This window comes from Gallinula chloropus, assembly GCF_964237585.1.
Source record: "Gallinula chloropus genome assembly, chromosome: 1".
Lineage (NCBI taxonomy): Eukaryota > Metazoa > Chordata > Aves > Gruiformes > Rallidae > Gallinula > Gallinula chloropus.
Window position 1 is genome coordinate 74,209,250 of NC_140085.1, and position 72,089 is coordinate 74,281,338.

Here is a 72,089-nt window from a genome sequence, read left to right on the forward strand (position 1 = left end):
TATAAACACAGCGTGCTTCCAGTTTGTCAACACAGATTTTTAAACATCATTTGTTATACTTGTTCCCTATTCCAAGGTGGTGATTGGTCTCCTCATCAAACATTTTATGGACTTCATATATGACAGTAACTGGTGTTTATAGCATACAGTTAGCCCCAAGCCTTGGCAGGGGAGGATCCCACTTTATGTAAGACAATGATTTTGAGTAGGCCACACTTGATATTTTTGCCCCGTTTTTAGGTGAGCACTTTCTCTTGAGTAGCTTTTAGCTATAAAATAGAGAACAGAATGCTTTATGTAAGCAACTGATAGCCTCTTTTTTTCCAAACAACTTATACAACAACTTGCTGAAGGGGTAAAAATAACAGTCAAACCTCAGAGCAGTTAAATAATAGCCTGAAACTGAGCAGTTAAAGAAAGGTGTCTGGATTGTTACTCCTTTTTCTTTTCTGTAAATGATTAATGCCACCCAAAGCACAGTGTTTCTTGGCTGTCGCACAGGCCGTGAATAGCATCCAGCCAGTTTTTAATCTGAGATGCCACCCTGAAGAGGATGCAGTTTGGTGTGTTTGCTGGGGCTGAGCTAGCTCCACGTGCGCCACGCTCCAGAGACCTGTTTCAGAAGCTAAGAGAGCAGCTGGACAAAAGCACTCTCCTCTCTGAGGAAATACCAAGAGTCACTCTGTGTTACTGGAGCAACATGGATTGCTTCACATAATAACATACTAAGGTGGCTGCTTAGAGCAAGCTAGCCTTTTTCTGCTGAAACTTAATAGCAGTAAACTGAAGTTTCTTAGCATACCTGGAAAAACAAATACAGATTTTTTTTTCCACAGGCTTCTCTTCCAGAAGACAAGTGTTCACGCTTCCCCCTCGGACCATGGGATTACATGGCTCAAAGCAGCATGAAGAACAACACCTGTGTCTTGGATCGAGTGTGTTTTATCATGTCCCTGGGAACGGGCTAGCTAGTGAGAAGAATGAATGCAGTTTAAAAAAATATATATGTATCTGTTTTAGTCTGTGTTTTTGTGCTTGAAGGTCATTGGACTACTTTTAAGGGCACCGCCAGCAATTTGTTGATGATGCTATAAGAGCCGTGTCTAGGCATTAGTAAAATCTGCTGTAATTTTAAAGCAAAAATTCTTCCCTAAATCAGAGTCCTGTGCTTCAAAAATTATACCAATAGCATACTCATAGTGTAACCACCCAAGTAAGCTCTTTAAAGTTATTTCCACTCAGTAATTAGTACAGAAGTCCTTTGAAGAAGCAAAAAAAAAAACCCAGGACAAAAGAATCCAGGCTTTGCTGGCACACCACAGTAAGTGAAGTTGTGTCTATTATGTTATGTAGCACATCACGCTGGATTGTGAGTGATTTAGCCTGGCCTGAAAGATCTATGAATCATGGACAAATTCCTTGCATGATGAAACAAGTCCAATTTGAGAAGAGCTTCCAAATCCTACTTGCTCTCCCTCTCTAAGCTGAGTATTGAAGCCAGTAGGATGATCAACTTACTTTGGGGTTTTCCAACAAAATTAGAACTGGTTAAAAAGATCAGCATTTCCTAAGGTGCCTGCTGCATTTTGGAGTCCTGGTTGGTGAGGTTTGTATTCACAAAGTCATTCACTTGTTAATAAATCTCTTAGCTAAGAGTGTCTCAATTTGCTGGTGCCATTTTTGATTTAAAAACAAAATCATCTTCAGTTCTTAAATAGCTTTTTAATTTCTGGCAGAAACCACTATTTTCTAAATATCTGACAGGAGCCTAATGTCTGATGTCTCTGAAAAACAGTGTTGCTGTTACCAGTCTCCACACAAGGATAAATAAAGCTGCTTAGGGGGCTTGTTGAAATGAAAAGCAGTTGAAATGTGCCATGTCGCACAAGTGGCAGCCACCAAGCTGAGTCCTGTCTCTAGGATCAGCAAGATACCACCTGGTGCCTTTTCTCCCAGGGCTAGAAGAGAGCAAAACCAGCAATGAGGGCTGGTTTTCTCCAAGGAGAAAACACCTTCTCTTGTGTTTGCACACAACCAGTCTGCAAGCCTCCAAGCTGCACTCATCTCATCTATCTTGCCTGAAAATATTCTGACAACGCATTACATCACTGCTGGAAAGGTTTCTCCTTGATTGAAGCAGACCTGGCATCCAAGGATTGAAGAAGACATGTCATCCAAGGTACAGAATCCAGGTCTTTTCACATGTTAAGCAGCTCGTATAGGAACAGTTTAGATACAAAAGCACAGACCACCTTCAATCAGTGCCACTGGGGCATCAGAATTCACTGAGAAGAGGAGCCCAATGACTGTTGCACTGAGTGGGCCCATCAGTACGTCTAACATTGCTCAGCAGAACTGTGCTGGTTGGATGCATCAAAATAGTGTGGCCAGTAGGTCTAGGGAGGTGGTTGTGCCCCTGTACTCAGCATTGGTGAGGCCACACCTCGAGTACTGTGTGCAGTTCTGGGCTCCCCACCATAAGAAGGACATTGAGGTCCTGGAGCGAGTGCAGAGAAGGGCAACCAGGATAGTGAAGGGGCTGGAGGGCAAATCATACGAGGAGCGGCTGAGGGAGCTGGGAATGTTTAGGCTGGAGAAGAGGAGGCTGAGGGGAGACCTTATCACCACCTACAACTACCTGAAAGGAGGTTGTAGAGAGGTGGGCGATGGTCTCTTCAGCCAGGTGACAGGAGATGGGACAAGGGGAAATGGCATGAAGCTGTGCCAGGGCAGGTTCAGATTAGATGTTAGGAAAAGTTCTTCACTGAAAGAGTTGTCAGGGCCTGGAACAAGCTGCCCAGGGAGATGGTTGAGTCACCATCCCTGGATGTACTTGAAAAAAGGGTAGATCAAGTACTTAGGGATTATGGTTTAGCATAGGACGGGAACGGTTGGACTTGATGATCTTAAAGGTCTTTTCCAACCTTGTGATTCTGTGATTCTGTGATCACAGTCATTGTTTGCTGCCTGTGAACTCCACAGCTGAAGAAGCCATGCGGATCTGGCTGCTTCCTAGAATACGCAAAATCCACACTGGGGCCCAGTCTGGGTCAAATCCCACAGCCGCCTACTATGCTACTTCAGAAAAATGTGTTTAAATTAATTGTACCTTTTGCAGAGTTTCCTTAAGGCATTAGCTTATCTTTATCAAACAAGTATTTTCTCCTTTAATGGCAGAGGTACCCTGCAAGTTTGTCACCTTTGTATCTGAAGCCACCAGCATCCCCTTCACATACTGCTTTTCCATCAGTTGTGTAGATACAAAACTCTTTGTGTCTCATTTAAAACAAACATTAAAGCCTGGCACCAACAAACAGCCTGGTCCTTGTTCACAGCTTTCCTTGGGCTTTGGATAGCCATCTTTTGCTGATGTCAGCAGGAGCTGGATGGCACCTCAAAGCCGGCCTGCTGGATTGAAAATCTTGAGATGTGCGCCTGTAGCTTACCGGTGATTCACTCCGTCGTGATGAAAAAGGTCACTGAAGTTCTTCTCTGATCGTTCGCTGCTATTAAATAGATACATTGCAGTCAGAAGTAGACTGTGTAGGGAAATTTAAGTGCCCAAGACTAGAAGAGCTATTGCAGTTTTTGAGGAAGTCCAGACACGAGAGGTGTTCGTTCAAATCAGTGCTCCCATCTCGAGTCCCAAAGCTTTCTGGATGGCCATGTGTACACAGACGTGGCCGGGGGTAGAACATCTCGGCACAGATGTGTGCTTCCCCTCGCAGCTCCATTACCTTCATACTCCAGCCTGTACATCCACAGTGAGGGGCAGAGTCTGCCTACATCCCTAGAGGGAAACAAGGTGTTACATAGACTTGGTGCGTATGTAACACTTGCTATCTGTGGCTGCCATCTCTTTTTCAAAATGTGGAGCAGGGGCCCTGGATACGCTTTTACACAACAGCTTCAAGGTCACAGCACTTAACGCTGCCCATCAGCTGCCCTCTCAGCACCGTTTTAGTTTTGTAGGTAGGAAACATAGAGGCAAGGGCAAGGGTTTTGTCTTTTGGGGTGGGGGAGGATGGGCAAGGATACCTGAAAGGGCAAGAACTGCTGCCAATCGAAGGTGGGCTGCCCGGGGACAGCGCGCAGGGAGAGCACGTATTCCTAGAGGAGAGAGAATCAGCAGCAGATGGTGGCTCACTAGAAACAGATTAAAGCAGCTGGTATGGAAACAAGATGTGGCATCTAGGGTCAGTTCAAATCAGAAACAAACTGTTCTAGCAGAGCCTTGACTTGATTGGGAAATGAGAAACCTGGGCTAATTTTCTTCCTCAGCATGAGAAGGTTCGAGCCTACATGCCCTGTTTCCCCAGAGAACAGTAACCTCCACGCTATCAAATAACCTGGAGAGAGGTGGTGGGAGGAGTAGGAGGTGGTGAGATGAACTCTCTGCATGCGTGAAGATTCATTTCCCCTCACACCGACTGGGGAAGTGTTCCTGTGCCATGAAGTGTACAGAGAATATGCTCATTGTAGTACCTATACATTAACTGATGCTGCTCCAGCACTGAACCCACCCAATAGCTAATGTACCCAGTACCTTTCGGACAGCGACTCTTTTTAGGCAGAAGGGAGTGCTGGGCAGCAGAGCCTGGCACTGCCAAACCCAGCACAGCCGACAGGTTACACTCTGCTGGCACCCACATTGAAAACCTGCTTTCACCTTTGAAATTCAGCCATGAGATAGGCCTTCTGGAACCTCTCTGAGAGTTAAAATGAACACAATGATAAACAAAATTACCGTAAGAAATACCTAAAGCACTGCCTGAACTGCAGATACATCCTTGTCTCGTCCACAGCTGGGAACCACTATCACTATCATTCCCAAGAGAAAGACACAGTTTTGGATACTCCTCCTAGCTCTTTCCACACAACGAATATCGGCCGAAGCATACTTGTTTCGCCTACACACAAGAATAAGGAAATGAAAAATGCCCAACATATATTTGCATCAGCTTTTATAAACACTAAACTACATCATATTTAAAAGTGGTTGATTAAAAAAAACAACCCAATTCTGCACACACTGAAAGCATACCTTTTATATTTGCTATTAAAATGCTGTATTTTTGCAGAATACTGCATTTGGTAATGCGATGAACAGCTTGAACTTGCATTTCCTTATGATACGTAGCTCTAAGACGTAATACATAATTACTGGAAGAAAAGCATCATCCCTTTAAACAGAATTTGCAAAATTCTGTTCAAATTGTATCGTTTGCTGAGAGCAGCAATTCTCAAGTGGTGGAGGGGCTGTTGTTCACTGGAGGGTTCCTACAGAACACCAGTCATAAGCTGCTGGCTTCTCTTTGCTTTCACCTGCTCGACTCTTTTAATTTTTTTCTTTTTTTTTTTTTTTTTAATGTGATTATTTGATAACTGCTGCCACTGCTCTAAACTCAGCAAGGAAGGGGGGAGCAGCAGCACCAAATTGTTTCTGCAGTGAATCAGAGGGCACGACTGCCCGTGGAAGCCTTTCTTGAATAAATGATGGCCTATTGGGAAGAAGATTGCTCTTTGAAAGAGGTTGCTCCATTGTTCTTGTGAAGAGCAAGAACCGTTTTTAGAAGTAGCTTCACGTGACTGCTGCTGGTGTGAGCCGAGTGACTTCTGCCACCTCTGCTCCCTGACTGAGAGCAGCGACGCTGGGCTTTTCACGGTCTGTGGAACGCGCGACGCAAACACACCAAAGAGCGCCTTTGGGCCTTGAGACATCTCCCCTTTCAGCAGGTAAGCAGTGTGAAAAAAATAATTGAATAAAAAAGGCAACTTTACAAAAGGAATGCTACTTTTATTTTCAAATGCTGTAAAAAGCCTCATATAAATTTTTATAATGCTTCTAAGTAACTTTCCCAACCACAACTAATGAAACAGTCTAGGAAAAATATAGCAGTTGCCATTTCGACTCCAAGAACGAGCTGCTGTAATATATCAACATTAAAAGGACAAGGTACAGTATGTTACAATGCTTGTAATTGCTCATATTATTGAAAAAGTGAGAGCACTTCCTAAGCATTAGAGTATAACCGGGCTAAACTGCAGTATTCCCTACTTGCTGTCGCCGAGGAGGAAAAGTCACCTCTTCAGAGGGAGCCGACACAACACCCTTTGTACTGCTCGTGCCCTTTTATCTTCGTAGTGTGGAGAGCTTTCAGCAAGCCCCTTTGCACTTCGGTGAATTCACCCACATCAGACGCTATTATTCCATACTGTATCCAACGGCTCAGGTGTTTTAACAATTGACCTATAAAAATAACACTTATATAACTCTCCAGCAAGGCAAATTTAACAGTGCAAACGCGGTATCAACAATATTTGATTTCTGAATGCTGGCAATTTTTTTTTTTCTTTCCTTATTTTTTTTTTTTTGTGGCTTTTTTTTTTTTTTTTTCAACTCCTTATGCACGTGAAACAACCTCTGCTGATGTCCTGTACCTAAGGCCACTCACTCACGCTGGTCGGAGATGGAACAAAGTGCAAAGAGCTTGGCTGCGCTTCCCAATCCAAGCTTCCTCCCCAGTCTCAGGGTATCCAGATCCGGAATTGGGATTCAGGCTCACCACTTCCATCGACGCACTCGAGTTTTCCCCCGCTGGAACTGGTTTTAACTTCCCAGCAAAACCTCTGATGACAATTTGCATACACAATTCCACGTTTTAACAAAAGTTAACAAAACATACTTCCAGAAAATAAATTTTCACATGGTTGCAATCATCAAGCCATTTCAGGATCTTTGGTACTCCAAGAATAAGAAAAAAATAAATGGCACAGTGACAAACATCGCCAAAGGAATAAACACAACCATCCAAAGGAATAGGACAGACATAACAAAACAGAAGATATGTTGCACTTCCATTTTTTGAGAGCCAGTGTCGATTAACCATCTGTTCTCTTTAATCTGTTACAGTGTCACAGTTTCAACCTTTAAAAAAAAAATTATCATCCTAAAAGCAGTAGTTAATATTTTGTTTAACTTGACTTACTGATTAAAATAATGCTATGTTTTAAAAAAAAAATTTAAAAATAAAATCAACTACCACGATACAGAAGTTTATGCTAAATAGGCTGCAGGCTGTTTTCCTATGGATATAACTCCTATGTGAGCACTGATATGATTACTCATCTGCAATTTTAAACGAGTATTATCTTTAGTGTTACAAATATAAGGGTTGAGCTTTTTTTCCCAAGTTTGTAAACCAGTGAGTATGCACAGACATAACTGTTTAATAGATAGCTTTAAATTACGTGTGTGTTTATCTCCCCCTCCCTCAAGCCCCGCAGGAAAAAAAAACCCAAAATTAAAAAAAACCCACCAGTATTACTGAGCACTTGCAGTTTCCATGAAACTTATCTTTCTTAGCAAGTTCAAGCAAAGACTTCTCTTTCTCTTACGCAAAAAAAAAGGTTACTGTGGTCTTTTGAAATGCCTTGTTCGCAGGAGTTCCACTTCTGGTGCACACAGTGCCCCATGAATGAGACTGGAAATCAAAACTAATAACAATTCTCTTTTGAATAGCAGTGTCCTTTGAGGCCAAGTTTGCACCTCGTGTGTTTTCTACCTCAGTCTTCTTAGAATGGACCGAAGGCCTTAGCAAGGGACTTTCCTTTCCTGAGAAGCTTCAGAAGCTGCTAGGGCACCGGCAGAACGAAGCCTGAAAGTGTCAAGGTGGATTTATGCGAGTTACCAGGGTTTTTGGGACAGTCCTTGGATGGCTACATGTCGACCTTCACTGCGTTGGCAAGAACACCACCGGAGAGTTTCTGAGGAATCTCGCCCCACCAGCAGTAACAGGGAATTAATTAGGGAAAGGTCTGGGAAGAAATACTGGGAGAAGAATGAGCTGTCCCCACAAGTCCAGCAGTTCAGCTTGGCCATGTTCTGACAGAACACCAGATGGGCCCTCAGGCACCGGCTACTCCTCTCTGATGAGCTGAAGACTAAAGTTTTTTTTAGAATTGTGCTATAAATAACTGATAATAGACCTTCAGAGGGAGACAAAATATTGGAGGAAAGACATCACTGAAGCCCTTGAGGAACCCAGTAGCTGTTGGCTCAGGGAAGACTACATGCACTTCAGTAAGTCACTGACGCACAGAAGTCTTGCTGGTAAAGGGTCTTTCGTGCAGCCCATGAACACCCTGGTGTGGTTTTAAAGCACACAAATAATTCAGAACAGCTGATGCCACGGTGCCTGACAGCAATAAATATTTCTGTGATGGCTTTATAAATACTCACTCCCGTTTTGCTGCAAAAGCCAGTCTTAATGGAGCCCTTCCTACAGTGTGCCAAAACATCCTGTACTTCGGAGAGGTTTTAGAGTGCCTTTCACTTGCCTTCAGAGGAGAAAGACAACAGCGTCTCCGCTTGTTCAATTACTGGAGAATTGTTCATTACTGTAAATCTTTTGTAACCAGAAAATGACATCAAAGATCACTACTGTGCTGAGAGAGCTTCAAAGCACTGCAGATGATATTCTAGTGCAGGCACAGGCACAGAGAAATTCGCCACCGACCAGGTAATTGCAGACTGTTTGAGGAGTGCAATTCAGTCCCAAACTGCTGCTGGGCCACGAAGCAAAACCATACCCTGCATATGGAGGGAGTTCTGCTTCAGCTTCCTTGACCTCTGAGAAGGAGACCTATCAGTTTGTCACCACCTTGCAGACTGGGGAGAACGGCATTTAAATGCTCTGCCCAATTCAGTCACGGTTGGTCGCAGTCACAACCTCAGCTGATGCTTTGTAATCCCATGGTCCACGATAGATGGAGATATGAGAAGATGGACCCCACAGGTCCATGGAAGAACTCCATTTCCTCTAGCTTGGCAGAGGCTGGTACAGGGTATTCTGGAAAGAAAAGGCTAGAGAAGCAACCCCTCTGCCTGGAACTTCTTCAGGAGATACAATAGAAAAGGTAAGAATTTGATCACTTCTCTAGAATACATTTTGCAGAGACAGAAAAGGCTGCTTGAATTATGAGCAGTAAAAGTTGAGGCAGGGACGCAGTCCTGGAAGCCTTGCCATATCTTCAGAACTTGGTATCAGAACGTTTCCTTTCTGCTAAAAATCTTCCCAATTTTTATTCAGATTTCTTTTCTTCTGAAGATGCCAACAAGCATCATCATCTTAAACAGAAGCACCCACCAGCTATCATTTAGAGCAGAAATACCGCCAAACAGATCACAAGGACTGTCTCACCACTGCACACAGTGGAAGAAGGAAGAAAGAGAAGAAGGGATGACCAGCTGATAAAGCCCTCCAGTGAGGAGAAGTGAGGGCAGGGCGGGTTCAAGTAGGCCCACAGGACACTGCTATTATTTATAGTAATTCAATGTTGCCAAACACTCATGGGGTACCTGCAGACCAGAGCTGGAACACCCTTGGAGCAACTGCTCAGAGAATTTTGCATGTGTGGGCCATGGGGTTTTTTTTTTTTTTTTATATACTGCATATCTAAAACCCACCAGGTAAGCAGTATATTAACAATGCTGCATAAAATGATATGTTTTTACTCCTGGGTGGATCAGATGGTTTACAGTACAAACAAAGCCACAGTACAGAGAGGCATAATTAACCGTTATACACACATATAGGCAGTGCAGTTAAAGGGATGTACGTTCCTTTTATTCCAGTACCTTTGTATAATAAAGTTAACAAAAATATTCAAATATTTAAAAAAAAAAAAAGGAAAAAAAAAGGGGGAAAAAAAAAAAGAAGCCAGCTGGCACTGCCAACTAATTCCTGTAGTAGTCTCAGAAATCCTAATCCTGTAGAATTTCCTTGTGAAACTGATGCGCACCAGAGTCGATGTATTGATAACTAACGCCAAGCGGGTCTGGTGATGCAGCTACCTGAGGTTTGTGTTTGTCTTTCGTTCGCCGGGCTGTGTTTGGCTTCACAACTTCCCGGCTTTCATGTAGGAAGGGATCGAGCCACGCTGCGTGAGCCCTTCAAACCTCTTGTAGGTGTAATTGAGGAAAACCCAGTCTTTGGATTTGTAGTCAGGTTCCGTTGTGTTTGGCACTAGAATGCAGGAACAAAAGGGAAAACAAGCCAGTTAAAGACAGCGCTGCTATCCCAGAGGACTTTTCGCAGAGCTCTGGCATAAACAGCCCCAAACTCAGATTTCCCATGAAGCAAAAATCCCTTGCAGAAGTTCTGTTTCTAACCAAGTCAGCTGCTGTTTGCCAATGCTCTGAGTTATCATTTCAGCCTATCTCTGAAGTGGAAAAAGGGTGGTGTTTTGTTTGGTAGGGCTGTTGGTTTGAGGGTTTTTTGTATGTCTATACACAGGAACAGGTTGCCATACCTTGATAGGAACCTCTAAAATACCCACAGGATATACCAATTACAAACCCCCATAACATTTAGGACACTCCATGCACAAACACACCTATAGGTACCGTGTTATCCTCACTATGAACAGAAGAAAGGGATCTAAGTTCTCCCAAGAGATCTACACGCATTGTACACATACTACTCTCCTATGACATCCTCCCTGCTCCCAGCCTCAGCAGGGCTTGTACTGCCTCCCTCTTATTTTACGAGCAGCCCACACGGCTGGGGTGCTGCACATGGACTTTCACCACAGTGGGCTGCTGCTGCTTTCAGAGTTGCATAATAATATTTTGAACCCATGATGCCAAAACCCACCAAAAAAGCAGTTTGCATTTTAGGTATCCAAATGTACAGGACCATTTTCAGAGGGCAGGAAATACTGAAACCAATACAAACATACTTGGCATTACCCTTCACTTCAGCACTGGAGATTGCTTGCTTCTATATCAAAAGGACAACCTTCCTTCCCATTCAAGAAAAGCCATTTCAAGAGGAAAAAAACACCCCACCACAGCTTTTTGATAATTCTTATGGTTGTTAGCACATCTGTACTTACCAGTCATCAATTAATCATTGTTACATATCTGTCTGTCTTTAAGCCATTAATAATTAATTGGAATGAGTCAGAGCTGGGAGAATCTGGCACATGGGCGTATCAAGCCTTTTTCTACTGCTTGCCCATAGAAATTAACAATTAAAAAAAAACCCTTCAGTGATTTGCAGAGCCACTCAGGTTCGTAAATCACAATGTTAAATAATCATCTGTCTGAACATTTGTCCACAAATATGTGATCTGGCCTGAAACTCAAAAGTCATTAAAGATCAAAAGTCAATCGGTTAATAAGGTTTTACTGGAATTTGGTCAGACAGACTGTATGGTAGAAGACAGTAGCATCTTCTGTGCTCACCATATACAACAATCCATTTTTACTAATAGATTTAACTGTTAAAATCTGTAGGCTCTTTTTTTATTATCTCCAAAGTTCTAAGGAAGAAGAAGCTATGAGAGATTATATGTTTGCATTTATAATTGAAATAAAGTCTCTAGGATAAAGTCTGTACATTACCTTGATTAGGATACCAGAAAAAATGAATAGAAATAACAACAAAAGCATCTGTGGAGTGTTCTAGCATGTCACAGACAGGAATTTGGAATTCACAATGGCAGTCTCACCTGGCTGTAAAATATCAGATTCAGGAAATTCATCGAAGTTGGAAGTATCATCAATACTTTTGATTTCTATAGGGATTGCAGCTGGTCTTTCCCTGCAAACAGAAACAAATGCTAGAACAGCCAATACCAGGAAAAAAATACATTAAGTTCCAGTTTTGCTTAACTCAGCTTTTTAAAGTTACAACATCCCTGTAATGTAAAGCACAAAGATTCCATCGGGTCCATCAGAGATGTATCTGACTTGCCTGTTTGCTGACATCACGGGGAGATTTACTGGTTTCCTAACTAGCATTAGCATCATCTTGGCAAACTTGGGGGAAACATAATTTTCCCCATTAACTGAAACAGCATTCCACACTTACCTGCCACACAGCTATCGCTACGACCTTGGTCGTAGATCTCACCTCTGTATCATAAACCCTGCCTACCCAGCTGAGCAAGATCTTACTTGCATTTGGAGCCCTCAGATGTGCTGCCTTACAGTTCCAGCACTCATCAGCCTGGACCTCATCCAGATACCTTTCAACTGTAGCACCTATTCCTGACGTTCAGCCACCAGTGTCTCTCATCCAAAACGAGTCGGCTCTGGCATGTTACTGCTCTATTAGCTCAAGATTTAGGCTGCCCTTTAAGAAGCTTTAAGGTGGCTTTCGAAGTCACTTAAGTGATCTGTCCCACGAAAGCTTTCAAACTAGAACATGGCACGGTGGGAAAGTCATTAATTTACACCTGCCAATTTATTACAGTTGTAATTATCACAATTACAATTACATCCATTTCTGGGTGGAACTGGGAAGCCATTTGCCAGGTTGCCAAATGTGGCATGAACAGGTATGTTGCTGCTCTTGCTGTTTATGAGTGCCTCCCACGCTGAGAGGATAAATGAAATGGGGCTTTCTGCACCAGAGGAAAAGTACAGGAGCTGGACAGTGCCCTGCCAACACTCTGGATTCCCACCTATAAAACCATAGTATTGCTGAAAGAGCCAACTACCTCAGACCTTAAAAGAGAGCTGAACAGTTGCCAGCATTTCAAACGAAGGTATCTGTGGGGCTACCAGAGCCAGTTCGAAAGGTGCTACTACTCTGGGTATGCACAGATGTTACTCAGCACCTACCAGCACAAGCTCAGGCTGCAACCGGTACGGCTGCCTCAGACAGGCCCTCTACCCAGGCTTGGCCCAGCAGATTTTGGCCACAGAGGCTGCGAAACTGAGGTGAATCAGCGCCTCTGCCCAGCGCTCTGTAGACATACCGGTTCACTCGGGTGTAGTATCTGCAGCACGCAGTAAAGACATGCCCTGCATTTTCCTCCTATTTGCTGCCTCTCCTCTTCATTCATCTATTTCCCCTGCGTTTTTGGGACAGAGTTTGCTTTTCTCCTGCTCCTATTACAAAAAAAGTCAATTATAGCAATAGCTGCAGAGCCCGTTACTACTGGAAGAGGGGGGGGTCTCTGCTGATACCAGAGCATACATCAGGAATACCACAGCCGCCCTACCACCACTCCTTTCCATCCCAGGCACTCCTGAGGCAATCCGAGGCATCAAGACAGTTAAGGTCTGATCAGGTCAATGAATGTCAGCAAGGCCTGAGAACCTTCACTGTCACCCACCTACTGCCAGTAGCTGCCTTTCAAAATGAACGATACATTGGATATAATTACCCCTGACATCATAGCACATTAAATTCTTGCTTTCATGGCTTTTATTCTCTCTATAAAATGTGTGTGTGTGTGTATATATACCTGATATGTCCCCAGTCCACGCCTTCAAAGAACGGATGACTTTTTATTTCCTCTACTCCATTACTACCAATTCTATTTTCTGAGTCAATACAAAACCTGGAAAAGTGGGGGGAAAAAATAAAGGGAATGTTACAATAAATGCAGATAAAAGCAACAGCAAATAAAACTGCCATGGTATCCTGTACCAGCAGCTTGAGGAGGTTGTTTCAAATGGTTCCATCACTTGCTGTAACGCAAAAGCGGCCTGTTAGGTTTAGGAGAAAAGGGAAATAGGAGAAGCAGAACACTGTTAAGAGCCCCAAAACAAAAAGCTATGATGACAGTAACTTGAACTTTTCCTAAGCTGTTGCATCCCCATTTTCAAGGCTAGTGAAAAGTTGCTTCGAGTAACTGCCTTGTAAGATTAGTTTGCAACGGAGGCTCAAGTCCCTGTCACTGGAAATTCCTCTGCGTGTCCTCAACTGTTTAAAACCCATGTTTCAAAGTCAAATTAATAAGAACAGGTACACTTCATGAAATAGGACTACTCTCTGAGGTCACCCTTTGGAACTGCAATGAACCAGACACATTCAAAACACGCCATGTCCCCGTTCTCCCTGGTGCCTTCTCTTCCCTCTCCTGAGAGATCCAGATGCTGGTGGCACAAAGACCCAAGGACTATTCCTGATATGGCCCAGCTGCATAACTTCAGCCCAGACTTAAGGGAAATTGTCAGTCTTTCAGAAGCAGCTGTGAGAAAGTCCATAGTCAAGTAAGAAGAAAAATGTGAGACTGGTGAGAGAGGGGACTGGTAAGGTGGGACTGTTGCCTGCTCAAGAAGGCAGAGGGAAAAACACCAACAAGGAAAAAAAAAACTATAAAGAAAGGAAAAAAAAAACCCCACCACAACAACAACAACAAAAAAAGAAAAAAGCAAGGTGGAAGCTCTCTGACAACAACTCGTGACACCAGGGACTTGTTCCAGGGAGCAGCAGAGGCTGACCCTTCTCTTCTGGACTGACGCCTGCCTGGACTGATGCCTGGCTGGCTAGAAAAGACTCAAGTGTCTCATCGAGGAGATGGTGACCACACCAGTGCTCACCCTAGGTATTTATTAAATCCTAGCTATCTTTTGCACTCATTAGTGGAGACGTGACTGCTTTATATTTTTACACTGTCCTTGCAGCCTCTTTGAGGATGGCAAATGGTGTCTACAGTGACATAATGAGGGAGGTTTACAAAACCAGGAAAAAAACTGCTCACGTCAAACAAAAAGCTTAGCCTGGCCCAGTGTGGAGTCACTTGAGGACCTCCTGGAAATGGGGAGTACTTGGTAACACGGGGGTATGGGCCTCCTGTTGCTCTGAAATCAGCTGACCTTTGTTAAGTGAAATCCTGTTTGCCTAGACGAGCAAAGCCTCTGGTTGTTGATTTAGTTATCCTGAACTCATGATCTCTCCCCACGATCCCCCAGATTCGCAAGGCGCTTTCCACATCCAGCCACTGCGATACAGAAACGGTCACCTTCTCACTAGTTAGTGAAATTCTCAGCAGGTAATTGAGTAACACAGCCAGTTAGGCCATAAACTGTCCCCAGTTAGAGCCTGTAATGTTCTTTTACTTGCCACTTAGGAAAAAAATCCAAAAACCCAAACCAACCTGCTTGTATTCCTACTGCAGCCCAGCCAGTTGGTTGATGCCAAGCACTAATAATAGACCTTGAGCCTCCTAACAACAGTTAGCCAGGTCAGGCCGCAGGATTTGTCAAGGCTTTGTCTGAACTGGAGCTTGGTTTAGTTTGGTTTTATCTCTTTCTAGAAAAATAAAGATACTTGAACTTTGCCTGCAACTTCCTTTAAGTTGAAATATATGTTGTCTAACTCATCCAAGCTGTAACAGACCAAGTACCCAACGACCAGTTGTTTGTTGCCTAACCTGCTGCTCTGACCCTGTTGGAATACATTATCTAGAACTAGAAAAAAAAATGCTTTACCCTAATTTAAATACTCCCATATAGGAAGAAAAACAAATAAATTCCAGTGGTCATTGTATAAGTAAATTCATGAGCAAGGCATGTCAATAGATAAACTGCCCAAGATACCTAAAAATGCCCCAAACACAAGCCAGACTGAGAAGGAAGAAATCCTCAGCAGCCACGCTGGACTCACTCCAGCAAAGACCACGCAGGAGAGGTTAAACAGAACAGTAGGGAAAAAGAGATACTGAAAATGGACTAAAACTGTTATACATAAACTTATTAACAAGGATTAGCAATAATTAAATGAATGGAACTGTTAGTGTCCCTGTAACTGGATTAAGAATAACCATTTGCTGTATTTGTTATGTTTGCTGCATGCTGCTACTGTTAATAATAAATTCTAGTTCTTGGCTCTGCCTATGAAGTATGTTCCCATTTCTGCCTGTAACAAAATTGCATAAGTTTGTAATGTTATCTGGGGGGAGGAGGGGGGAAAAAGAAAAAAAAAAAAGAAGAAAAATAAAGCCAAAACCTACACCCCGCCCTCCCAAACCTTCCAGGACAAGGGAGAATCTCTCGGTCTGACCTGGACATCAAACCCACTCAGAAAAACTCCAGTGCAAACTGAGTGTATTAAAACATGTCATTTTGTTAAGTCCAGAACATCCATAGCTTTCTGTTCAGTGCATTAAACAGTGGTGGGCCATTATTTTGCAGTTCCCTCTGTGAAGAGAAAAAGTGGGTGTTGATCTATTCTTACTCCCCACAGCTGCTCTGTTTCTCCTGATATGGTGGCACAAATCAAGATCATTACAGCTTAGTCCTTCATGTTAAATTAAATACTTAAAAAAAAAAATAATTCAGCAAGGAATGCAACACAGAAGAAACCAACTGTCCCACCAGTCTAAAGCTTCCTTTAGGCAGGCCGGAAAGTTCACCTGATGGCAGCGGACTAGGCCTGGGTGAATGGCCAGAGCGGTCTGCTGTTACTGACCTTAGAATTAAGTCCTTTGCTTTCTCTGAAATGGGCACCTCTGGAGGAAATACCAACGTTTCTTTCCAGTTCATAACTTTCCTATAAGTCTCTTGTGGTGTTTCTGAGCAGAAAGGTGGATATCCTGCACAAACAAATGGAAAACTTAACAAGCTTTTCCAAGAAGAGGAAAGTGACCTGGGGCCTCTGCTTTTGCCACTACAGCTCCCAAACCTAGCAGAGGTACTAGTCAGAAGTTTTCTCTTTTGTAATGCAACATTAAAGGTTATTTTGTTATTTCCAAGTAACGAGACTGAACCTCAAGAACATTTAATAGTTAACTGGTTTTCACTGAAACAACTAACTGAAGCATCACCAAAGGGTTTGCGTTGGAAGGGACCTCAAAGCCCACCCAGTTCCAGTCCCTTTCCATGGGCAGGGGCCCAAAGCCCCTTCCAGCCTGGCCTTGAGCCCTGCCAGGGAGGGGGCAGTCACAGCTTCTCTGGGCAGTCTGTGCCAGGCCCTCACCACCCTTGCAGGGAAGAATTTCTTCCTAATACCTTATCTAAATCTACCTTCTTTCAGTTTAAAGCCATCACCCCCTGTCCTGTCACTACATGGCATCGCTTCCTGTGTGCTTGGAAAGGTTTCCAGAAGCTGGGCTTACTTCAGGTAGAACTGAATTAAATTCTCCACTATGCAGGGGATCAGACTTGGTGACATATCAGACCCTGTTACATTTAAGCCTTTAGAATGATTCTTAAATTGAGGTCTTTAACGTACCTATTAGCATTTCGTACATAATCACTCCCAATGACCACCAGTCACACAGCTTGTTGTACCCAGTCTGCATAAATACTTCTGGTGCAATATAGTCTGGGGTTCCAACAGTAGAATATGCCTGGAAAAAAAACCAACAAACCCTCTTTAAAAGATAAACACTATGTTTTTACACTTTGCAAAGCCTCTTCCTGGTGGTTCACATATAGGGTCTTGCTATTTGGATGGACAAGAATGCTTAATTTGAGGATTCACACCATCTAAAATCCCAAGAACATTATTCTTTATGTGAGTAAGCACAGACAACCTTGGAAGTAAATGGAAATCATCTTCCTAAATGCGCTGAAATCACAGGATATTCCCACTGAAGTATCAAAAGATCATCAGAGCTGTTTCAGGTAGCTGCATTACTAAAATACCCAAGAAGTTCTGTTGCTGTTTCGGGTTTGGGGCTTTTTGTGAGTTTTTTCTTTTTTAAAAGGGATAACCAGCAGAAGATTCCTGTGCGTGACACTTGTGATACACAAGCTGTTTCATGCTTTCCCTCATCCTTGTTGCAAAACTGAGTCTTTGCTGGATGCAGGCTTCATCCTCTTAACCTTTTACATGTGATTCCAGCTAATGACCGAGCCTGGAGCTGTTTGGAAATTTCTCTTTACTGATGAAAAATTTGGCATGGGGCAGGGTGGGAAGAAAAAAACCCCTCAAAACCCAATGTAAAACCACAAAACAAAACACAACAAGATGTCCACCAAAACCAGCTTTGCCAGAAAAAAAATCTTCCATTTGTCTGACCAGAAACAAAATGCTTCATTTCACCAAACAGAGCCAAGGCATTTAGTTTTGAACCAATGGAAAAGCAAGAATATGGCTCCTTTTCAAGCAGTCTTGCTCCTAATTGAAATTTTGGCTTTTTACTCTCTCTGTTGGACTGTCTCGTGACTCATCTAGTTTCACCACACAGTTCTGCCACGTCAGTCTTCACTGACCCAGAGGTGTAGTGTTTTTAGGGACATCAGTCCCTAAGCGGGAGTGAGGGTGTGAAGTACAGCCCCTGTGAGGCAGTATGATTGCAGTGCAACCTCATGATGTCATAGAATCATAGAATAGTCTGGGTTGGAAGGGACCCCAAGGATCATAGAGCTCCAACCCCCCCTGCCACAGGCGGGGCCACCAACCTTCAGGCTTGATCTAGACAAGGTTGCCCAGGGCCCCATCTGACCTGGCCTTGAACACCTCCAGGGACGGGGCATCCACAACCTCTCTGGGCAGCCTGTTCCAGCATCTTACCACTCTCTCTGTAAAGAACTTCCCCTAATATCTAATCTAAACCTTCCCTCCTTTAGCCTCAATGCATTCCCCCTTGTCCTGCCATTGTCTACCCTTTTAAAAAGTTGATTCCCCTGAATCAACTTGTCTCGCAGAGCAGGAAAATAAACAACTCCAAGGCTCCTTGGGAATACTGCAGCGTATCACTTTTTAAACAGAATGTGCAACGTAAAAAGTTCCAACATCTGAAAAGTGAGAGTTGTGCAACTGCTACATGGTGAAAACCATGAGCAGGGCTGACACACTTTCCCTTTGGTTCAGATAGTGACGGAGTTCCCTTTACTACCTGCCCACTCTTCATGATAAACCCAGGCTGCAGCACTCCAGTGCCAATACCCTCCCACTGCCTTCCCATCACACTCATGTTCAGTGGAAGGACAAAGAAAGGTGCCCCACAATTCTCTGAAGAAGAGCCACGCAGCCACACATCGCCTGGTGACACTGAACCCTGGGAAATAAGCCCGGGAGTTCACACACAGTGTTAACACCAGGTCAGTCTAGGAGAGAAACTCGAGATACAGCTTTGCTAAGCTGACACCTGAGGTGACTCAGCCCAGATGCTCATAAGGGAAACGACGGCACAGAGAAGAGCGGGGTCTTGCCAGTCACAGCTCTGAAAAGAGACAGACAAAGCAACCCTCATCTCCCAGATATTTCACAATCAGAATCGCTAAACCACTTTCTTTTGAGATATTTATATTTTGGGGAGCTTAAAGAGACCAACATCTGTCACAGATGAGGGCCTTTCAGTTTTGAAAAAACTAATATCACTGGTGCTGAGTTTTTATTTAACATTTTGTGTAAATAGTTTAAAAAAAAAATCCCAAACCATAACTTTTAAACTCACCAGCTGTCGCCTGTTCTTCTTCCATGTTTCTGCTTTTCTCTTGGAGTTCATGTTCTGAAATGCTAATTTAAAAAATAGTAACTAGGTTATAAATGCATTTGTGAGGATTAAAAGATTGATATTCTGTTTTTCAAATAACTGCTTTGGATCTTTAGAGTGCTTCAGTACAGAAACAAATCATAGAATAGTCTGGGTTGGAAGGGACCCCAAGGATCATAGAGTTCCAATCCCCCCTGCCACAGGCAGGACCACCAATTCATGATCTAGACAAGGCTGCCCAGGGCCCCATCCAACCTGGCCTTGAACAACTCCAGGGACGGGACATCCACCACCTCTCTGGGCAGCCTGTTCCAGCACCTTACCACTCTCTCTGTAAAAAACTTCCCCCTAATATCTAAACTAAACCTTCTCTCCTCTAGCTTTAATCCATTCCCCCTTGTCCTGCCATTGTCTACCCTTTTAAAAAGTTGATTCCCCTCCTGTTTATATGCTCCCTTCAGGTACTGGAAGGCTGCAATGAGGACCCCCACAGCCTTCTCTTCTCTAGGCTGATATGTGATTATAAACTGGAGATAGGAGAATGAGTAACTACTGGCCAATGTGCAGCTGAAAATCCTTTTACAGATTGATCTGAGATCAGCAGTGCTTATTGTTGCATCCAGCAACGTGCGTTCAGGTAAGAGCTGTGTTTTTTTCAAGCAGTAAGTGAAGAATCCAAGAAGAACTGCAGAGGAATTTTACGTTTGTCAAATAAAACGCTGATGTGGATGTGTCACCAAGGCATGCTGATGAACAACTTTACTCTGAAGAAGAGCTTAATGAGATTGTCAGTGACTTTAGTAAGTCGGCACATAAAACCCCACACCCCTTCTTTCAGAGGGTTTCTGTAACTTCACTAACACTGTTGTGAAAATTACATTGAAATACAGATGGAACGTACAAAACTACATCAACACTGCAGAAATCAATTGAAATGCTTCCATGTGCTGGGGAACGTGCATTTCCAGTTTTCCAATTAAATGCAATCAGCCTCACCAATCTTGCTTACCCCAGCAAGAACTAAATTACGAGATGGCACAGCTCCAGCTCAATGCTATTTACATGTTTAACTAGGACACCTCATACTTACAGAAGTCACTTGGCGGGTTGTGTGTAAGGTTCCTGTAGAACTCGGTTCTGTGAGCTTTCTTTAAACCTGTGCATAGCCCAAAATCAGACAGTTTTACGTGACCCTAAAGAAAAAAAAAAAAAAAAATTAAAAAAGATGAAAAGATAATTTAGAAAGGTAGTGCTTGGAAAAGAAAGCTTAGGACCCACATGTGCCTTCTCAGGCCATGATGAATTTGCACAGGGACACCTAATCCAGGACAAGCAGGCAAATAATGACTGAATCTTAATGTACTGTGAGACTGTTTTCTCTCAGACAGGTTGCTGTCCCCTGGGAGTGGTTACATCTACACTGGTGCAGCAGCTGAAGGCAGCTACTCTGCCTGGGTTTGTTTTGAACTGGATACCACCAAGACCTGAGAAAACTGAGACACCAGTGTAGGCAGCCTACACAGACTTGTGTGTGATGCATCCTGGGGCCATTTCATGGCTCGCTGCTGTCAGTCTAACAGAGCATTTCTGCTGGTGAGGAGGTAATAAAACAAATGAGATAAGTGTAGGACTGGAACTGATTATTTTTCATTGTCTGAATGTTTCAGGCATCAGTTCTTTTAACGTGTATTGAATATGAGCATCTGGACACAGAAAAACAGAATTGTAGGAGTTGGAAGGGGCCTCAAGAGATCATCGGGTCCAGCCCCCCTGCCAAAGCAGAGTCCCTAGGACATATTGCACAGGTGGGTGCCCAGACAGATCTTGAGTATCTCCAGAGGAGACTCTACAACCCCCCTAGGCAGCCTGTCCCAGGGCTCTGACACCCTCACTGTGAAAAAGTTCTTCCGCATGTTGGTGCGGAACTTCCTCTTCTCCAACTCGAGGCCATTGCCCCTTGTCCTGTCTCCACAGACCACTGAAAAGGGGCTGGCTATTTCCCCTTTTGTCCCACACTTGAGATATTTATAAACATTAATCAGATCCCCTCTCAGTCTTCTGTTCTCAAGGCTGAACAGCCCCAGTTCTTTCAGCCTTTCCTCAGAGGGGAGATGCTCCAGTGCCTTAAAAGTGTTAAAATGCTTCCCATCAAAAACTAAGGGTGGTTTCACTTTGGTTTGTGTTGGTATTCTATGAGGAAAAAGTTAGTGACCATTTTCTGCCTTCACCCCAGCTAGTTTAAATCACTGGTGGGGCACTACTGGTCCCCACCGATCAGCGCCAGTATAAATGGCATTGTCTCTAGGGCAAGATGTTTAAAGCACAGGCAGTTTACATGCACATCACATGCCTTAGCATCCAGCAGAAGGTTATCTGGTTTAATATCTCTGTGGATGAATCCCAGCTGGTGAATAGCATCTATGGCCAACACAGTTTCAGAAATGTAAAACTGCGTCTCCTCTTCTGATAAGGTGTCTTTCTTCATTAGTAAGGTCATCATGTCGCCTAATCAAAGAAGAAAATACAGCTCAGAAATCAGAACATTTAATTCACAAGCCTAATTCTACATGAAACCCCAGTAGAATCCAAATTTAACCTCGTAACCAGCATTATAGCTACTAATTATAAAACTATTACTGTGAGGACCTACAAACCCAACATACTTTTTTAGTAAAATGGAGGTAAAACTGTTGAAAATCTTAAGTAGGAATCTTAATTGGATAGCCCAGGAAGAGATAGTGAATTTTAACACATAATACAGATATTGCACAAATCAGCTGTTTAAACGAGCTTTTTTGTTTGCCTTTGTTTTTTTTACTGTTAATAGCTTCAGCAGTTAAAAAGGAGAACATTGGATTAGAATAATTATTTAATTCAAGTCTATTTTAACACATTTTCTGCCTCCCCTAAAAATCAGGAATGTCTGGGACTTTGTTTAAAACAGCATTAAAATTACACAAAACCCTTGGTTTTAAGATTTTATGAAGCTGAGAACAAAAGCTAAGGAAGGAATACTTGTACCACCTCACACCAGAACATACAGCTTACCTCCAGGTAAGAACTCCATGATCAGGTAAAGATTTCTTTTATCCTGAAAGCTGTAAAACATTTTCACTACCCAGGCTCCATCCGCTTCAACCAAAATATCTCTTTCTGCTCGGATATGGGCCACCTAAAGTGTTTTAAAAATTACTGTTATTAAAAGACAATTTTAATATTTCAGCAAGGAATGCCATATTATATTCCTAGTCCTACAATATGTTTTCATGACCTTTAGCAAAGGAACTAATTTTTTAATAGATACTATGTAGTCCTCACAAAATACCCACTAGAAACCCACAGAAGTCAACTCTGTGCTGCTGAGGGAAGACCTTATCACCACCTACAACTACCTGAAGGAAGGTTGTAGAGAGATGGGCAATGATCTCTACAGTCAGGAGATAGGACAAGAGGAAATGGCATGAAGCTGTGCCAGGGCAGGTTTAGATTAGATATTAGAAAAACAATTTTTACTGAAAGAGTTGTCAGGGCCTGGAACAGGCTGCCCAGGGAGGGGGTTGAGTCACCTTCCCTGGGTGTGTTTAAAAAAAGGGTAGATGAGGTACTTAGGGATCTGGTTTAGCTTAGGACAGGAATGGTTGGACTTGATGATCTTAAAGTTCTTTTCCAACCTTGTGATTCTGTGAAACAGCTGTTCCCATGACTTGGCAGAAGCAATCTCGAGAAACACAATACATCAAGCTGTTTCTGTTTGTTGGGAGGAACTGACAAAGCTGACGTAAAAGTGCAATTTCTTTCTTTTTACTATCCCATAAAATGAAATAGGAACATTCAAAAAGCTTCAGAGCTGACCATCACAGAGCTTTAGGCCGTAGTGTCCCTCCTTCAAGCTCAGACAAAAACATAACGTGCGACTTGAGGTGTAAATACCACCAAAATTATTGGGAAAGGACAAAGCTGGCCTTAAAGAACTTCAGAACCAAGATGCACTGTGATCACTGCCAGATGTGAGCAGACTTCTCCTGTACAAAGAAACACAGAGCTAACAGCTACTTCTATACACGTCTGTCACAGTTTAAATGTGGCGAGGCAAGCCTGGGAGTCTTCTCCAGCCAGACCGAGCGTCTGGACTAATGACTTCCTGCAAAACCCCACTGCTTCCCCCTTGTGAAGGGAGAAATCCCTGGCTGACAGTGAGCTACTGCCCAGTTCCCCAACCCACGTTGCGCAGGCTGCTCCTACACGCACATACGCAGCAAACCTTACTTGAACTGCAGGGCAAGTGCCTTGGCCAAGTGGGAGAAGGACTGGCATGAGTTCCAGCCCTTAGAGATAACAGCAGGTAGCCGTGAGGCCAGTGGCCAGAATTAAAGCACTGCAAAAATGGTAGGGGTCTTGGGCTGATTAAGGCAGGGGAGCTGTGGGGAGAGGATGTGGAGCACAGAGGGAAGAGAAAGCGGAGCCATTCCTGTGAGTAATGTGCATGGAGCTGGCCCAGAACCGATACGGCCACCACTGCTGCTGGTGTTGGTCCTGGGCAAGTGAGTCTGGGAACGTCTGACCTTGCTCAGAAGGTTCTAAGTCCCAGATGAGGCTTTGAAAACTCTACAGAGAGCTGCTACCCCATGAATTCACTGGAAACTAAGAATAATAGAGGCTGGAGGAGGGGAGGTGTTTCACTAGAACATACCCTCACCCTGAAGGAAAATGAAAGGCACATGAGCAGAAAAACATTTTTGGACAGCTGTAAGATATCCATCCTTCATACACCAGAAAGAAACTTCTGCAGAGAAAATATCTACCACTATTCCAGCTTCAAGGGCTATTTCCAATAAGCAGCAAATAATCTTCAGTATCTCTTCCCCAGTTCTACTGGCCAGGAGCATCTTTACATGGACATGTTCTTTTCTCAGAGCTATGGATTTTCTCTCTCTGTAGCAGGCACCCTAACTTTGATTTATCTAGCTCTATTCATGTTAAAAAACATTTCTTTCCACCCTCTACTCCTCAACGTAGCTATAAAACATAATACTAAAGCCTTGCTTAAAAGCCAAACAGCCAGGACACCTCCCAGTGCTACAAGTGCTAAATTAATTTTCTTGCATTTTTATGCCATGTAGCTTTCCAATGAACAAAACAGGCAACCAAAGTTACAGCAGATAGACACTCTCCAAGGAAGACTACCATCCCAAATGAAATGGAGAGCACCAGCTCAGCCTCCTTGCCACATCAGGTTACAAAATGGGGACATGGCTTCAACTTAGAGGGCCCACACACATCCTGGCTGTGGGGCAGAACTCGCTGCTGCTCCTGTGATTCCCTATATTCAGGGCTGGGGCTTGAGGGGACAAAAAATCCACACCAGGAAAAAAAGTAACACCATTACAGGGAAATACAGTACAAAAGGAAATGATGGGTAAGGTTTGGACTGGTAAGGAAGTATCCTCTCTTATCTGCCCTTTTGCTTGACTTCTTTGCTATGTGGTGCTGGTATTTTCTTTGTCCTACCAGGAGCTTTGCAGTGAATTGTTAACTACCACCTGAAAGCTAAAACCAAACCAAACCAAGCAAAACAAGATGAGACCCGACCACAAAGCAAAACAAAGGCCATGAAAAATATCACATCTGTTGGTGACCATCAAAAGAAAACATCTTACTTTGGCACCATGTTACTCCTCAAGAAGCATTTTCCTTGCAATGCAGTTTTACTGATTATGTACTACACTGTCTGCATTTATAAAGGAAGGGAGAAAAACCTGATCTTTGTTACTATTGCAAATTGTAAATATATTTTTAAATGCTGCTATGTGACCTTATTTCCTAACTACTATTTATTCTTTTGCACTGCAGTAGCCACTGCATAGATGCTTTGCACTGTTACACCGCTACTGGGGCTTTCAAAGTGGAAAAATCTGATTAAATAGTACCCACCACAAAAAAAGTTCAGCGATTTTTCAAGTTCATAATCTAGGGGAATCATACAACACAAACCTGCTCTTTCTCCAGCATATCTGCTTTTCTAAGTATCTTCATTGCATAAATATGACCTGTGTCCTTCTTCTGCACGAGGCGTACCTGGAACAAGAAATACAACACAATCAACCTTTTCTTCATCAGAAACTAGACCCCCAGTGAGGAATCTACTGGAAGGCTCAAAACTGCTGGGCACAGGAAAGTTTGTTAAACATTTAAAAACACATGGAAAAAGAAATATATCTATACCATGTACAACACTAGTGATGAACAGATAGTGTGAAGTAGATAATTGTTTTAGGAGAAGTTAGAAGGCCCAGTAAATTCCAGGTAGCTGTGAGACTGTGCACGCTAAAATTCAGGAGCAGGTAAAACTGTGATGTGAGACAGGGCAGGGAGGATGTTTACAGAGAGGGACTGTGCAGCTGCAAATCCATCCTTTCAGGGGGCCACATGGGCAACATTAGTTTGGGAAGCTGTGGGAAACTAAGGGCCCTGCCAGGGGCCTTAAGAAATCGATGCACATCCATCACTGGACTTCCCAAACTCTCACTGTTCTTCTGCAATAAAACTCCCCGAGTAGAACTTCATATTCTGAAATTAAAATTTTCATTTTAAAGTTCAATTTTTATAACCTCTGCAAGCAAAAGTGCCACAAACCTCCCCAAACGCTCCTCTTCCTATAACTTTCAAAGATTCAAAGTCATCCAAGCCAAGCCTAGTCCTCTTCAGTCGCAGGAACTCTGTTTCCTTGCGAGCGTGTTGGGACCTGCGCAGTTTTTTCTAAGGAGACACAAACACATAAAAGGTGTAAGTCATTTGGCAGTGGAAAGTCAAGTCTCCCTTCCTGTAAAGTATTCTCTCTCCCATTAGGATTACAGGGAAAATTTAAAAGGAAAAGTATTCCTGAATTCCTAAAAGTATGATCTACGAGCACGGTCGTTTAGATAGAGGTTTCAGGCCCAGCTTCTTTTATTTGGGGGGGCTGTTTTATTTTCTTCATTGCTTAAATATAAAGAAATGGTAATAAAAATAATGAAGAAAAAAATAATCACATTGTTTCAAAGTACATCAAAGCCCAAAGTCAGCAGCTGAGGAGAGAACCCTTGGCTTTGGGCACTGGGAAGAATCAATAAAAGCTGGAACTTGGACCCCACCGTAAAGAGTGATGACAGGCAACAAAGAGCCTACAGGCCGCAGACATCCAACTTAAACTATCAACAGCCAAATCCCTTTGGTTTATGGAAGGCAAACACTTGTATTTGAAAGAAAAATCTGTCCAAATCCTGTCATGTATTTTGTTCTGCAAAAGCATCAACAGGATTTGCGCTGAGAGAAGGCAAATATCCAGCTGTGTTCCCAAAGATGCCGAGAAGACCTCAAAAGACTGCTAAGGAGATCCATCCATCCATCCATCCATCCATCCATCCATCCTGCCAGATTTTGTGTGGGGATGACGGCACCGTTTAAAACCACAAGATGGCATTACGCACCCACACTCACTTCTCCTCCTTCCCACGAGTCAGGGCAGCCACAGGAACTCAGAAATGGCTAGGGCGCTGTTCCTACTGCTTTCCCTGCCTATCCTGAAGGCAGTACAGGCAGCTACGGTGTGAAGGCCCTCAGAAAAGCAACTTATTGATCAACGGTCTGAGAGGTGCCAACCTGTCAGGGATCCCCATTCATCCTTACCCAAATGGAGAAAGGGTGTGCCCAGTTTATGGTTTAAATGAAGAAAGAAACATGGTTCAGCATTTTGCTTTCTACCTGCTTCCTCCAAGCACATCTCACCTTTTTTTCTTGCCAAATAGAATGGCAAATAATTTTGAGATTAGAAAAGTATACTACACACTGCTGCAGCCATATGTATCCTAAGGACTAAGGGTGGCATGAAAAGCCTTACTGACAGACAAAAACCCTGAAGAGAAGGACTTAGGGGTACTGGCAGATGAGTAGCTTGACTTGAGCTGACAATGCACGCTTGCAGCCCAGAAGGCCAACCGTGCCCTGGGCTGCATCAAAAGGATCATGGCCTGCAGGTCGAGGGAGGTGATTCTGCCCCTCTGCTCCGCTCTTGTGAGACCCCACCTGGAGTACTGTGTCCAGTTCTGGAGCCCTCAGCATAAGAAGGACATGGAACTGTTGGAACAGGTCTAGAGGAGGGCTATGAAAATGATCAAAGCACTGGAGCATCTCTCCTATGAAGACGGGCTGAAAAAGTTGGGGATGTTCAGCCTGGAGAAGAGAAGGCTCTGGGGGCCTGAAGGGGCCTACTACAAGAAAGCTGGGGAGAGACTTTTTAGAGGTGTATGCAGTGATCGGACGAGGGGGAGTGGTTTTAAATTGGAAAGGAGTAGATGTAGATTGGATATTAGGAAAAAAAACTTTTACTATGAGCATGGTGAGGCCCTGGCACAGGCTGCCCAGAGAAGCTGTGGCTGCCCCCTCCCTGGCAGTGTTCAAGGACAGGGTGGATGGGGCTTTGGGCAGCCTGGGCTAGTGGAGGGTGTCCCTACCCATGGCAGGTGATTTGGAACTTGATGATCTTTAAGGTCCCTTCCAACCCAACCATTCTATGATTCTATTCCAAGTGTCACTCAAGAATATTCACAGCTTTCCCAACAAACAAATAATTTACAGGGGCAACATTAATTTACAAAATAAAACTTGGTATCATGCTAATGTTTCTGTAAGCTCTTGAAATGCCCATCTGTAGCACGACAAAAGCAAAGCAGTCACTGCAACAGTTACTTAAGTAGCATCTACCTCCTCATCTGCGAGCCCTTCCTCTTCCATAGCCACTTCTAGCTTCTTCTGCCTGCAAAGGAGAGAACCAGGAGATTGCTTTTTCAATTTTTAATAAAGTAATAAAAAGCATAACACTACAGTAAGACAACACCTTTACTTGACATATTCCAGATGCCAGGGAACTTGCCTCAAATGGAAATTTGAAGACTTACTGCCCACTCATCTGTGACCAAAGCTGTTGAAAATGTATGAGGCACTCAGAGCACATATTTATTGTATTTGCAGAATTAGACACTAAAGGTCCGAACATGTCATTCACTCTAACAACTTCTATTTCTTCATATAATCATACTTGTTGAAGTAAGGCTGAGTTTATCAATTAGGATTATGAATCAGAATAAACATGGGGTTTTTTTTTTAACCATTTCAATCTCAGCTCTACCTCCGACACCTCAGCCAGCTCCAGCTTTCACACCCAGTACCAGCCCTGCTGACCTCTCCCCGGACACACACCTGGTCCTGCTTCCCTCACCCTCATGCCAAACAACTCTACTCATACCCCCAGAATTCATCATTCATTGCCTCCCAGTGACCTGCCCGGGCCAGGGCTCACCATTCCTGGGGCTCCTGCAGCTGCTGCCAGACTAGTCTGGAAGGGTCTGAGCAAGGAGTGAAGCCTGGGAGTACCCTACAGATGGCAAGGGAGAGCATGTAGCAAAGGGTCTACTGGACCCCTCTTTTTCCACCCATGGGATGCTTCTTCACAACAGTTGGGGTGCAGCTTTTGGAAAGCGGGTTACCCACTAGCAGTGACCAAGAGTTTGAAGGCTGTGTGCCAGGCAGCTAGTGTCTTTCTGCACTTTGGGAAGTACAGCAGGATCCCCTAAATTAAAGGCCCTCGTTAGCCTATTCTTCTAACTAGAAGCAACTCAATTACATGGGATAATGACTAAATATGATGAAGAGAGAAACCCTGCTGCTTGGCTGAAAACCCCTCAATTAAAAACATATTACCAGGGGAATGATAATTTAACGTGCTGATGACAATTTGAAACACAACATTCATTATAATCAAATGCTTCATGCTTTGACACTTAATTCAAGTATCACTTCACCACACTGGAGGCAGAATTGAGTACTGATGAGAGAAGTTATAGTGGAGATGACCAACGCAGACTCCCACACTAGGAGTACTAGCTAACACCACCCAAGAGGAATTTTGAGGTGTGTATGACTTCATCTCCAACATTCTTCTTCCCAACCAAGAGCCTCCCAAGGCCCCACCCCTTCGCTAACCCTATGCTCTTTACTGGCCCTTATTTCCACCCCAGGCTACCCCCAGCTCTCTGCTCCCTTTCCTTATCCCATCACCCTGTCATCAAACATCTCTCCTATCAGTCCTGTTCCCTACCTCCTGTACACTCCCTTCTGTGGGGTTGATGAGTCTTGGCGCGAGCTCGATGCTGCAGAGCATGAACAGACACCACGAGCCTCTGCCTTACGCAAAACCAGGTTACCACCCATCAGCAGCATCGACCTCTGTGGAGTTTATTCCCTGTGGCACGCACAGGAGGAAGCAGAGGTCGCTGACCCCCACCATGGAAATAGGAACCTCATATGGGGTACAAAATGAGCCCCTGCAAAGGATGGTTTCTGCCAAATGGTAATAATCTGATGAGAGGTAAGTTGTATGAGAACATCAAAAGTGGAGGTCCTCAGTCACTTGGTGGCTGCCTGGTGCAGGTAGCAGGGGATGTTGACAGCAGCCAAGAGGCAAGCTGTGACCTTTGGGGATTAGCTCCTTGCTGCCAAGTACAGAAGAACTTACAAGGACTGATCTGTGCACAGGGATCAAACACTGCCAAAAACCAACCCAGAAAAGCTGAAGAGGGGTGAGAGGAAGCAGAGCCGGTACCTGGTTTCTCTCTCTTCATGCTGTATAATTAGGTTGCTGTAGAAGTTCTCCAGCGTCAGTTTGGCCACCGTCACTCTCTCCCGGGTGTGGTTACTCATGGGAAAGGATGTAGTAGTCCCTGCAGTCATCGCCATGGTAACATGTACTGAAACACAGTGTGTCAAATCATTACTCACTTGAAAAAAAGTGCGCGTCTATCTATAAAAAAAAAAGTATATTATACAAATTTTACAAACATGTACCCTCCTCTTTCCCACTCTTCCAACTCCTAGACGCCACAGAATTCACAGGAAAGGTGCTGTTCTTCAGAATGAAGAAACCCCAGAAAAAAACCTGTATTACAAAATTATCCTGTGAGAGCAGGAGGACTTGCTACCCACTCTCCAAAAAAAACCCAAAAAACCAAACAAAACCCCAACACAAACCCAACCAACAACATGTTGGCAAAACAAAGGGTGAATCATAGCTCGGAATGATGCAGGCGATGGGCAGCTCACCCAGCAGCACTTGTCCACAAATGAGGCAAACGTTCCTCTGGTGGACTCCAGCCCAGCCTAGGGGAGGGAAGAGGCAGCAGAGAGTGGAAAGGAGAAGGAGGAAGCAAGAGGAGGACCAGGCAGCTCCCTCAGAGGAGTATATCACAATTCTTAGGACAATTTCAGACTCCGGAAATTCTAGGTGCTGCTAAAAAGAGAGGCTGAAATGAAAAAGTAAATGGACAAGACCCCCAAATCACATCCAGAAGAGAACCTACTTCAAGGATAGAAGGTAGCCTTTGAATACCTTTGAATTTTAAAGCTGCTAGATACTAGAAATCATCACATGACAATGAAATAGTGGAATTGCTGTATTTCAAATGGAAAACTTCTGTTTCTGTTTGCTTGGGCTTTGTTTTTTTTTCCAAAAACAACAGCCAACCACCAAGAATAGAAAAGCCTTTTCTACCACAAGGCCATTAGACAACCAGTCTTCCCCTCTGTTTCCTTTCCGACCACCTCTGTGCCATGCCACCACCGAAACAGGAGTTCTCTGGAGTTGCTGATTATTACAGAGCTCCTCATGTTTGGATTCTCAAATCTGGGGTGGGGGGCAGGGAGGGGAAGAATCATCTTACACAGCTGGAAATACATTACCCATGTAGGTAAAGTACTTATAGGTCAGGGCATGTGGTTATCAAGCCCTTAAAAAAACTGTGAAGAAAGAGGAAAGAAGAAAGGCTGCTCTTTTGAGTAGCTTTCATCTGGAACCCAAAGAACTCGGATGTACCAGAACAACGCTGTTAATGCTGGGAAAAAGATATCTTAGGGCAGTCCTGCGTCCCTTACACATGGTCTAGGGAAGCCAAGGGAGATTAAAAAGGAAAAAAAAAAGGCCACTTTGTCCTAGGACTCGCACCCTACCTAAAAGTGAGTAGAGGCACTTCAGGAGAGCTTTCTGGTGGGCAGCATCGAATAGCAACAACTCAGCTCGTTCACTCAGGTTGTTTTGGGGTTGGGTTTGGAAAATTACACAGAAGTGCACACGCTTCCTTTTGATTATTTATGCAATCCTTCTATTCCAACGGGGGATTTTGAGGCAGAAAAATCCCAATTAGATTTATGATTTTTCAAGCAGGTCCTAATACCTTTGCAGGTGAACTGATGAAAAGTTTCATACAGAAGAAAACTTGCCCTGCACACATCAGGCAGGGAGATGGCTGAATTCTGCTCTGGGGTTTTTGTTTTGGATTTGCCTGCCACCCTCTGTGAGGATGGCATTTCATCTGGTCGATTTTTAATTGGATTTGGTGTGACAATAAGAGATTTGTTGCCAGAAACGCAGCTGCTGTGTCCCAAATAAAGGCGTTTTATAGCATTATGGGGATATTATTTTAGCTGTGGATTTTGGAGCGCGCAAGATGCCAGAGTTCTGAGAACAGAAACGTATCTCTCTATACATACACAAAGAGGTTTGACCGGCGCTACAGCTGCTTTATGATGATGTGTTGGTATTTGTTAAATCAGCCTCTTACCCACTTCAGTCTTCTACTAAAGAAAGATCAGAGCTCTCAACTATTAATAACCTTCACTAAAAATTATGGGGTTTACTCTTCACACAAAAACACATACCCCACAGGACATGTTCTCCAAAAGCTGGGAGAACCATTCCCTGCTCCCCCTTACTCAGTCTGTTACACAGTATTACACTCTTTCTCCCTTGGTAGACGGGAAGAGAAAAATGTGAAACAGGTATCTGAGAGCCAAAAAGACACCACGCTGACACACCCAAATCAAACAGAGCAACTGCTGACCGCACACTGGCATCTGTGATTAAGTAAGTTATTTCCAGAAATGACCTAACAGAGTAAAAACCCGCCTTCCGAGCATTTTTAGTTTCAGGATAGTGCAGCATTAACCCAGGCTTGAAACGGATTAACCTTTACTTAAGGTATAATGAGCACACTTCTGCACCGGCAAGCAACAGGATATATTGGCCTCTGCACATCTTGTATTCCTGGTAGGATAAAGTAACACCCCAATCTTTATTTCCTGCTGATTTGTTTTCCCTCTGCTCCTGTACTTGCAAATGCAGACGGTACCAAATAGCAAGTCTAAGTCACTTGACTTTATTAAGCCTGTAAAAAGGCGATAACAATTCTGGCACCAGCACACCGCGCTATAAATAGCGGGGCTGACCCTCGCTGTGGTGCTACAGTAGGAAAATACAGACAAGAACTCAAGCCATAAACTAGCCAGCTCTGAGAAAGCTGTTTCCCAGAGAAGACACTCATACTGGCTTCACCACCGTACCACGGCACAAGCATTTTTTTCCAGCATCCCATGACTCCCAAGCACATCCCACCAGCCTCCTGAGCACACCCCACCAGCCCTGCCTCCGGACCACGACGTTTCCTTGAGACGGAATTTGCATTTGCTCAGTTTGCAGTTGGTGTCCCTGTTTACCTCTGTCATTGTGGGGAAAGAAAAAAAACCCAAACCCAACACCTCTATAAAACTGAGAAGTGCCCTAAGCTCTACAGGTTCCCAGAAGTAAGTGGAAAAGAGGACAGATCTGGCAGGAGACACAAGGCACCCCGCAAAATCCTATGTCAACTCACAGCCAAGGAAACCTCTTCACTCTTCTTCCTCCCACCTCTCTGCTTCCACTTACAATCCCCCAAGCAAAGCACAAATCAATCAACATCCTGAACAAATTATTCAGTTGGGAGTAACCGAGTCAAGTCCTTAAGCCTGACCTTTGTAAACAAATGATGCCACAGGGGATGAGGGTGGGAAGGAAGAAGCTTCAAAAATGGGGCCTTTTATTGAGTCCGCGCTGCTTCTACTGACCTCACCACATTAACGGGAATGTTTTGAAAAGGTGCCACCCATCGTTCTTGGAAATGTCCTCAAAAAATCCACTAATTCACCCAAATTCATGCCATTTGCATAATGGAACCATTCTACTCCTGCTGCATCACCGACCTTGAATTAGGCTCCCTGCACCACGAAGAAGGTCATATTAAACCAGCCAGCCACGTTTGGCCAAAAATCCTCTGGCTGATGAGGACCAAAGACTTTTCTTTCTGAAGGGCCTGTTACTTGAGGAAAAAAATGATACACCATTGCCTGTGAGAGAGACATCAAACAGATCTCATCGACAGGAGACACTGAGCAGCATGCAGCCGGCAGGACAGTGTCTTGGAGCTGCCAGAAGCAGAGACACCGTATGTGCTGCTTGGCCCAGAAATTGAGCCTGTGCCTCCTGGATGGTCGCCTGAACTCATGGCGTGAGCCTTTCTCCTGATGCCTGCTCAGCTCAGCAACAAGCACCTATGGCACGGTAATGAGGAGCTACAGATGGGGGCAACCAGGGAAAAATCTTGCCCCCAGAGGCCGGTGGGACATCAGCAGAGCAAAGAGGAGCTGAAGGATGTTCCTGAAGCACGAGGGAGAGCAGGATACGGCAGCAGAAAGGGGACAGTAGGCTCAATGCTAACAAACTGAGGTCTTCAAGAATCTCCTCTAAGCAAGTCTCTCCTGACCCACCATAAACCAGAATATTCCCATTGGAAGGGGCCTCTCTATTACGGTAGAAAAATGCTGCCTGCTCAGAGCATATGTTCAATCTTTTTACTCCCAGATCTTTCCTGACTGGGAAGCAGAGAAAGGCCAAGCGGTGTTTGCTTCAACTTCAATCTGTGCTCCCATCTATCACAACAGCTGTAAGTCAAATGAGTTTCCACCACTGAAAACCCCATACCCAGCTTCTGCTACACAACTGGTAACTCAAAACACGTCCTCTTTGAGGGACTTCTTGGCAGGCAGTTCCCACAGTCTGTCAATAACGTTTTCATTGCACACTACATGATTAAGACTCCGGTTAATGAGAGCAAAATCACCAAAGCATCCAACTCTACCTGCTACAGCTCTTTAGAAGAGCTGATTTCTTCTTTTCTAGAAGAAATCAAGGCACCTGAACCGTTCTCTCCTGGAATAAACACTGGACACTTTGTGGGATGAATTTCTAACTAGGAAGGGATGAGAACACAGCACTCAAGCCCCACACACATCCTCTCCAGCCTTCACAGCTCCAGTTTGAGGCATCCAGGATGCGTGAAGGTGAGGGAGAGCACAGAGATGTCTCTCAGCAGGAGGGAAGGATGGAGGTTTGACACCCTCATTAATTTTGGAGCATTTTGGAGAAATTTTATTTCTGCATATCCAGGTAGCTCTAGACTTTAAGGAGAAAAGGATGAAGGATGAAACAGGATCTTGACACAGATGTGCTACAAGATCTCAAGAAATCCACTTTATTGCCCCCACAGCATACTTTCCAGCATGTAAAATGGAGCAACAGAAGAGGAATGTGGAATGGAGACCATAATCATAACACTACACATAACTGACCTGTAGTGATGACAAAGATTCAAATACTTCAATAGGGGGAAAAAAAGCCCAACAAACCCTCAAAAAAACAATGCACACCCCTCAAAGCAGGTTAGTTCATTGTGATTATCACTTCAGATCCTTCTAAAATACTCTTCCAACCTTTCACATTTACTTCTTTAATGATTTCTGACTTCAGAGAGAATATAAATATGTGACAGCATGCCACAAGCAGTGCAAACTGAAACCAGACTTTCCCACTATCTTCCTTATCAGAGGGTTTCGTGTTTCTCAGGAAACGACAGCAATCTATTTTATCAATTCTTTCTTGCTCTTTTGCTGGCAATCTGTGTGAAAGCAAGTCTGTTCCAGTTGGACAGTGGCGGGTGGGTAACCTGACTAGGCTTCGTCTTGGTAAGAAGAGGGCTGAAGGTGTCAGTCTCTTTACAGGCAAATCTTCTGCACATCTATGTTATGTCACACAGCTTGGTTCTGACTATCTAATAAGGCTGTATCTATACTACCAAATCAGATGGACTTAAGTCACACATAGAAATATCCCTATTTTTGAAACCATGCAGGCAAGTATAATTATGCAGCAGGCCTAGAATAAATCTACACTGGACTGATTACTTGGTGCACATCTAAGTAAGGGAGCAAACACCACGTCCAGTTCCCTCAGAGAGAAAACCACATTTTCCATGTAACAGAACGATGCTACTTAGGTCATGATGCTGGGTCTCCGATTCAGATTTAAACTGTAAAGGTATGTACACAGGTCTCACTAGACAGGGAACACCAATCCTTCCTCCCGAAACAGCTACTTTGCTTCCCATAAAGGCTGATGATCATTTTCATTTATACACCCAAGCACGCCCCTGAAGCCCAGCAATTAGAAAGGCAGATCATTATTGTAGTAAAAAGGATAAAACTGCAAAATTTATAAAGTTTCCGTTTACATTCTGAGGGAATTTGGCTCTTGAACGAAAACCTTCCAGTAAGGCAGATACTGAAACTTATTTCCACCTTTCCGGGTTCTCAGCATGACACATTGGTCCGTCAACCTGCTCCTGAAATGAAGTACACAAATGGCTGTTTTCTCAAGAATTAGGAGGTGAAAGAGAAAGGAGAGGAAGGCTTTGAGTGCCAGAGCTGCTCCAAAGATAACACATCCAGCTGGATAAAGCCAATACCTTCAGAAACGCCAGCTATCCCGCTGGCGCGCAGTGCTGGAGCTCTTCTGCGTGAGGAGTTGGAGCGGACTTAGGAAAACCCCACTCAGCTCCTTACAGACAACACAGCAAAGCAACTCACAAAACCAGGCAGTAAAACCCTCCACCGACAAGGATTATGTTTAAAAAATGAATTGCTATCTAGGAAAGCAGGGTGGATACAGCAAGGCTTCAAGTATGAGCGCCAGCCCTGCTGTCTCCAAATTGTTTGGCTTCTCTGAAAGAGAAACAAGAGATTATATATATACATATATAAAAAAAAAACCCCCAAACCCCACACCAACCCACTGTACGCAAATAACAGCATGATTCACACCAAAAGGCAGTGGGCAGGAATAAGCAACCAAAGGCTGAGCAGGATGAGGTGGTGTGACATACCAGCAGGAGCCAGGGGAGGAGCAGCAGCTGGAGCAGCAGCCACCCAGGCACCCTGGACTACTTCTGAAACGTCCAATGAGCTGACATGCAAACAGAAGGCAAAGATAAAAATGCTGTACTAGAGCTGACACCTCCGATGATGAAACAGAAGGAGAAAGTGGTCATGCTGTGGAATGCCCGGAGGGAAACTGACTTTCTGTGCCACTACAGTTCCTGCTAGCATAAGTTTGCCAACTCCACTATGCATATTTTCATCGTCCAATTACTTATACTGAACCTCCTCCTGGAGAGATTCTCTGCCTTCTTTTACTAGAGCCCACTTTAAATCTATTTCCAAAGCTTTTGAGAAACCTCCAGAAACAAACCCCACGGGATCCTGAAATCTCTGATCAGTAAAGCAGACAAGAAAACCTGCTGCTCCAATCTATGTCAATTATAGGCCAATATTGTTCAGCTCTCAGAGCCTGATGTTAACACCTGCATTGTTATCAAATACAGATTTCCACATTCAGAACGGAGCTTTGTCCAAAGATCACTTACACCAATGAACAAACCCCTTCAGCTCAGCAGGCCCTGACCTACTATTCCTGGTTTTGGCATCCAGACAATGATACTAGATGTGCTACTGCTGTTACTGAAGCTCACGGTTATCAGATCAGCAAGCGTGCCAAGCACCGACCTGGGGTACATTTCAGAAAGTAAAATAAATATTATCTTCCTACGTAATTCATGTTTTCAGCAGCACCACCACTCACAAGCCCCTATTTTATTTAATATGCTGCCTGAAGGACGCAACGTTCCCTGCCAAATACCACCAGCCAGACACTTCAGGCACAGATTCTTCTTCTTCTTTGACATTACTGCCGAGACCACATCTTCCTGACACCCTCCAGTTTTTACAACAGTCCCCATCTGAGAAGGGAAAAACGAAATAACAAGACTGCAACAAGCTGTCACTGACACTTTAGCATTTCATTTACCTCATTTATATACTTCATTTCCTTTAGGTTGTTATTCGTTCCCCAATGTGCATTATGTTCTAATAAGTTTTTCCTACTTTAAAGTTACAGAGTGGATTACATTTGGTCTATTTAAAGTAGCATTGAGAAACCAAGTAAAATTAGCCCTGTCTGAACAGGCTTTGCTATTTAAAAGCAAAAGATGTTCAAATGTTTTAGCCATTTTAAGTCATTCCTGCTTTCCCTATGGAGCGTCTGGGTGAGTCGCCCGTTATAGTCACAGCTAAAAGCAGAAAATGCTCCATGACTCGCCCGGCCCCATCTCGTAAACCAAAAAGAGCAGACACGCCCAGTGCCAGACCCTCACAACCGTGAGAAAACATCGAGGAGACCTTCACAGACACGCAGGGCTTGGGGATGGAAGCGCTGCACAGATGCTGCAGCCTCAGAGGCTGCTGCACTTCTGGGATTGACAACACCAGGGAAACCCAGGGGACTGAGGACCAGAGAGCAACTTGGGGGTGCTAGTGTCTGGCTCCAACATGCCCCCTAAAATCCAGAAGAGCTTTTCACCCAATGCACCCTACATAAGATGCTTTCAAAATGGAGAGAGTTACATTCCTACCTTGGGGTAGACTCCCAAACCAATACATACCTTAAAAATATAGATGAAGGGTTCTGAGTAGACTAGGCAGAAAAAATCCCAACCCAAACCCAAAGCCCTCCAAATAACACCAACAATTCCCCCTGCAAAAGCCACGGCTGTGTATGCACACTGCTTCTGAGAGAAGCCGTCCCACTTTCCATCAAACCATCTGCTTGTTTCTCTCCCGCTGCCACTCGACGCTTTGTGCCAGCACGGGAAGCTGTGTAACCCAGATTGAGGAACCACACTGGGCTAAAAGGATTTCTTTTAAAAGAGTTTTGGTGAGGCTGGTCTTACCTGCACTGATCGAAAAGGGCCACCCCGGGCCCAGGCTGAGCCTGTTCGTTCCTCCCCGCGGAGGTCGTCCGAAAGCCAGCGCTAAGCGACAGGGCCTCGTCTTTTCATTTGGCTCGCCGAAATTAATCTCACAAATCATTCCAACACACCCGCAGTAATGATAAGGAAATATTTCCTAATATGGAATAAAAACGGAATATTGGAGTTGTGCTGCACTTCAGGATTTCCTGCTATTCAAGGGAGCCGAGCAGCAGAAGTCTCCCATGAGCGGCGGCCGCGATCCAGCGCTCTGCTACTTCCAACGGGCAGCAGGGGAGGCTGACAAAGGCAAGCTCATTTCCCTGACGGGAAAAGGTACTGCTTGGGTAAAACCATGTATAAACAAAAATATACATCCAAGTGGGAGGGTATATACAAGCTATGTATACCTACACCTATATAAAATAGGTGCAGTCTGTTTTCTTCCTTTCAGAGTTAATCTTTTGTCCGCTTCAAGTAGCAAAGAGACTTTTGATCCAAACATCATAACCTTTGCTTTCACTAACAATGGGAGACTGGTCACCTCAAGTTTAGAAACACAAACCCCCATATAAGGTCACTTCCATCTCAGCTCCACTTGCCTCAACCTCTGGTGATACAGTTACATTCTTTATGCTCAACTATCAATAGCTCTGTCCCAAAGTTAAGAGCACATTGTGAGATGTCCTGTACTCAGAACATTCACTGAGCATTGAATGACTTGCAATGATATACCAAAATCTTCAGGACCTCAATCCTTTCAAATAACCTCATTTCTTTTCTTTACAAAAGGGTCTTTTTTAAGACAATCCAATCATTCAGGTTTTAGCAGTACCCACTCAAACTGAGGCACCTGACTGTGTGCGTGTGTGGCTACAAGATAGGACTCCCCTACCCCACCCCATTAATCCCAGTGTAGAGAGTGAGGAGAAAATAAAGAGGTTGCACCTTGGCTCCACCAGCAAGGACAGAGGGATAGAGCTAGGAAGAAGAAGGGAAGAGAGTTGCTGAGGTATCCACAATCTGCTCTGTCTTCCAAGGACTGCTCCAAATGGGACGTCTGCTAAGGATGACACCTTGGGGGACTAAATGAAGCGCACGACACAATGAGAGAACTAGACTTGCAGTCCCATGGAGCCATCCCTCTCTTCCCAGGGCAGACCACAGCATCTGAACTGATGTGTATTAATTTCCTGGCAACAACAGAAAATCAGCAGCGTGCTGAAAAGCCAACAATGCTGTGCAGTGAAATGGCATTTCATCGCTTGCTTTGGCTTACTTGTATCTCTCCTTTCTCCTGGCTCACCCTAAGTTTCACAGTGCTGCAAATCTTTGTCCTCTCAGGAGTGTCTAAAAACAGGAAACTTTTCTATCTACTGAAGTAATTGCATTCCTGCGCTCTTAAGCATTTTCTCAGCTTTTAGCAGGCACTGGTACCCAGGGCATATTCAAGAAAGCACTGTTTTAAGATCTGCTCAATTAACTGGCATAGAAAAGCCCATGCTAAATAGTTTGGTGCAATGTTTTGGATCATGAAATAATTGCAAACAAAGCAAGGTAAACGACTAAAAATCTGCTTCCTCCTCAGGTACTGGCTTTCTGGATAAAACTATACTCAGGTCTAACTCCAAAACATGTACAACTGTCTAAAAGTAAAATTCAGTCACACTGGATTTCCCTAAATCTGTCTCTTTCATGGTTAAGAGACACAGCTTGGGACAGAAGTAAAGAATAAAGTGAAGAGCTTTTAATGTGGCACCCCCGTAATGTTTCCTTGAAACTGTAATACATTTTCAACTTTGATCCAAGAAACTCTCAAATTTTAGGGATGCTGTAAATCTGTTTACTTCCTAAGAAGCCTAGGGAAGCAGAGGGGGGATTCACCCTAGAAGGGACTTTTGCATTGGAGAATGCTGGAGGAGAAGAAAGCACCAAGTTCATTTGCCTTTTTACAGATGAATGTTTGAATCCCTGACTCTTGCTAGGCTCATTTTGGATCACATCAATCAAATTAAGTATAGTAATTACATGTGATAAGTCTGTGCCAGCAAAGGAGCTGACTGCTAAATGAGATGCAGAACACCAATGACCAGCGACGGCTTGTGCGATGCCTCTAGTCAAGGTTAATGAGCACAACAGATCCCACTGGCCTTAAAAAGCTGCAAATTCAGGTAGTGCATCTTGTTAGTAGTATATGTGATATTGGAGAACAGATGTTTGCCCATTCAAATGCCACTACAACAGTTAATTTCTTTAACTATGAATTCTGGAGGAGACAGCTGTTGGCACATAAAACACACTACCTTGATGAGGCCCAGGATACACAGAGACAAAAAGACACATGTGGTCTTTTGACGTAAGAGAGAAGTACATGGTATCATCTTCCGAGTGCCTGAAGCTGGGAATCAGATTTGGAATGACGGGGATGGAGCTGCACCAATCTTAGCACCAACCATTGGGAGCTCTGGCCATCAGTACCAGAGGTGGAGAAAGAAATATTATTTCATGAAGGAACCATAATGGCATCATCTGATCTCTACAGTGATAACAAGGACAACTGAAATGAGAAACCATTCTCATTCTGCCTTATTATCAGGCTGCTTTAGGGGACAACAGTCAATACAACTGTGGTTTTGCATTTCAACGTTTCTGTCACTTGGAGGACATATGTGTTACTACATCAATCTACTTTGAGAACAAAAATACACTGGAGCTGGGGCTTATCCCTCTGAGATTTAGAGGTTTAGGCACAGAGCAAACCAGCTGTTTGGGTGGGAGACACACAGAGCCTTGCCTTCTTGAGAGTCTCCCTGCAGCTTATTGCTTAATGTCCCAACCACTCATCTTCTCTGGGGCTGAAACCACAGGAGCACTTTGTTACGGATAAGAGTATATACAACATGATCCCTCCTACACAATCACATATCCACCCTTCTAGGAAGATAAGAGAAAGGCAAAAAGGAAAAGGAAATAGAAGATTTGCACTTAGGTAAAAGATGATGAGGAGATTTGTTGTCTGCATTAGTTCTCTGTGGAAGGTCGTTCTCCAGTATCGGCCTGGGAAAACTCACTCAGAATGGGTGGTGTTTTCCTTTAAATTAATCTCAGAGATTTGACTCTATTATCTGGTTTCCTACTTAAAGAAGAGAGGCAAAAGCAGGGTGTGGGTAAAAGCTCTCACTTTATCCCATTGCAAGAGAAAGTGAGAGGAAAAAGGAAGAGAGGATATCTGCTGAAGTTCCAATAAGCAACTAAGGCTGTGCATTGGTGCTGTGCTGCAGTTAAACATGCAAGAATGGGCAAATTTCAAGATTTTAGAAAAAATAAAAATCTTAAAGAGCCCAGTTTGACATGCTTTTGAGATGAAATTTATTATGGCATGAATAAGAGAACAAGAGGACAACATCTCTAGGAGCAAATCTTCCCAACCAAGAATGCCTTTGGAACAGAATATACTTGCATCATGTCCTGAGGGTGAGCACACTCTTGACGGAGAAAAGGAGGAACACTTCACAAACACAGGTCACCTCACACAAAAGCGTGGGCTTCTCAGGAAAGCAGAAGGAAAAGCAGGACTCGTGTTCCTGCAGAATGGCACTGTGCAGGGCCACCTGAATGGCACTCACCCGTGTCAAGGTGTAAGTCTTGACTGCCCTGCAAGGAAGCCAAGTGTGGTTGTGCCTCCGTTTCTTTATCTGACAAGTGGAGACAAAGACAAGTGGAGTTACCCGCAGGAAACCGGAATGGAAATGCCAGTTTAGTGCAAACAATGTGTAAAGATGGAGACTGGAGGAGTGGCAAGTAAAGAAGTCCTTCAGGAAGCAATCTGAATTGCTTGACAAGTTGGATACAACCAGTTATTTCCCATAAATAGTAACCAAGAACAGAACCACAAATAAGCCATAAGAAGAATGACCTCATTTCCACTTTTGAAATATTATTTAACATTGATGTTTCCTTATGGGGATGGGCCCTGTGCACTAGGCCCTTACACAGAAAGGATAGACTTTGCTGCCAACTTCTGTTTCAAGGAGTGCCAATGCAGGTCTATGAACCACTTCTTCGAGAGCGAGGTTCCTCCCTCTCACTTTGCTGATCCCTCCAGTCCTGGCCACATGCTCCTACAGTTTTCCCAATAACACAGCCACGAGCAGGTCAGGTGAACTCAACAGCCTGACAAAACATGCTCTTGTAAAAAGGAGACCATCCTTTGACAAAACCAGCAAGCTGTCTTGAACCAACTGCACAACAAAGAGGAGTAACAGAATATGGAGAGGTACAAAGGGCAAGGGGGAGAACAACACTGTCCTTTTGCAGGCACCCAAATCTGGGCTACATCCAAGTAGGGTTAGGCTCTACCTGTGGCGATGGGAGGACCAGAGTGCCCCTTGTCACAGAGGCCAGTTATATCAAATTGGGTACAACACAGACTCCAGAGTCTAATGGTAGCAACTGTTAAGCACATGTTAACTCTCACCAATGAGTCACATTCTTCTTGCACCACCTTTTGCTGAGTCCATTTGGAAACAGGTTGATGGAGAGGCTAGCTTTGTAAAGCTTTCAAAAGACAGGCTGAAACTCCTTTCTCACATCCCCCTTCATTTCAGGCTGCAGCAACACGGAACACAATTGACTGGGTTCTGATTAAAATGGTTACAGTGAGGCTAATCACGATGTACAGCCAAACACCCATCCCCTAGACGGTGTGTCATGTGCTGCACTCTTTGTAAATATACCTGGGGTCATTCATAGAGATGAGGAGGGGGTTTGTACTACGTGTCGCTTCTTCTTGCTTCACAAGCCAGACCAAGCGCTACCCCTGGAGCATCTCTTGGTTCTTGTATGTTGAACAGAGCCCAGCGTGGACAAGCAAGCTCCATCAGCAGTGCTGACACAGAGCAGAAGCACACACTACTACACTGCAGATACAGACATAATTTCTGCTTGAGCTTGAAGAGATTTATGCCCACCCAAAGAATGGTGAGAGCAAAGACTTAGAGCAAAGCCTGGTACCTGACCAATGGTAACACACCAGGAACACCCACTTTAAGGCCCATTCTGATCTCACTCATTCCTTAATGTGCCTCCTCTCATTCTACTCAACAGTTCTATCAGAAGAGTTACCAGTGAAGGTATCCCTAACACAACTTCTGATGGTGACTTGAGGTAGACAGATGTTTTCTGGAAAATAAAACCACATTAAATTCCTGGTATTTGCCAGTGATGCAAGCACTGAATTCATAAATATTTTTGAGTTTTCTTTTTCTAGTTGCAGATGATGTACATAGAGAGGAAGGATGCTCTTGTGGCTACAACACAGGAAACTGCATTAAGTAACAGATGATCTCAATTCTATTTTATTTCCCATGTGCAAGAACAAACCTTACAGACTAAAAAAAAAAAAAAAGAAAGAAAAAAAAAGTACTGAGGGTGTGACTCAATTACCCTACAGGAAAACCAAACATCATTCCTGTACCTAGCAGGCCATGTTAGGCAGCTTAGGGTGTTTATATATGCAAAGAACCTATGCTCTTAAGAGGAAAGACGCTAAAGAAGTGTGAAAAAATTATTTATTAATGCAGTCTGAAAATTCATTATTTAACCTGGCCTGAAAGCTTATGAGGCAAGTGGCCCTTTCCTTGTTACTGCAGTCGTCTGGGCTGCCCATTAGATGAGCAGCCTGTTAACTACAGCCGACTGCAGAAGAGGCAATAATTGGTATACTGCAGATTTGGAAGGGTGTGCTCATAAGCAACTGAGACGTTTTTCACTGTTCCAAAAATGGGGTTGAAGTCTCATTCTGACTTCAGAAACTAGAGGAAAATATATGGGAAGAGGCAATAGAAAAGACAATTAAATATTAATAAACTGCAAGTGGCCAAGTTTGGTGATAACATTTCCAAGTTGAGCTACATTCAGCCTTGGCGAAACGTTGCTATTGTGAATCCAGCTGAAAGCATTCATTTGAATGATTCCCCAGTCAATGTTTACACATTCTGTTGCTCATATGCAAATAACATTAATCAGCTGCCTTTTTAAAGTACTGATAAATGGGCAACATTTGGAAAGTTCTACCAGTTTCCTGGTAAAGCCACACATAATAGGAGGAATGTAGTTTGTCACATTGATAGAATCCAGGGCAAGAGAGAATGCTTCTCCATTTCACAAATCACTAGGAAGCAGCTGCTCTGTTACATTCTCCTCACTTCTGAAAATATAAAGAGCACCCAAAAAATAATAAAAATTAAAGAGAAGGGAGCCTAATAATGTAGTATTTGTAAGGAATAAAACACACGCTTGTGATGCCTCAAGATGAGTAATTATATCTTCAATTGAGTCTTAAAATATACATCAACTTGCACTCATTTATGAAAAGAAAACCAAGTAAAATCCCTTATTTTAGAAGTAGCCTGGCAGGCAACAAAGGTCTGTGCAAGAACTAGCACTTTTTACTCCACAGACCATGCCCCAGTTCATATTGAGCCCTACCTCCTTAGCCTGGATGCATAATACAAAATTTATTACTCTCTCCAAGCATAAGATGATAAGGCCAACAGCATCCTGGCTTGTGTCAGGAAAAGTGTAGCCAGCCAGCCTAGGGAAAAGATCATTCCCCTGTACCTGGCACTGGTGAGGCAGCACCTTGAATACTGTGTTCAGCTCTGGGGCTCACACAAGACAGACATGGAGGTGCTGGAGTGTGTCCAAAGATGGGCAATGAAACTAGCGAAGGGTCTAGAGCACAACTCTTGTGAGGGCATTTGGGCTGTTTAGGCTGGAGAAAAGGAGGCTGAGGGGTGATCTTATCATTCTCTACAACTACTTGAAAGGAGGTTGTAGCCAGGTGGGTGTTGATCAATTCTCCCAAGTAGCAAGCCTCAGGACAAGAGAAAATAGCCTCAAGTTGCACCAGGGGAGGTTTAGATTGGATATTAGGAAATATTTATTTACCAAAATGGTTATCAATCAGTGAAACAGGCTGCCCAGGGAAGTGGCTGAGTCACCATCCCTGAAGGTATTTAAAAGACCTGTAGATGTGGTGCTTGGGGACAAGGTTTAGTGATGGATTTGGCATGCCAGGTTAATTGTTGGACTTGATCATCTTAAAGGTCTTTTCCAACCAAAATTATTCTATAACCAATCAGGTATAGAAGCAAAATCTGGAGGCTAGTCTGTTTTATTTGGGTTTTTTTATCCCCTTGAGTAAAATCTTGCAAAGTAGATCAGTAGTAAAATACATTATTGAAATTTCAGCAAATCCTGAAAACACAGGGAAGCTGCTCTGCTGGCAGCCTCCGGGAGGGAAAGTGTGCCCTTCCCCTTCCCGGCATACCCAAAGCTTTAAAGGTCTCTTGGGCTTGTTACCAAGCCTCAAGCTGCTTTCATCTCCTTTGGGTTATTTCTCATGTTAATAACTCCAGAAAGCATCTTCATCTTCCAATGAAGATGAAAGCTGCAAGCTTTACTCTGCTTCACTACGTGATGTGCCTGCCTCCTACTTTTCAAGCAAATGACATCTTGCTAAATTATCTCTAGTAGTTTCCACCCAAGGTACTCTGCAGAAGTAGCATAAGCACATCATCTTGGTAAAGCAAGTCAGCAATGTACCACAGTTGACTACAAAGGAAAGTAGATGAACCCAAGCTCCACCCTGGAAGGACTTTGAATGCATAACACCAAGAGAAGAACTTGCCCAGAGAACCTTGCCTTGTAACAAGTATCTACAGTGGCCTGGGGAACAGACTCCTTCCAACTCTATAGCCATTTAGTAGTAGAAATATATCCAAGATAACATAAAGGCTTATACCACACTCTCCACATAGTTCTCAAAATACGAGGACAATTTCAATCTGATTTTAGAAATTAAAACCAAAATTAATCAGAGCCACCAAAATAAAAGATAATTTTCAAAAAGCCAACTGTGCATCACCAATACCACCTTCTGAAGCACAAGTGAAACTCGCAGAAGCTGACAAAGGCCTTGAAGGAAGAGCTGAGACAGGGAACCGCAGCATTAGCCCTGGTTCTTACCTTGGGTTTAGTGTTACGGTCAGATGAGGTCAGCGCTGGGGAAAGGCAAGCTGTTCCTCTGGCAAGCCCTCATACGGATACACGTTTGAAAGATAAAGAGGTGAGCACTTAAGGAACATAAAAATGTTTTATGGAATCCTATTTTTAACACTAAATGCCACAACGAACTATGGGAAGAAACGAGCATTACAGCAGGGAACAGGAAAAAAGGAAAACCCCTCAGTTGACCCGAGCCCGGGGTTTTTCCCAGGTGCAACTGCAGAGGAGCTCTGCCTACTTACACTGCTGTTTACACCAGGCCCTGGGGCTTTCACAGCTACTACCAAGGAAGCACATTCTTCATGCTCTTCTGGAGAAAAACAAATGGATTCTGACTGCCATGGAGCAAAACAAAAGGGAGTCTGTGAATTCACAAGTTTTTGCATGCACCTGCGGGGATATTTTACTAAGGTGAAGCCAGTGGATTCAGCTCTTTCTGAACTTCCAACTGCCATAGGAAATTACTCAGAAGCCACACAGCAGTTTTTGGCCCACATACACGCATTTGAGGCTGTACAACTGGAAGTCCACCTCGGCCTCGCGTGTAGTCATCTTTTCTCCTGAAAAAATGTGTTAACCTCTGTTCTACCAGCTGTAGTGCCACAGTCCTAAAACAGCTCCCCTTGCAGAAGGCAGAAAGGAGGTATCTCTCCTCCTGGTGCTTCTTCATTCCCATTGACTACAGAGGAGGATGGTTAAGGTGACTAACTGGTTCGGATGCACAGCTTCTAAGCATCCAAGGGTAGGCAGATGAATCCTGCCTGGCTGCTGATACAGTGCTGACTGTCACTGTGATGAGGGTACCTGGAGTTAACCTTTGGATTTAGCAGTTTGCTTCTCCTGATCATCTCAAAAATTGGTGCTCATGACTATAACAGGTTTCTAAAGCACATTCAGAAAAACAGCCTCATCAATACAGCAATTGTATGTGACTTACAGTTAAAATATGCTCCAAGGGCCAAATGAACCAAACAAAATAGGTGGCATCCTTCCTCCATCTCCACCACAGAGTGCTGGACTCTCCAGCAGAGGAGGACTGGGCAACTGCCTGTGATGCAGATAGACCCACCTCCCACCAAACTTCATTTGAATCCAACTGTGATTTGAACATCTTGTTGTTTTTATATCCTTTGACTCTGGACGCCTTGCAGACAGTAAAAATATTCTCCACATAAGACAAAAGATGAAGATCTGAAGTGCCTGTGCTATAGTGTTCGCTAAAAATACCTCTTTGGAGACATCCTTTGCCAAATAAGTGCCAAAAACTTCAAAGGATGAATTACACTGTTGAAATATTTGTAATGCAAGTTTGTAACATTTCTTGTGAAGCATGGCTGGCAGTCAGAGATGGCATCTTTCAGCTCAAAGACTTGGTCCAGGCAGTAACTGGAAATAGCTTTTTGGTGGCTTATGTGAAATGAGTCAAGGGATCTCAGCTCAGCCCTCAATAAATTAGGAACCACATCACAAAAGCATCTGTAAGAGTCACTTCCTTTGTTGATACCATTCTCAAGGCCAAGGACTGAATAAGGTGGGGAAAAATAATTATCCTCCCTCAAAATAACATGTTCCTTCAAAACACAAATTGCTTTTACCAAGCATCTTTTGTGAAAGTATCCCAGTGTGTCTGTACAAAATATGAACTAAGCTAAGCATTTCTCTATGTAATATTTGAAATCCCATACTGTCTTGGTAGAAAAACCCAACACGTGCTCACTTCCAACATGCCACAGCCACGCAAAAGGAGAGCAGACAGCAGGAATATTCCCACCCCACATGCTAATTGCATTTCTAGTTTCCAGAACCATTGAAAGTTCAAAAGCTCCCAAGTGTTTTGCTTTAAGAAAATTTAGCTTAGAGATATAGGGGCTCCTTGAATAAACTGCTCCTTTTCAAAGACTCACATCATTAGGAATTTCTGCCTAGCCTCTTGTCAGAAAAGAGGCATGAAGTAAATAATAAAAAACTTAGAGAACTAGGAAAACCCAACTGTTTTAAACTCTGCTTTAAAAGAAAGCAGCGTAATTTTAAGAGGATGCAGATTCAACAGGGGCATGTGTAGGATCCTGCATCCAGAGAGAAACAACCCCATGCACCAGTACAGGTTAGGGATTGATCTGCTGGGAAGCAGCTCGGCAGAGAAGGACCTGGGAGCTCTTCTGATGGAGAACAAGCTTTCCATGAGCCAACAAAGACTTGGTCCAGGAAATAATATCCTGGGGTGCATTAAGAAGACTGTGGCCAGCAGATCAAGAGAAGTTATCTCCCCTCACTACTCTGCTCTGGTGAGGCCACATCTGAAATATTGTGTCCAGTTCTGGGTTCCTCAGTTCAAGAAATACAGGGAACTATTGGGGAAGAGTCCAGCAGACGGTTATAAAGACAATGAGGGGACTGAAGCTTCTCTTTTATGAGGAAAGCTTAAGGTAGCTGGGTCTGTTCAGCCTGGAGAAGACCAAAAGGGGATCTGATTAATGCTTATGATTATCTAAAGGGTGGGTGGCAAGAGGATGGGGTCAAACTCTTCTCAGTGGTGCCCAGCAGCAGGACAAGGGGCAACAGGCACAAACTGGAGCACAGAAAGTTCTGCACATGAGAAAACACTTCTTTATTATGAGGGTGACAGAGCACTGTGACAGGCTGCCCAGGAGGTTGTAGAGCCTCCTTCCCTGAAGATATTCAAAACCCGCCTGAAGACAACCCTGTGGAACCTGCTCTAGGTGATCCTACCTTAGCAGGGGGGTTGGACTAGATGATCTCCAAAGGTCCCTTCCAACCCCTGCTGTTAACTGATTCTGTGAATATGGGATCAAAATCTTTGATCATGAACATCAATCTTCATTTCTCACAATAAATCTCCACACCAGAAAGCACTATGTAAATCCTAGTGAATTAACTTTCTAGAAAGCAAAGGTGTCCATACATGGCACAAATGCAATTCAGAGCAATGGTTTTGGAAAATCAGTCAATTATACTAATTTGAACACAGAGTAATTGACTACAAACACATTTTATGCTGGGGGATTGGTGCTGTTCAGTGAATTTAGAGATGTCAAGTTGAGAGAAAAGAAAGAGTTTCATTAAAAGATGAAGGCTGTCTGAATTTTGGAGCTTAGTAAACAGGTGTTAAACTGACTGAATGATGACTGTGAAGTACGCAGGGTCAAATGTGGTCAGTACCTCAAAAAGCACCAGATCTTTCAATTTTGAAAGCGCACTTATAAAAATATCTCAGTACATTCATATAACCTTGCTCAGCCTGTCACTTCCAAGATTGTCCTAGGTGTCCACAACAGAGGCTGGATTAACCCCTCTCCCTCAAAATTGATGAGAATTATACAAATTCAATACGGGAGTAGATTTAGGATACTACCAAAAAGAGAGGATTCTTGCTTAGAAGTAGCATTTACTGAGGTACCAAGGAAAGCAAAAACTGATAAAGAAATTTTTAAGTGTTAACTTTATTCATACATTACTCACTGACAAATAACTCATTAATCTGGAAAGCTGCTAGTGCAGCTCCCTTATAACCCTTATTTGGGTTAACCACATTTTATTTCCACTAGAAGTCTTACACTCTTGGGCAACCACAAACTATGGTCCTGATCTACCCAAGGAATAGAAAAGAAGGGGGCAAAGCGTAAGTAGGTGCAGCACTTGTTATACCACAAGCAAAAAAAATAGCCCCTATTTCCCTCCCTAAATGTACATATGATATGGGAGCCTACTTCTGTGACTTCCATCTTGTAGATCAGATGCTATGTTGACAAGACAATCACCACCCTTGAATAGAAGGAAGCTGCACCAATTCTGACACTCCAGACAGAAGTCTGGCCTTCCATCCAAGAAAAACATGGAGCTTAATCTGCACTGCTCTTACCATGGTTTATTAGTTTTCAATATCTGGAGAGGTTTCAAAGAGAAGGGGGGGGTGGGTGGACCTTACTTAACCAACATCTTTGTGGTAAAATCCAACCTTGCCTTGGCAGGGCAAGTGAAGGAGAAAGCACTTCGATCCCACAATGACAGGAGAAAAATCTCATCATTGCAGCTGCATTTTTCAACAGCACAGGGGCAGATGCGGATTCACTATCGCTCTGTAATGTCCTAAGGAAGGATATAGAAGCTTTTATCCTCTTAGCCTGTATGGCAGCACTCTTTAAAGATGACATGACTGCTTCACAGTGCTTAGGCAAAAGAGCCAAGGAAACACACTTATGCTGTGTTTCTCAGACTGGGAAAATTACTGTCAAATAGAAATAAGATACTGTCAAGATTAGTCTCAAAAGTGAGCCTCTATATGGAAAAAGTACAAAGGACTCTAACAGGATTCAGGTTTGGTTTTGTTTGTCTGGGTTTGGTTTTTCTTTTGAAGAGAAATAGTATAACCAGAATTATCAACATAATTCTCCTCTTGCAGCTTTATTCCTTTAACAACACAGGCTCAGCTTGTGCCTGGGGGTCAAAATCTGAGACTGAGACTGGAATATAAACAAAACCAAAATTTGCTTTCTAAATATTGCTGTTTAATAAAAAGTGCTGAGAGAAAATTAGCTAAAATCACTTATCTTTATTGAAGTGTAACAATTTCCCCCCCAATTACCTCTTAATTACTTCCTTTTACCATTTTTCACTTTCCACCATTCTTTAGATCATTACATTTGGAAGGAATGAAAATGTGCATGAAAAAAACTGATGTGAATCTATCAATGGTTGGGTTTTTTCCCTAAACGTTGCTTTTGACTGTAAGGATTATTTTACAAAGCAGAAAGTTATTCTGCTTATTTAAACTGATAATGAACAAGTAAACCTCTTCATTATACTCCCACCATGACCAGAGGTTTGCATCTTACTGAGGAGTGAAGGTGAAGGCAGCAGCATTTTGGCAGGCTCCAAGGAACCTCTTTGCTAGTTTCCAGCCAAGGTGTTCACCAAAGCTACTCTGTCAGCAGCCAGGCTGCCGCAGGAGCTGCCAGGAGCAACTGAAATCAGTGGTGTAGGTCAGGGTATATTCAGGCATGTGAAATTCTCTTATCTTGGGTTTGGGTGATATAACGTTCATCTGTTCTTCTTGAATGCTTAAAGGGATTTGTTCTTCTTTTATCATTTGCCACTACACAATTGTTTTACGCATCTGTGAGCTAAAGCAGACAGTTAACATGAATCAGGTACCCTCTGGGATTAAAGGGGCTTAAAGGTATCCAAGTGGGAGCCTACGACTTGGGAGTTATGAATGAGCCACAGCTGTCAGAGACGATGTTTTCAGTATGAACTCAGAGCAAGTGGCACTGCGACAGCCAGGTTGTACTCTGATGCCTCCTGAAAAACCAAGTGGAAAGTTCCTTTAAGTCACCCTCCAGTAAAGGAGCTGGGATTAGAAATGCAATACATCAAGCCCATTTGATCCTCATACTGGTTAGCCCATTAACACATGCACGGTCTGAGATTCATGGCATGGTTGGGGGATTCCTCATATGGCCTTCATTTCACACTCCTTGCCAGGACAAAGCCCAGAGCAGTAAATCTTGGAAGATGAGAAGACACATCACCATTCCTGTTACAAGCAACTTTGATACAATTTCACTTGCATCTAAATTATCTCCTAGGTGTAACCACCCATCTGAAAACGCCAATATTTACATGATGAAACAGATTATCTGGTAAACATACTATAGCCCTCACCTGGACAGCTCCAGCCTTCCATATGGTGCTACCTTGCCAGCACGGCTGAAATGCATGTTTTCATCCCACGCATTTGTTCTCTTATAACACCACCTTAGCAACAGGGCCTCAAGTCTTTGGGGACAACTTTGCATTTCCTTGTGCACCTGGGGCTCACAGTAATTTCAGTGTGTTCCTTCCTGTTGAAGGAATGGATGAATGTTGCCTGTAAACACTGCTAATTACTGAGAACCAGAGCTGGTCAAGAAGTCATGCATGCTGTGATGTTAAGAAAGAAACTAAAAAATTCTCCAATTTCTTTGAAGGTTTGCCAGTGAAGCTTGAAAAACTAAAGTATTCCACTCGGTTCTTTTCCCTTTATCACTGGCTCATGAGGAAAAAGGAAAAAAAAAAAAAGGAAAGAGAGAAAAAAGATTTATCAGGAAGGAAGAATCCCCTTCTCTACTCCCTTCATCTTCCAAGCCAAACTAACTAGGTTCGTTTTTTTCCAGACCTTTATCTCCCTTCATCTAAAAACCGTCCTTCTCAAAATTGTACAATAAATTAACTGTAATTCATTTTCTTACATGAAACTATTTCTGAAGATGATTGTTCCCAATACCACAGCTCATCGGAACTTAAGGATTTCCAACCCGCAGTCCACAGACATTGTCAGCAGTTGTGCAGCTGGTCAATGGGACCAGGAGTGGTTTTATAATCAAAGGTGCATGACAGACTGGGGGCATATTGTGGCTTGACAGCCATCTGTGGTTCACTGGACTCAAGAACCACAGCCTCAAGTTCTGTTGCTGTCTAACCACTCCATGGCTTGCAGAACTCAACCTCAGACAGCTGTAACACTCAGATTCTGCAGAATATCATTGGGAGAGCTTTACTTGACTTCAGTTCCACATGTATCTCTTCCAGCAGACACTAAAGGTCAAATAAACTCATGTTTTATACTAAAGACACATGTTTTTATTTCCTCTTGTGAGGTTCCCCCTACCCCGCCACCACTAAATGCCTGTTGTGATGTCTGTATTCTGCACTTTGGGCCTTTCAAATACTTCAAAACAGTCTCTGATCTATAGATTTTTGTCTTATTGTCGTTTTACCTATCTACAAGTTCGTTTGATTTCTAGTTGGAACAATTCAAAGCAGAAGCAGTTTACAGGACATTACTTCAGGTGGGTTTTTTTGGTATGGGGGAAAAAAACAAATATGGAAAAGTTTCTAATTGGTACTTGTACAATTAAGCAGTGAGGTCACCATATCCAGAGTACAAGTGGGTTAAGACACTCGCATAATATATATTTTCTCTGAACCCTCCCTCTCTGCTAAACTCCCTGAGAAGATAAACAGGACAAAGTAGGGAAAGAATCTCCACGCAACAATTAACTATACAAGAACCCATATAACAGACTTCAGTATAAAACAGTCATCTATACACTTTGCTTACAAGATATGACAGAGCTGAATTCATGGAGAACTCCTGTTTTGTTAAAACTTGTTTCTCTGCCCTTAGTCATTGCTTTGTAAGATGTTACCTGTGCCTGTTAAGACTCGGGAAGGACCAAACAATAAGGCTTTACTAGAAATTGCATATATGATGTCATCAGGGTTGGTTTGTTTGGGTTTGGGCTTATTTTTCCCATAAACTTTCACGTGAGTATATTTCCTTTCCTACAGCATTTGCAGAAACCAAGATTCACACTGTAACTAATTTCATTAGGCAAAATAAACAGATTATTTTAAAGTGGAAGCAGACAGCTTAATTTAGCAAGAAATCTTCTTCAGGCACAACAAAACTTTTGATTTATGGAAGTGAAATATGGCAGTCAGTCATGAAGAACATCAACTCACTGGGTCAGAGCTCTTTGCCACGTCTGCGGACTATCCAAGTACAAACAAAGCCAACAGAACCCAACAACAACGATGCACATTATTGACACCAGAAGTGATAAAATTCCTTTCTTTCACCTTATCTTGACAGTTAGAATTCACTGCAACGCACTTAACTGCTTTCCAAGGCATGCCACCATTAGGATCTGCACTGTAAGATGACCTTACTTGGTAAGTAAGTGTCACCAAGTGTGTTTGCTACACAAGTATCTGTTAACCAAAAGCCATTACTCCACTAAATTGGAATGTGTTTTAACAGTTGGCTGTTACAAACATACAACAGCCATGTCCTTCACTGTCATGTGATTGCCTAGTGTCTCACACAGACAGAAGCTCATATGCAAAATTCCCTCTTATTTCAAGATGCTAGAGCTTGCTAAATTATACTTCTAATTATTGTTAAGTGGACTTCATTCTCCACATTCAGTTTCTACAGTTTGTAAAGACAGGTACTCCCATTAGCTCCTTACCTTGTGACTGAATTTGCTCTTTTCTGCTCTGCTGAACATCACAAAACGGAAGAATCCGGTTATCTTTAACTTCAAGGCACAACAACTGCCTTTAAACAATGCAGTACAATGGTTCTGTCTGTGGAGCTACCAGCACACGCTTTCCTCTTCGTAACAGGACTCAGCACGCTAAAAATTAGTGACATTTTAAGTGGAACAATTCTTTCATCATCAAGCTGATATTTGGCTGGCATTCTGGTTACCTCCCTTACAAGGCACCAGCAAGAGGGAAGGGCTGGGAAGGCATTATGCAAGTATTCATTGCAAAAATGTAATTAAACCAAATTTTCAATAACATCTGTGATGAACACTTTTCCAATATAAGAAGCGAGACAAAAGGAGCATGATGCCACTGGAGTAAGGTCAGATTTTATTTTTTTTTACCTGGATAATTTGGAAAAAGGGAATTTTTTTTCTGAAAGGGAAGGTTTTTCTCGGTTTTATGGGAAGAAGTAGAACGCTTAATCCTGCAAGCTGCTCTACGAAATGAACCTATAGTTGTTCTGGTGTTACCTGGCAGTTGAGTCAGGCTTCTCTCAGTATTACATTGAGCTCTACTCAGATTGGTAAAAAAACAAAGCAGAAAACAGTGATCTGTGAGGAAGGTCCAGTCCATCAAGCGACCATCTCAGATTGGTAGCAGTGCTGGTAAATTCAAGGTTTACACACATGGCAGAACCAAATCTATCTTGGAAATGAACACTGTCCCTAGAAAACCCTTTTCCCACAGGGCAGACTCACAAGTCTCCAAACTGGCAGCAGTCTGTCAGGAAGAGAACACACGTATCCGTCCTCTGTGGGGGAGGGCGGTTCTCAGTGATGCTGACAGATGTTCACAGTAGAACACAACTTGTCTCACCCTCCTGTTGCATCAAGGACAGGGAGATGGAATCTAACCTTGTACAACCAGGTGAGTCCCTTGAGCACACCCAATTACCCACTTGTAGCAAGCCACCTATGCCAAGTAACTTACGTTTGCTGTTTGCCCCTTAGCAGTAGCTTCAGGGTGGTCACACACCTTACTGAAGTTAAGACTTTTGCTCCTTCTCACCCAGTTTAAACTCCTGTGTGTAGAAGCCGAGTGTAACTCCCATGGCTCAGCACAACCTAATATCTTCATTATAATCGCACCCAACTTAAGCACAAGCGTATTTCTCATCGACATTATTCTACTACACTGTCTCACAAAAAGACAAGCACTTCTTTCTGGTAAGGTACCCACTTGACTAGTTTTTGAATTGTTTGTCTGGGGGGTGGTTTGCTTGGTTTTGTTTTACTACCAGATTTAATTGCTAAAATTTCTTGGCACATTTCACAAATGCACCAGCAGTGCCTTACTTATGACATTACACACAGTACACTCAAGAGAACTGTAAACTGCTATCTTTATTACACATAATAAAAAAGGTCTCACAACCTTTCATCTGTTAAAAGATAACAAAACCGGGTTTTTTGTTTCCACTTCTGCGGAAGGAAATTTACGGAATTCCAACATGCCAAGTCCTTTGCTAAGTCTGCGGCTTGTCAGTGATCACAGGCTCAAACTCTGGAACACAAGAGACAGAGCTAATATAAAACTGCAATACAATGAACACTCTTCCCCTGAACACAGTATTTCTCTCTGCATAGATCGGAGTCAGCCTCTTACTTCCTCCCTGCTATTCACTCCGCCACCTATGATAAACTCAATCTGTTTGCACAACCTGTTCACACCAAGCTATTACTTAATACTGTCTGTTCCTTCTTACTAAAAGGTGACTAGCTGTCTCTTTTTTACTGCTTCAGGAGATTCTTACTCTTGTGAAATCCCATAAACCCAGACTACCGTTTTAAAATCAACCACTCTTCCCTTTTACTAGCAAAAACACAGAAGACAACTGTTCCTTTGACGATGAAAAAAATCTCATCATAAGTCTTCCGAAAGCAAGTTTATTACATTAGAATTCTAGGTGTCTGCTCTCTCTGTACTCTACTCAGTTGCAACTCTCATAAACCCACGTCAGCTAACAAATTGCAAGTTTGTAGGTATAAATATTAAAGACATACATCACAAAGTTCCAAATCTACAGTTCAAACCAGAAAGCAAAATCTGACGCCAGAATTACCAAGAAATCAGAAAACCAGACGTTTGAAGCATAAAGATTAATCTTCTTTCCTGATCCCTTGTTTCCCTTTACCTTTTTAATCTCTATAAAGTACTGAGATACCGATGCAAGTCTCACAAAATTACCTGATTTTACAATTAAAAGACAGTATTAACTATGAATGCCCATTTTAATGCTTCCCACACTGTCCAAATTATTTACAAGGAAAGTAATCCTTTTCTCTGATAAATTCATTCACCTCCCCAGTCCCTGTTTTGTTTTTATTGTTGTCAAAGAAAAATGTTCTATTGTTTCCTCACGCAGATGCAGGAGCAGTGGGACTGCCAAAAGTGATTCTGTAGAGCTGCAGGACTTTTCATACCAATCAAATTATGGAGTTTACTCTTCTGCGTTTCACCATGACTTAATTTGTGATCTTTCAAGAGGAGATCCCCCACCTTAAATACAGTTCACCATGCCAATTCACACCGCCCACCAAACAAGGCTTAGACCTGAGTTCATGCCCCCTGACATTAGACTCTGCTCACTGTTACTTCTTTTCACACATTCAAAGATGTTACTTAGTCATCACACTTTGAAAACTCCGACCTCAACCCATCCCATTAGACTTCAGTCAGTCATTTATCAACCCCACGTTTGCACTCTACAGTAATGCAGCTACTACTGATGGCAGGTCTGCTCCAAGTGCAGCTACACGTTGAAAAGAGCTGGGAAGGACACAAGACTAAACGATTTCGCAGACAATAGTATGTTTTTGTCAACTGTCATTACACTAAGACACATAAAACCTCTTTCTGGAGGATGAAAAGCAAAGCATTTACCACATAATATCAGCTTAGTAGCCTTTGTGCTGATGAATACTGTATTCAGAGAAGTAATTCTTTTCATTGTAATCTACATGTCTACACTGCATCTCCTGGAATACAAATATCAAAGTTTATTAATTGGCTTTACATTTAAGCAACCCTTGGCTTAAACTTGCTGGGAAGAACATTTTTACTAGAATAAACATGGAGTGAGGAAAAATTGAATTTTCAGGTATAAGAGAAGCTTTAAAAACAAGACAAACCCCATTGCCTAGACAGATAAAGTGCACAAAGACAGTACTTCTCAAACTGTGACTTCGCTTTCCTTGTGGTCACTCAAGGATTCCAGAGAGATGCCAAACTACAGCAGGTAAATTAAATGATTAAAAACTCTTACCCACCATTCAAGCTTTAGGGACAAAAGAGGAGCCAAAAGAAGGCCACACAGAAGTCCTGAGAAACCACAGCTAGGCAAACTTCACCCGTGTGTGTGAGAAGCTACACGTACATTGAACACCACGCAGTGTGCCACCCCATATTATTCCCATCCATCCCATCTCATTCTAATCCAGGGGGAGGAATCCACTAAGCACAATACCAGATGCCCAGAGGTCGGCACCAGAAGGCTTGCATGAGCAGGTCCACAATGGATCATTTGACAGAAATCCAAAACTTCTTTTCTCCTGGCAACATTCCCTCAATGCACACCAAGAGCACAGGGGCCTGCTCCAAGTCTACTGCAAGTTAATGATAGGGTGTGGGTTTGTTGTTTTGGAGGTTTTTTTAGAAAGACTAAACTTCCTGGGGAGGAAAAAAAAAAAAGGCAGAAAGAAATAATGCACGATACCTGCCCACTGCAAATACTTGCTTTTGAATTCTGTTTAGCTAGCAGTTTTGGGATTACATTTCCCCTGAAATGTTTGAAAAATAAAATGTTTAATTTTATGATCCTTTTAAGGTTTGTTAAGCAATAGTATTTAAAAAGCACATACACTATGCCATCTACAATGTGAAAAACAGGTGAGTTCCAGTTTCCCAGAACTATGCAAATTTGACTTTTCCTAATCCAAGACACCAATGCAGGCAAACATGTTTACATACAGCGCAGAAGACAAAACTGCACCAGTTCTACTAGATACAGAGTTGTCATACGCAATCAGTGGCCACTGCTCATCACCTCTCAGGTTAGCAGCCTATGGGCTAACATTTGAGTCAAGTGCTCAGTAAATATAAGACTGATACTCTTTTATCCCTATATTCCTAAAGGACAATTAATGAAAGCAGGCTTTAAGACTCCTGTGTACATTCAGGCATCTTTTACGGAGCACACACAACAATTCAGTGAGATTTATTAATACCATATAGGCTCACAAACAATATCCTTGCACTTGAAGTGACTTCAAAACAGCCAAACAGCAGACATGACAAAGCCCAACATCCCCGGTCTCCAAAATAAACGTCACTTCATCAAAGAGCAAGTAGAAGCAAAGCAAGGCGAATGTAGCCCATCAAATATCCTGTAAGAAGCTTCTTTTTTTTTTATTTTGAAGTCAAACTTGAGCACAGATTTTTTTATCCAGGTGCTACATCAAGGCTCAGTTATTCCCACTCTGGATTTTGCAACAGGAAACCAGGTACCCAACAGCAGCGGCACCAGCCTTTCAGCATGTGCGTGAACTCTTATTATGCTAACCCCGAGACTTCTCTTATTAATTATAACTACAGAAAACCAGGAGACACCTCGCGGTCCTTCGCATTTGCCTTTTATCTCGGCCATTGCAAGTTGCCTAAAGATACGGAGCACGAGCCGCCAAATTAGGGGCCCGATCCAGCACCCCTTTGGCTGCGGGGAACAGCGTCAAAGCAGGTTTCAGGTTTGTTCATCTGAGAGTGGAAACTTCTGAGGCTTTCAGTGGTGGGTTTTTGTGTTGTGTTGTTTGGTTATTTCTTTTTTTAAAGAGCGTTAGAGAGATAATTCTGTCCCTTCAGCTAGTTTTTGAAGGGAGCATGACACCCCTAAACCCGAACGCCGCGTTACTACCGCGAGGTCCATCCCGCACCTCGGCTCCGCCAGCCGCGCCGGAGCCCGACCCGGCGCCGCACGGGATCCACACCTGCCCGCCTCCGCCTCCTCAACGCCGAACCTGCCCACCGAGCTGAGCTCGCCTCTTCCCCACCCCTGCCCCTCCATCATCTACCCCAGCCGGGGCATCCCCGGCTCCCCGCAAGCTCGCCCGGCACGACAGCCCCTCAGCCAGTACCCAACCGGCGGTTATACCGTCCGTATCCCCCCCTCTTTCCCCCCTCGCCTCCCCTCGGAGGGGGGGTATGGAGCGGCTGGTGGCGGGGCACCCCACCCCGGGAGAGAGGGGCGAACTCGGGCAACTTGTGCCCCGCTGTCAGGAGACGGCAGCCCCTGCCCGCCAGCCGGCTCGGCCGCTGAGGGCAGGGGGGGGGGGAAGTCACCCGAGGGGCAGCGCGCCGGAGGCAGGCGGGCAAACTGCTCTGGCGGCTCCCAAGCCGGGAGCCACCCCCGAGCCTCCCGCCGCCTCCTCCCGGGGCTGAACGGCAGCCGGGGCTAAGGCTGTCTGTCCTCCCTCAGACTCCGCGGCTATGGCTGCTCCTGCTGCCTCACGGTGCGGGGGGGGGAGGGAGAGGAGGGAGGGAGGAAGGAGGAGGAGAGGGAAGGCAAAGGGAGACTTCCAGTTTCTAGTGACAGGGTCCCTTCTCCCACCGCACCACGCCAGAGGAAGGCTGCTCCCCCGCCTCCGGCCGCCGCCGGCGGGGTGAGGAGGGGGGGGTGGGTGGGGGGAGGGCCGGGCCGAGCGGCGCCCCCGAGGCGGAGGGCTACGCCGGCTTACCGCGGCACTCACCTCTCCACACCGCCCTCCCGCCAGCTCCTCGCTCGCTGCCTGCAGCCGGCGCCTCTGCGAGCGCGACCCCCTCCTCCGCGCTAATGGCAGGAGGAGGAGGAGGAGGGCGGCGGGCGGAGCAGAGCGGCGGGAGGGCCTCGGCGGAGGGATGTTTACCGGAGGCTCTCGCGAGAGCCCGGCGCCGCCGAACCGGGCCGCGATTGGCTGCTCTCGCCGCCCGCCGGAGGCGCGCCCCGACCCGGCCCGCAGGCAGGTGCCACCGAGGGGGCACCGCGGACCCCGGCGGACTGGCGGCTCCTTCCCCTCCTTCTTGCCAGCCCGGAGCTCTTCAGGAGCGGCGGCCGGGGGTGAACGGCTTCGCCTCTGGCTCGTCCCGGAGCGCAGCTGCTGCCTGGGGCCGCCCGCATGCCCCTGCTCCCCACGGGCCGCAGGGACTGCCGTTCCCTGCAGTCTGAGCAGCCAGCTGAGATCTGGGCTCCCAGCAGGCTCTGGCGGTAGAGGTTGGCTGAAGGGCCTGTAGCTGCGGAGAGATGTCACGGTCAGGAGGTCGCCACCAGCCTCTCTTGGCGCGCGTGTCGGTGCCGAGGTGCTCAGGCAGAAGGCAGTGAACTGGGAACAGTGCGTTTGCAGGCCTTTCGCTTCTATCTCCGTCTGTCCCGCCACAGAAGCACCAGCGTAGGGCTGTTAGTGCAGGCGGAAGACAGGTGAAAAGCCCCGTTTGGGTTTTGGTGCTACCTGACTGAAAAATGAAGCAGCAGCAGCAGCATTTAACGGGGGGAAATGTTACCCCAAGGATACGGGTTCCTCACAACGCTGGATACGTAGAAGGCAAATCTCTGAGCTCAGTTTGGAAGAATGATGAGGAACAACTGCCTCCTGCTTCTGTCACAACGTGCGACGTGGAAAAGCTAGTGGAAGTTTGCCCTAGTCCTGTCACTTGACTTGGGGGTAGCTGCTTGTGAAGAGGACATACTCAGCAGCTATGTTTAATGTGTTTTTTCCTCATTAGTCTTTATAGAGAGACAGGTCTTAGGAGCTCCGTACACTTAAAGTGATCTTACGGCCTCAGGACCTGCAGGTGTATCTCCCTGTCCCCTTTCCAGGCAGAGCCAGGACATTCACCACAGACCATGCTGAGCACTGCAGGCCTACGTGTTGAGACGGGTTTCCAGAAGCATTAAATTTGGTAGGTTTGAAATAACAGAAGCCCAAAATTAGCATGTTTTAACTTGAATGCAATGCTAGAGTGCTTCCTGGAGGGACTGCCCTTTCTGATACCTGAACTCTCTTTCCACATTTGGAGCTCACCCTAATGAAGTTGTGCACTCCCATTTACTGTGTTGCAGTGTTGAAAGCACAGGCACATAACCCAGAAAAAAAGAATATTTAAGAGGAGAAAAGACACTTGATGATAAGTAAATTCAAATTAATCTGGTTACAGAACTAGAAAAAGCAGCGTTTCACTAAAGCACTCTTCCCAGAGCAAAAGTCTTTAAAAGCTTTTATCAATAACAATGGTAAAAGGGAGTGACAGTCACCAGGGCTACGCCCAACAGGAATGGGTACCGATTTTGACTGGGGATTTCTGATGTTTGAGAGTTCTGATTTCAGTATCTTGCTTCTGTCTGATACCCCCGTTAGGGCTGTCGAAGGGGAGTTGGGGGAGGCAAGGTCAGTCTCAGAGACAATGAGGACCAGCTGTGAGAATGAAAATTGAATGAATATTCACAACATGACGTTACAGTTCCTGACTTGCTGTGGCTACTCCGCTTCTGGGTCCTGCCAGCACAGCAGATGGCAGGCACCGAAAGATTCTCATGCCAGTGGAAAATTACAGAGTTTTGTTGGTCCTGCGTATGTGCGTGTGTGAGGGGGGAAGTGGGGCACCCTTCTATTCATTTGATTATTTTCAAGGCAGGAAAGGAAAGCAAATGGTTCCCAAGACTGCAAAATTACTGGCATGTGAGGAACTGGTCTCTTTTATAGATGAATGATACAAGTCTGTTGACATTACAAGTTTTCCTTGTAATTCCATATAACTTTTCTCATAAATCAGGATTGTGACTTTTCCTAAATAGTAGTGCAATTAAAAAGAAAAACACCACTGTAATAACAGCACCGGCCGTTGCTTAAGAGACCTATGGAAAAACAAAGTATTTCATGTTTCTATTTTTAGGATACTGTTAAAAGTATTTATGTTAGTGGACTTTCCATTGCAGACCAGACACAGTGTATTTTAATTCTCTAATTTTGCACTTTATTTTTACATAGCTGCACACACAGAAGGTTGTCTCACCTGATCTTGCAGCAGGATCACCACTGTTGCAGCTGAAGTCAGTGGGGTACCTAATGTGAATCCAGTTAAGCGTGGCTGTAGTCTTTGAAGGTCTGCCCGCTTACAACCGAATGCTCATCCTGAAGTGAACCGTGACAGAACCAAACCTGCCCAATCACTTCTACTTGTGTGTGTTTGCAGAGTTAGACCTTAATGTAGGGGTGTAAGAACCCATCGACTATGTGGAAGGGCAGCATCTCTTTTAAGTTGCCAGGCAGAGGACTCAGAAAAACATTCTGAAGCCAAATCTTCCTTCGAAACGTGCACGCTTCTGCACGCTGTGTAACATTCCAACCCTGCAAGTCTCAACAAGCAGCAAAAGGTTTTGTGCCCTCTGCTCAAACGGTACCAGCTGCAGCATCAGGATACACCCTGGTGCGCGGCAATTAAAGGCAAACACAAAAGCCTAAATACCACTTGTCAAATTCCACTGAACCTCTGAAGCCTTCAAAAAACTTAGGGGAAGGTTTGTAGGAAACCAAAACAATATTGTCCTCATTATTGTAATTCAAAAGAGGGATATCTTGTCTGTGAAAGGACAGTTATGTGAGGTTTTGACATACATTTCTTTCTCTCAACTGGTGTAACATACAAATTGCTATATCAAAGTCATGCTGAGGATGTCTCTAGGAAAGATTCTGGGGTTTGTTAACCATGAAAGGCCCCTCTCCCCATCAGAAATAACCTGCAAATCTTTAATATACAGGAGGCATTACAAATAGTTTGCTACTAACTTCTTAATGTAACATTTAGGAATCAGTTCTGACTTTCTTGCATTCTTAGTATTTTTCTATACAATATAAACCAGTTGTATTTCTTCAAAGTAAGCCCAAAAATACCAAAACTTTAAAGACTGATCAAGAAGTGATGTAGAGATATGTAAGCATAGTGCAAGTCATATAGAAACATTCATACAGATTTTCTAGTGTCTAATTATGGCTTTTTTAGCTGCTGTTGATACTACCTTTAATCCAAGTTTTACTTGTAACTCCCTAATCTGCCTAAATAACAGAAGTGTTGTGGGTTTTTTTTTTATTTAATACATAGAAGGCCAGGAAAAAACACAAATCCTTTAATCTGTTTTATGACACTTAGCATGTGCCAGTTCTGACAAAATTTCACACCTGATGAACGTACCATAGATATTTAGTTGCTTGATTCCTGGGGGGCACAATAGTGAATCAAATACTTAGAAAATGCTGCAGCATTAGAAGAAAATGTAACTTCCTAATAGGCAGAATGCAAACTTAGAAGGAGGCATGTGTGGTTCTACTTCATATGCAGTGTTTCACAGTTGAATTAAACAATTGGGAAGATCTTGGGCCTGCAAACTTGTGAAGACTTAGATGACACTGAAATTTATTTGGTTTACTTCTGTGAGACTGTTCTCAGAAGTAACATTACTCACCTGATTGTTTCCTAAGTTGGGCTCCACATTTAGGAAACTGTCATCAATATTTAAAAGACATATGAAAAAGCATATGAATGTCTGCTCTGGTTCAGACCCAGGTTCTGTCTAGGTCACATTTCTTTCTTTCTGGTGATCATAGGCAGACACCTAGGGAAAAGGAAGAGCATACCAAATTTGTGATGGATTCCTTTAAAATCCTTCCACCTGTCCTGAGCCTAATGTGGTCTGTCTAAATAATAACTCAATGGGTTTGGTCTTCCAGGTGTGTCTGTAGTCTCTTCTTAAAACCTTGTGAGCATCGTGCATTCCCAGCACCCAGGAGTTCCAGTCTGTTGTGTGAAAATCACCTCCTTTTGCTTGTCCTATACCTGATTCCTGAGAGCACTTTGGTGTGGCTTCTGGTCTTGGTATCAGCATGGATCGTAAACTATTGATTTATGTCCATCCTGGCAGTGCTAATCTTTCTTTTTTTTTTTTTAAATATATCCCATGCCTTCTCAGCTGACTTTATTTCAGACTAAAGAGACCTAGCCTGGAAGCCATTCCCCACTTTTCATCATCCTTGTTGCCCATCTCTGAACCTTTCCAATTTCTGTTACATTTTTGGAAGTAAAGAGAACAGAACTTCACTATTCAAGGTGTGGATGAACTGTGAATTTATCCAGGGGCATGTAGATCTTGCCTGACCTCTTAATTTGAAGGCAGACTACATCATTTGCCATGCCTCTTAAAAACCAGTGGTGAAGTTAAGCATGGCCAGTACCATTAGTTAAGTTTTTAAATGAAGTGCCTTTTGAAGACGTTCACAACAGTCCAGCACTGTTCCACACAGACAATTACAGACTGATACTGCCTCCACACCCCTTTGTGGAAAGTTCTAGTTTATACTTTCCTACAAGCCCAGATAATTTTCTTTATATTAATAGCATCTGTGTCACTGGGAAACCATTTGTGTTTCCATTGCATAGGCTAAGGAACAAAGTAACTCATTCAGCTATATGCAATCAAGGAAATTACTACAGTCACCTTACAGACTGTCAGCTTGTATCCTGAATGCCTTAGCAATTCACAGCTATCCTTCCAAAAGCAGTATTTTGCCAGTTTTCAATACCATTTCAATTACTTCTTTCCTATGTAAGTATTACTGGGTTTTAGCATGAACTTCTGGCTTGGCTGCAACTTTTGCAGGCAATTTGGAACCCACAGCACGGTTCTTCCTGGCACAAAGATACCAAATTCCTCATGCAGGAGTTAAGGATGTGACGAATTTGATTCATTTTGTAAGCAATTAAAATATTTATAGCTGATTTCACTTAAACAACGTCATCTCTTAAAATATTATTCCTGGATTCTCTTTGGAGAAAATCCTTGGTAGATTTGCAAGAGACATATTTAGTACCTGATCTTTTTCCATAAACAAAAAACATGGAAAGTCTGGAACAAAAAGTTAGCAAAAACACTAACTAATAATAACAACTATTTTTAATTACTAAGGCAGCTTGATATTCCTGGTCAGTTAACATAGTCACCGTTGTCCTTTTGTTAAAACTCTAGAGAAAAATCAAGTTGTTAATCTTTCCTGTCAATCCCAGGGATACAAAGTAATATATTTAACATAAATAGTCCTATTTTCCAGACATTTTATCCTTAGTTAATATATTTGATCTGTTCCTACACTATTTCAGGAGTGACTACATGCTTTTTTCCTCTTAGCAAAGATTCTCTGTAGATTTCCTTGCTAGCTCCTTTGCTGTTTTCACATTATCCAGATACATGTGAGATCATCTGTATTTTGCAACCTTACCACACAGTCTGTCTTCTTCCTTAATGTTTGCTCTCTGCTTGTCTTTGCTATAGAGCCGTCTAGTTCAGCTTTTGTGTCTGGCATAAAGCTCTTAAAATAAATTAGGAAAAAAAGAAGCTGGAACAAGATGTAAACTAAATGATGCAACTTACTGTTACATTCTGTTCTCTGTTTTTCAACCCAAATGCATCTATTTTAGGCCGTGATATTGAAGTCCTGTGATACTCACAGGAGCTATCCCGTTATACATGGGCTTCTGGAACAGTCTAGGGAGAAGACATTCTTGCTTGGAGGGGATGTCTGGTGCCCCAACATGGTGTAGCTCTCACAGGAGAAGCAAGGACAAAACAACAGGCACAAGGAGGCATGGAGATTACCTGACTGGAATTGGACCTGCCATATTTCTTCAACTGTAACACAAAATACCCCTTCAGGGTAGGGTCAGGTGTCTGGTCACACAGAATGGGTCTGAAGTTTGCCTATACAAGGTGATGAGTTTCCTGCCTCTCTCCCTCTTGACAGCCTCACGTATCAACAGTCAATTGCCAGGGAGTCCAAACCTGCAGTTTAAAAGTTTTAGAGTCAGTAGCTCAAAATACAGAGTCAGTATGGAAGGTAGAAAAATATGTTACAAGGAAGTGGGAACAAAATATCACTGGGGTTGTGAGGAATCATTTCTAGGACCATGAAAGATTTGTCCAGGAGGGGCTGGCATGAGCTTAGAACACAAGCTTGCATTCGTGTTCAGGCACCCCGTTGCTAATGTGCATGATGCAGCTGTAGGTATCTCAAGGGAGCTGCTGCACTGAAGGGAGGAGGATTTAGTGAGAAAACAGGCTAGTGACAGGGTCACAGATAGCCTGAGAAAGCCAGGAGTCTCAAGAGCTGACCCACTGTTTCCATGATGGAAGAAGCAAGGACAGTGTGATTCAGTGAAAGGGGATGACCAGGGAGGATTTTTGAGGTATTTCTTACCCAAAGCTAATCTAATCCAAGCCTAATGCAGCGCTGTAAACTCAAGTGCTCAAAAATCTTAAATCAGCTCTTGCCTTCCAAACTTTCACAAAGCTCAGAAAGCCACAAGTCCGGAAAAGAAATACATGATGGTGATGAAATCCCGGGGTTTAGTCAAATGCCTTGATTATTTAATTTCCTGTGCCTTGCTCCCCCACTACCCTCTTTTTCAGTAGAATAATTGAAAGCCTGAAAACTCCATCCTAACTCTGCACGCAAAAGATGCAACCCAAGCTCTGCTGCATTTTTGATTGACATTTCCAGTCCTTTCCCTCCCTGTCTTCCAGCTCCATCCCTTAGAGCCCTCCCTGTTCCCTAAGTCCCCTTAGCAGTACCTGGCTGTCCCTGCACATTCCTACTAGGTTTCCCCAGCCAGCTAACAGATTGGCACAGCTTCCCCTCTGTTTCTAGCGTGTGAAGCATGTCCTTGTGCTGACTTTCATTACTGACTCTTCCTTACTGAAGGTACGAGAGGTATTCTCCATATTGCTTGCGGTTTAATAACACAAGACACGTCCCCTGAATTTTTAACACTAATTTTATTCTCTCTTGATGGGTGTTGCCTCTCAGCCACCACTGGAACCCAACGCTTGAACCTTTGCTGTTTCTACCACAACCGTCCTTCTGCACTTCTGCTCCTCCCTCAGAGCTATAGGTTGCTAGTGAGGCAGGCACCATTCGCTGCCAAAGTTGCAGAAAGGGCCCTTCTCCAACTTGGACAGTAAACAGTAAACTTTGGCTCAGCTACACAGAGCAAAAAGAGAGAGAGAACTCTTTGCAGGAACAGAGCTGTCAGCTCTTTGAGGTCTGGGTATTTCTCACACATCAATTAAATGCAGTAAAATTCTACAGGGTTATATAAATAATCATTCTCAACTTGGCAAAAGTCAGTTCTTAGATGAGCTGGCTTCTTAGCAGATTTCCTTAGCTACATGTATCATCTAATGTGAAGTAGGAGTTTCTAGACAAAAGGTTTCAAAATCAAACTGTAATTCTCATTTGAAATGGAAGTGTGAGTTTCTTTGTGTCTCTCGTACAGTCTCTACAAATATCCAGAAAATGTTGTCTTTTTCAAGCAGAAGATGAACTGTGCTGGTGATGAAGTCTTGATAAACTTTTGAGAACCAGTTCTGGGTTGACATAAATTTGATGGGATCTCTGACTCTGTCCATTGGTCTGTCCTAACACAAGCAAATACATGCACAGTCAGTGTAAGATGTCCGGTGTACTGGCCTGTGTCAGCAAGACCACTTGCACTCTTAAGCTTTAATGTCAGTAAAGAACAAGTAATACTCCATGCTATTGCCCTGCACAGTAGGGCATCTGCCTGAATGTTCAACCACTGCGCAGAGAGGAAAGTGGGCTTCTCCCATTCATTTCAAGAACCCTGGGAAGGTTTCCAAATGAAGTGCTAACTACTGAGAGCATTTCAGCAATGGTTTTAGCATTTCAGTAATAGATTTCAAATGTTACTAAGGAGGGGAACTGATCAGCCCTTGCCTTTGCAGGTCAAGCCCATAAGAAATAGAGGCAATCACTTTGTGAAGACGTACATAGTAAGTGGGACGTTTCGAAGTCTCACCTGTGTTGCAGGCAGGGCTTGCAGTGATACTGCCATCTTCCCAATTTAGCCTCTCAGCACAGAGTTTTGATTAGGTAGCCTTTTATGGAACTTTTGTAGTAAAAAGCATGTAAACATGCTGTAATTTCCTTCCTTTTTTGCTGCTCTCCTTTGTGAGACTTACCTTTGTTGTCCTTCTTGTTCAGTATCAAGGTAATTGAAAACGTAAATTGAATAACTGGCCTTTTCACTTTTAATATACCACAACCACACACTGGAATATAATGATCTAAGCACAAGCTCCATCTGCAGAAGAGAAGAAAGTGATTCCAAGCTAACAAAATAGTTACAAACTTAATGCAGCCTCACACTTGTTTAGACTACTAATGAGGGAGAGCCGAGAGAGGAAAACAATTCCGTTCCATTCCAGTTATCTTGTGGGCTTGGATCTTTAAATTAAAATAGTCCAATTAATTGTCACAGCATGAAGAAAATGGTTGGGACTGATAATGATGAGGCAGAACCCTAAAGAAAAAAACACCCCATGTTCAAGGCCTTAATGTGAGCCAACAAAAGATCTCCTGGTTTCCATGCATTTATTCCAGAGCCTTCTCTGCATTGTCCCTGCATAAGTATAATGTCACAGAGAGGTAGAGCAGTCAGCCCAGGCACATTTAGCCCAGGACCAATTGCATAACACTGGATCTCCCTCCTCTGTTGTTACATCCAACAGAATCCTGGAGTCCTCAGGAGCCCCGTGCACAGGCTGCTGTGCGCTAATGGAAACGGAGCGAGTAATTAAGCCTGCAGTGCTCAAGTCCTCTATGGGGAAAGGCCACGGGGGGCCCAATGAAGAAAGGCTTCTTTTAAATGGCATCAAACATCAAATCCCCAGAACTCTGTTCTCGCCCTCCCAGTCACCAGTCAAGGATCAACAGCATTTTCCAAAAATGATTGCGATTCAGAAAACACGGGCAATAAGCTGCCAGCGGGGTGTCAGCGGGTCTGGAGCTGCCAAAGTCATTTCCTAGTCTCTCCAAAGGGAGCAGAATGTTAATCAATGTACTCGTTTTTCTCCTTCCACTATAATTAGCCATGCATGGCCACAGCTTGACCACCTGAGTTAACTCAAAACTGTTGAAAAAAAAAATCAGTGTGCTCAGAAGGATTACTGACAAAAGAGAGTGGCTTTGGAAACGCAACAAGAAGTCAAATATCTGGCCTAGTTTTGTGAGGGTCTATTAAAGCAAGCAACCTAGTGATAGGGAGTGTGTAAAAAAAACAAGAGTAAGCATGGACAGCAGCTCTCTTAGGTTTCTTAGGATTTTAACTAGTCTTCTGTCTCCCTAGGTTAGTAGCATTTCTTGGTAAAAACAGTAGTTCCAAGGCTGTTTCCAAAGAGACGGTGTATATTAGGGTTGTTTCACTAGCTCTAATTTTTTCATCAGCTGAACTAAGAATCACAGAACGGTTTGGGTTGGAAGGGACTTTCAAGATCATCTAGTTCCCTCTCCTCCTCTCCCCTACTCTTCCCCTGCCATCCCCACCCCCTCCCCGCCACCATAGGCAGGGACACTCTCTACTGTCCCTACTCCTTAATGAGAGTCCTGAACTTTTGCACGTAGAGGCGGAGAAGTGACCTATAGAGCAACTGTAAAATCAGGGCTGAAGCCTCTGTTTCTGCACCCTAACTGTTGTATGCTGAGAAGACAGTGAACATGTAAAGGAAAGATGGGACAAAAGCAAACACCAAACAAATTCTCCAGAGACACTGGAGAAATTTCTTATTGGAAGAAAATATTTCAGATGTGAACAACTGGTCAGATATGTTGAAGAGGGAGAAGGATATATAAAGTTATTTGTCATAAATGTTTATTGTAATAAATAAGATTTTGAAGATAATTTAGAGAGTAATTTCATTTATACTAGATGACAAAGATGTCAAGTGATGGTGATAGTAGGTGGTATCTTCTAGGTCTTCCTTTGTTGATGTTAGGTAGAGTCAGGGAGCAGCAAGAGTAGGGTTCCTCCATGATGGAGGACAAGCTGGGGTCAAGGGTGACCATGACACAGATAGTGTCCTGGCCAGGACACAGTCCTAAGTATGTGAATAAGGTGTGCAGCATCCATTGACAGTCCCGGGCAAGGAAAGGTGGTGGAGGTCTGGAGTCTGTTCAGGGAGTCCAGTGGGGAACAGCTCCAGGCAGAACTGGAGACAGGAAAGAGTACAATGTAGGTCTGAGGTCTGTTCAGGAGACAGGATACAAACTAACTACAACATGGATCAGAAATCCAACCAGGAAACAGTGACAGCAACAGGGCTGGGCACAGGAATTTCTAGGACATAACTGGGGCAAGGACTGAAGGCCCTAACAACTTCAGCAGGCCCCTCCTGACCAGAGAAGCAAGTCAGACATGAGTAAGGTGGAAACAACAAGTTTATGGAGAGATCAAGTGCAGGGCTGTTGCAGGTACCTCCAGTCAGTCCCTGTTACTTCACTGGCATTGATTTATATTCCCCTTTTCACACTCCCACGTTCTTCCTCTTTCCCATGTTCACCTCCCCCCAAATAAACACACTGGTTAATTGTTGCTCCATTGTCCCTCCTGCTACTCTTTTTGGTGCTTATCATATCGCTGCTTTAATAACTTCTACCTCAGTCAGCAATTCCATTTTGTCAGAGCCCCTCTTTTGTGATGTATGTTTCTCATTTCTGCCATTTTTCATGTTGTTATCTTGCTAGTGTAGCCAGGGGGCAGGGATTGCCAGCTGCACATACATTGCTCCCCTTTTGCTATCTTGAGCTCCCTGCAGTTTTTCATGTTGTTATCTCACTCAGGGGAGACCTTCTGCATGTCTCAGTAATTTGTATTAGCTAATAAATAAAGTGAGAGCCTTTATCAGCAGTAGATTAAAATCACATTTCTTCAGTTGTGGAGACTATACAGTTCACTGGAGTCTTGTGTCCAAGCTGAGGACGTACAAACATATGTAAGAAGTTCTTGTGAGTGGCCTCTTTCCCTCTCCTACTCATCATTGCCGGATACAGATAACTGAAGACAAATGAAGATACATACTCAAAGGTGTGTATTTTGGGCCTGTTTTTTTGGAGGTTTCTTTTACTGAACCTGACCTGTAGTATCTTTTATGACTCTGGGCCTCAGTCAAAATCCACAGACACCAATGTTGGGTAGCAGTAACAAAGGAGATGGAGTTTTCCTTATCGTGAACTGTCTTTGCCCCGGCTCCCGTTCTTGCTTCGAGCTGGACATGTGCTATTTACTCTTTAAAAACTGAAAAGACATCCAAACTCCCAGCTAAGTGAGGGTCATTGAGGTCTTTCCAAGCTTGCCTACTAGTGCAAAATACACAAAATTGCTAAGATTTAGAGAGTGTATGTTTCATATCTTTGAGTGAAGGTGTTTGTGTCTGACTACTCACTTTTTCACTACACCATGTCCTGTTTGTACCTTTACTGCTTCCACTGCTAAGGGGACACAGGGAAATCTCATCTGCCAGTTTGACCATAATGTACCATTTCACTTGCATTACAAAGTAAGTCTACATTTCTGACCTCTGCCCAGTTCTGTGACTGGGCTCTAATGTGGGTAACCTGGAGCAAGTTTTAAACAGTCCAGCCTGGAAATTAATGACAACAGAGTTGTCTCCAGGCATCCCAGCTGCAGAAGCAAAATTAGTTTGGTTTTTTTTCTGTTTCAAAGAAGAAGGACTGGGATCGGCTGAGTGCTTCCTACCTTTGGAAGGGAAGTGGCAGATATAGAGCAAGAGTGCTTTGGGAAACTAGGTGTGCTGCT

The 72,089-nt window shown here is 43.7% G+C and overlaps 1 protein-coding gene across 2 annotated transcripts; it reads right to left on the minus strand.

The window, feature by feature from the left end:
* Positions 1–5,796: 5,796 nt before the first annotated feature.
* STK38L (serine/threonine kinase 38 like) lies at positions 5,797–29,964 on the minus strand (the record flags this gene model as incomplete). 2 transcript variants are annotated; one of them, XM_084278428.1, is made up of 14 exons in its annotated part: positions 5,797–6,250; positions 9,857–10,028; positions 11,518–11,609; positions 13,264–13,359; positions 16,215–16,338; positions 16,977–17,094; positions 19,150–19,211; positions 20,279–20,381; positions 21,539–21,693; positions 22,237–22,360; positions 25,180–25,263; positions 25,822–25,944; positions 27,928–27,979; positions 29,825–29,958. In XM_084278428.1, the coding sequence occupies 13 exons, from the start codon at positions 29,956–29,958 to the stop codon at positions 9,901–9,903; spliced, it is 1,395 nt and encodes a 464-aa protein (XP_084134554.1). In that variant the 3' UTR covers positions 5,797–6,250; positions 9,857–9,900. The 2 variants fall into 2 exon arrangements, with proteins under 2 accessions (XP_084134554.1, XP_084134555.1); XM_084278429.1 differs by lacking the exon at positions 5,797–6,250 and having other exon boundaries at positions 9,614–10,028; positions 29,825–29,964.
* Positions 29,965–72,089: the final 42,125 nt, after the last annotated feature.